Raw genomic sequence first — 72,089 nt, 5'->3', positions numbered from 1 at the left:
ATGGGAAGTGATGAGTCCCTGGAAGACTATGAAGAGAGGTTCCAGCTCAATTACAAAAGGGTCAGATTTACACTTGACCCTAAGTCTCTAAAGTTGGTCCTACTCAGGGGAATTCAAGAAGACCTTCTAGACACTCTCCATCTATTGGCCAAGGGAGACATCTACCAACTATCCTATGAGGACATAAAGGCTAATTTTAGAAACCATTCTAAAGTAGCTAGAAAGAAAGGTATGGGGAGTCAACCCATAGCTAGTGCCTCTTCTTCCAATTCATCCATCAGAGGTGAAATTGGAAACATGTTGGAAGACTTCAAGAATGATATGTTGCAGACTCTTGCCATGCAAATGGATATGTTACATATCAAAAGAAAACAAGGGGAAGTAGAGAGGGATTTGGCCATTTTTTACCTTAGATGCACCAGGAGGCATCCTAGGAACGGATGCCCATTGAACTCTATAGAGGTTTGTTCAGTCTGTGAAGAAAATCATTCTACAGACAAGTGCCCTTCCTTGCCCAAACTTAAAGCTGTATACCAAGGGGCCGAAGGAGTCACTGAATAGATCTATTACATAACCCAAAGGAGGTTGTATGGACATAGACCATACCAGCAGGAGATGCAAGGGACATCTTAGGCATACTACAACCCTAACCAAGTCCCCTCCATACCTTCTTGGGGCCCCCCTGCTCATCCTTCTTGGTCCACACCTCCTCCTTGGTCCTTCACATCTTAATATCATGCCCAACCAGCCACTCCTTCATTTCAACCCTATGCTCAGTCACAACCTCAGTGGAATGCACCTCATCAAGGATGGAGGCCCCAATACAACTCTCTTCCCGCTCTTCTGCCTCCACCATTTGCCCAACCACAACCGTTACCTTCTGCTCCACCAAGGCAACCCTAAATGCCTACCCAACCAAATCCGAACCCGAACAACAGACAGGCTCAACAAGTGTATAGTGGGGAACCATCATGCCCAACTTATGTTGTGGAGATTCAAGAAATCAACTTGCAATCTGGGAAAGTTCTCCCAGAGAGTCAGCCACCACCTAGGGAGGTTGAGGAAGATAAAAAGGAAAGTGAACCTAAAGCAAATACACCCTTTCTTGAGAGACTATCCATGACAATCCAGCCTACCCCAGAAGAGACTAAACTCCTAAGAGAATTGAAACACTTATGTGTGAAGATAACACTTCTTCAAGCCATAAAAGATGTGCCTATCTACAATAGGTTGATCAAAGAGAAGTTCTTTAGGCACTAAGTGAGGCGCAAGAGGGATGCCCCAACCATCAATGTCATAGGACAACTATTCGACCTAATGTTGGGGCAGGAAATCTGTCCAAAATATCTGGACCCTAGAAGCCTAGTAGTTAATGTGCACATCAATGGCACAATGGTCCCACATACCTTGATTGATTTGGGAGCTGCCATTAATGTGATGACAAAGGACACAATGGTCAAACTTAACCTCCAGGGCTCCTTGAGGAAGACCACGATAGTGCTACAGCTAGCAGACCACTCCACAGTGACCCGTGAGGGGATTGTGGAAGATGTGATGGTCTCCATTGATTCTTGGGAGTACCCTGCTGATTTCTTAGTTCTCCACGCAAGGGCAAAGCTCACTATGTATCCTCTCATTCTCGAAAGACCTTGGTTGGCTATAGTCGATGCCTACATCAACTTCCGAGCTGCGAACATGACCATAAAGAATGGGCACATGTCCAAGCAGTTAACCCTCTATCCTCCTACCCAACCCTTGTGAGAACATGATCTACCTCTCTGGTTGGAGGAGGAGGATGAGGATGAAGTTTATTCTACACCACTTTATGCATTAGAAATCGCCATGGGGAGAAAACCGCAAGATGAGGATGATCTGATTGAAAATTTGATTCAGAATCCACCTCCTAGTGTATCACCATTCGAAGACATAGTAAGAGAAACCCAAAAAAACCCCTCAACTTATCTTTGTGTGGCCGACCCTACCTCTCCCCGTGTCAAAAATATAGAGTTCGGCCCAGAAAGAACATTGAAAATCAATCCATCCTTATCTACTTCCCAAGAGGAGCTATGCAGCCTACTGAGAAAACATCTAGATGCCTTCGCCTGGAGTTATAAGGAGATGAAGGGAGTGCACCCTTCAGTATGTACTCATCATATATACATCAAGGAATATTGCAAACCAGTTAGGCAGCCTCAAAGGAGGACGAATCCAGCAGTTAAAGATATTGTTAAGGAAGAACTGCAGAAATTGCTTGATGCAGGTTTCATCTATCCCATCTCTGACAGTGAATGGGTCTCCCCTTTGGTGCTAGTGCCAAAGAAAAATGGTAAGTGGAGAAATTGTGTCGACTATCGGGAATTGGACAAAGCCACTAAAAAGGACCATTTTCCTTTACCTTTCATAGATCAATTGTTAGATGCTCTGGCAAGGAAAAAGTTTTTCTCTTTCCTAGATGGGTTTAGCAAGTACAATCAGATTCAAGTCAGCCCGGAAGACCAAGATAAGACCACTTTCACTTGTCCTTGGGGTACCTTTGCATACCGGGTCCTTCCTTTTGGTTTGTGCAATGCTCCAGCCACTTTCCAAAGAGCGGTATTTAGTATATTTTTTGAACTGGTTCATAATGCAGTAGAAATATACATGGATGATTCTACTCCTTATGGCTTTGACTTTCAGGAAGCTTTATCTAACCTAGGAAAAGTTCTAGATAAGTGTATTGAGATGAACCTATCTCTCAGTCTGCAAAAATGTGAATTTTTGATGACTGAAGTGACCGTGCTAGGTCATGCAATATCTCAACAAGGACTACAGGTGGATCCCAACAAAATTACCATCATCCAAAGGGTCCCACCTCCTCAAAAAGTGGGAGATGTCAGAAGTTTCCTAGGCTTAGCTAGATATTACAGGAGACTCATTAAAGTCCTCAGCAAGTTAGCCTCTCCTTTTTCCAGCCTCTTAGGTAAAGATGTTGAGTTCATATGGTCGAAAAACTGTCAAGAAGCCCTAGATACCTTGAAGAGCAAGCTAGTGACTGCCCCAATTATTAGAGGCCCAAATTGGGCCCTACCCTTTCACATTCACATAGATTCCTTGAACAAAGCGATAGGAGCAACCTTAGGACAAATTGATGAAAAGTTACCTTATGCCATATACTTTATAAGCAAAAACTTGTCAAAGGTAGAGTTAAACTACACAGTGACTGAGAAGGAACTCCTAGCTGTCGTGCATTCCTTAAACAAATTCAGATATTATATCACAGGCTATCAAACCTTTGTGCACACTGATCATGCTAGGATTAGATATTTAATGAACAAACCAAATGTAAACGCTCACATTATTAGATGATTTCTTTTACTGTAGCAATTTGATCTAACCATTATTGATAATCTTGGTAAAGAAAATGTTGTTGCTGACTTGTTGTCTACAGTAAATTTGCCTGTAGGTGAAGAAGGAATGGTGGATGACCAAATGCCAGATGAACACCTATTTTCTATATCAATTCTCTCTCCATGGTTTGTTGATATAGCAAACTACTTGGTTTCAGCACAGTTCCCATCGCAACTACCCTCAAAAGAGAAGAGCAAGATAGTTAGGAAAAGTGCCCCTTTCACCTAGCTTGGAGGCAATCTCTTCAAACTTGGCGAAGATCGGATCTTGAGAAGATGTGTCGGGGAGGAGGAAGTCTTTGACATCCTCCTGACCTGTCATGACGAGCCTTGTGGAGGTCAATTTGCAGCAAAAAGAACTGCCTTCAAGATATTGCAAGCATGCTACTACTGGCCCACTCTTCATCAGGATGTGAGGAGATACATGAGCCAGTGTGATCAGTGTTAGAGGATGGGGAAACCCAATCCAAAGGATGAAATGCCCATGCAACCTCAGGTGACCTTTGAGCCATTTGAGAAGTGGGGCATGGACTTTCTCAGATCTATCAACCCCCCTTTAAAGCAGAAGCACTACATCATGCACTGACTACCTGAAAAAGTGGGTAGAGACAAAAGAAATCAAAGCAATGACAGAGGAAAAAGTAGCTGAGTTTTTGAGGAAAAACATATTCTAAAAGTTCAGGTATCCGAGATAGTTGGTCACAGACCAAGGCAGTCAGTTCACTTCCAGCCTGATTGAAGACCTGCTCACACATAATAAGATCAAGCACATGACTTCCACCCCTTACTATCCACAAGCCAATGGAAAAGTGGAGGTCACTAACAGAGCATTGGAAGGGATCCTAACCAAGGTAGTGAGCAGCAGCAAAAAATAATGGGCGAATAGATTAGTTGAGGGCACTTGGGCCTAGAGCACAACATGGAAGACCACCACCGAGTTCACACCCTATGAACTGGTCTATGGGAAGAAGGCTTTGCTGTCAATAGAGTTTGAATTCAATACCCTAAGGATGGAAGCTCAACTGGACTTAGACCTTAGCTATGCACAGAAGGAGAGATTACTTCATCTCAATGGATTGGATGAATATAAATTGCAAGCCCTTCTCCATACAGAGGTAGTTCAGCTTCAGAGAAAGATATGGCATGACAAAAATATCAGGGAGAAGCAATTCCAAGAGGGAGATTGGTCACTATTCTATGATTCAAGATACAAGGATTTCAAAGGCAGGCTGAGGACAAGATGGTTTGACCCTACACTGTGGAGAAATGTAATGAAAATGTTTCAGTTCTGATCAGAACCATTAATGATGAAGCCATCCCCATGTTTGTCAATGGAAATCAATTGAAGGTCTACAAGAAACCCCTTTCCAAGCGAGAGTTTGTTGAAGATTTTAATAAAACAATTATGGTAGTGGAGGATGTCTTAGCTTCCACTGCGCCCACTCACTGAAGAAGAGAGAAAATAATAGGGACTCAAGTGAAAACCTCCATGAGGCACTTGAGTCCCATCATTGGATTGAAAACCTCTCCTGAGGCATCCCAGTGATGTAAAAAAAAAAGGATAAAAAGAGAAAAAAATGGAAACAATAAGATCCCTGGGTGAAAAACTCCCTTCGGGGTGCCCAGGGCTGGAAATTAGTGTCAAAAACCTCTTTTTGGCACCCTAGTTGTTTTCAAAAACAAAAACAAAAACAAAAAGCAAAAATGACCTTTTATTGCATTGCATGTTTGCAGGAGGACTACAGGGAGCATAAGAAGGTGCCAAGGGGACCCTAATATTCACACCAGCATCCATCTCATCTCCTCCACACCTTCCTCCATCATTTTTGGCATCTCTTTCACCCCACTGTACCTTTTTCTTCCAAAACTGTGTTTTCTACAGGAAGCTCCAGTAGGAATTACAGAGAGCCAAAAGTGTCTACTGAAGGCAGTTTGAAGGACAAAAAAGCTTCATGAGGAACATATAATCCCTCCTCCCATCTTAAAAACTCCTTGCCATCATTTCCAAGCCTGCATCACACCCCAAGCATCATTATTTTTTCTTTTCCCTGTCCAAGAAAAAAACACAGAAAAATAGTTTTTCAGAGAAAAAGAAAAGAGAAACAAAAATAAAAAGAGGAAAAGAAACTAGTAACCTTACCTGAAGCTTACCTATTATCCCTCCATCATTCACCTCCACCTTTGGCATCATTCTCGATCTCCAAGAAATGGAAATAGCTAAAGTTTCAAGAAGAGAAGCAGCTATAGGAGCTCCTGTAGGAATTCTTGTAGCAGTTGATCCCATAGAAGTCCAGCACCAGCAACAAGAGACAACATATCTGAAGGTTGAAGAGGCACATGCAGCTCAGCTCCAGCAGAGGAAGAACCTGCCAAAAACACACAACAACACATCAACAAGTAGGGACAGCATGCATGAAGAAAACTGAAGGCATGCAACAGTGAAAGCCACAGCGCCTCACAACCAATACACTCAAATCACAGGTAAGTAACTAAGTCACTCCTCTATTTGCATTTGTGTAATTAGGAGTCATACAAAGGCAACGATATGGTTGAGATCAAACGAGGGAAAGGTAGCCATTTAACTTGGCCACCTTCATTTAGTTGACTACACTTATCTGAGATGTCACCCACACATGCACACAGTCAACTCAAGCACAATATGCCAAGGACAAGTAGTGGGAGGAAGTGTGAACTCCAGTGCAATAATGAGGGATGATTACGACGAGGGGCCATGATGACCAATGAGGTGGGGACCAACAGTCTGAATATGGGCAACGTACACCTTGCCAACTTGGCACTCATAATTGAAAATATCCATAAAGGGTAATGAGCACTCCTCCCCGCGCATTCTCACCACCTTTTCTTCATTTTCTCCCTTTAACTCAGCCACATAGCAGCCTTCTTGTGCCCTCACAGCCTCATAACCACCATCCTCCATCGATTTCCTCCATATTCATTCTCTCGACATTTTCTATAGGAGCACCTACAGGAAATCGACAGGAGGGACAACAGGCTTCTACAGGAGGGGCAGTGAGTCATTTTGAAGGAAGAAAACATGGTCTTTGGCATGAATTTTAGTCTTAAGAGGTAGGGTTCATGAATTCCCTCTGTTGAATATTGAAATGAGAAAGAATTAGTCTCAATTTAACGATGAAATAAGTCTTTAGGAGGGTAGAAATACATAAAAAGAAATTTTTCTTTAAAAAAAAAAATAACACAGTCCCCTCTATTTCTCTGTTTTTCTCAAAATTCTTTGTCTCCACCTCCATATTTGGTTTTTCAAAAAATTACAGGCAGTATGATAGGAGGGTTTATGAGAAAGGAGCCCACTAACTCCACTAGGATCCATGCACATCCTCAAGTGGTGGACATATTCACAAGGGAAAACTGGATGACTTTCTTTGAGAAATTTCCAGGGTTTGATGATGAAATTGCCCAAGAATTTACTCTCTCTCTGGTCCCTCACATAAAAACTCAATGCTATTATTACCATTAGAGGCCTCTCCATTGAAATAACCCTTGAATTCTTTAGTAGGGTCACTACCCTTCCTCTTGCGCTACCTTGGAGTAAAGATGAGAAACCAATTGGCAAGGCTGCCAAGAAGAAATTTTTCCAAAATAATGAAACCCCTGTCGAAGATAAAAATGGAATTAGAAGGGCTAGTATACCATATCCTTGGGATGAGGTTAGCTACCAAATAATCAAATACATTTGTTGTGAGGGGAGGCACAACATTGTTTACGAATACCATTTCAGAATCCTCCATGACTTGAGTTATGGCATGGATACCCCAGCACCTCAAAAGCTCAGTATCCCTTACTTTCTCCTTCATTCCCTCATTGACGCTGGCACCAAGGTACAAGCAAGAAATTCACGACAGTTAGCTCGCCATGGCTTAATCAAAATCCTAGTAGAGGAAGCCCTCCATACCTTTACACTCCCTATAGCATGGGAATTCTTCCGAAATATGACCGCTAAGGATGACACAAAGGCATTAACCTCTGATGTCAGTTCTACTGGCAGTGAGGAGGAAGAAAAGCAAGGAGGAGAAGATGAAGCCAGTGGTGACATAGCAGAGCAAGAAAGGAAGGAGGAAAGAAAAGAAACAGCAGAGAGAAATGTTGAGGAGATAGAAAAGGAGACAGAAGAAGGAGAAAAAGAGGCAGAGAAGATACAACAAGGAGAAGAGTCCCTTGAGACTTTCGAAAGAGAAGCAACAGCTACCCTCACTGCCCTCAGTACACGAGTCAAGCTAAAGTAGGAGAGGAAAGGAAATACGTCCATGTATTTCAGGGAAAGGAAGAGCACAAGAATTAAAACAGGAAAACTTCAGCCCTCTTAAAAAGTTCCCATTACCATTGAAGATTCACCATCTGCCAAGGTGAAAGAATCTCCTTCCAAGACACCCATAACCTATGAAAGGGGGACTCCAATATCTTCTACATGGAAGGGAAAGGCAGTACTACAGGACCTAAAACAAGACCTACAGGAGGCTCAGACAATCCTACAGAAGACACAAAAGCTTGAGAACAAGATAGAAGGACCGCCAGAGGTGAAGGAGGAAGCACAAGAGTTGCAAGAACTTGACCCCTAGCCTAGTCTTGCCTCCTATTACAATCTACTTGAGGGAGGCAGGATAATCCCACAAAAATTTGAAAATTCCACTGCTTTTCGAATTGGAGAAAGAAAGAGTGAGAACACATAGGTGGATGCATATAGCCAAGTCCAAAGTAGTTGAGGATGTTGGCCATATGGAAAAAAAATTCAAGGAAATGGGTAGAGAATTGAGTGCTCTTAGAGACAGAGAGGCCATTACAAGAAGCCACCTTGAAAATGAGAATGAACTACTAAGGAGGCAGCTGCAAGAGAAAGAGACTCGACTGACATACATGGCCAGCTTATCCATGGAAGCATTACAATGCAGAACACCAGCCAAATCATATGACCTCTATCTGAAGGACCAATGGCTTCAATTCCAAATAAAGACTTTGGCACAAAGAGGCACTATGCCTTTCCAAGACTACAGGTAGTTCATGGATCTCTGTGACCAAAGCACCTTAGAGGATAAAGCAAAGATGGTAGAGTTCTACCTACAAAATATGGCCCTCATAAACATGAATGTGTGGGACCCCAATGCCAAGCTAGGGGATCTGCAATTAATGGCCATGGCCTCATGGATGAACCATGAAGAATTGAGGGCAGCATAAATGAAAATATTGTTGATAAAATAGCAGAATGAACCACTAATGATAAGAGCTGAGCCATCAAATCCTATGGCACTCATCATCACAAACAATCTGCTTGCCAATGACCATCAGATTGCCCCTAAATATCTAGCCAATCAGGCGCAAGCCATTGCACACTTTGAAGATATGCATGTTGGGTTGTGTTATATTCTTTCCACTTAGTTAACAGGGATTTTGAGGTGTACCCGTAACCCCACTTTATTGGGTCCGAGGCAGCGCCCCGAAAATTTTTGGTTTTGGACCCTATGTTAGGTTGGGGAGACCCACCTATGGTTTTGTGCATGAATTTCACACATTTTTTTTTTTTGGACGCGATGGTTTTCGGTCCATGGTATTGGATGCGATGGTTTTGTGGTCCATGGTATTGGATGCTTCGGCATGTACAAATATGTATTATAAAATTGAAAGGAACATAATGAAAAATCAAGATGGTAGTCTTGGTTTTGGGATCCAAGGGAAAATCTTTGTGTATATGTGTTTTATGTGTTATGCTCTCGTATTGTTTATTTTTTGTGTTTTATAATTCATATGCAGGTAATTTCTGTACGGGGTTAAAACCTACATTTGGTATCAGAGCAGATTTGGCTTCAAGGGGATGCCTTTGTTGCTGAGGGGTTTCACTCAGGCCTATGGTAGACCCTGTTCACTGGGAGATCTACGAGATCGATTCTGGTGGTGAAAGAAGATGGCGAGCAGTGGAAAGATAGAGATTGAGAAATTTAATGGTCAGAGTTTTGAGTTGTGGAAACTCAAGATGGAGGATCTGTTGGTGGATAAAGATCAATGGATCACAGTAGATTCAGGTACTAAACCAACGGGAGTGTCCGATGAAGAATGGAAGAAGTTGGATTGGAAGGCAAAGAGCACAATACGATTGTGTGTCTTAGATTCAGTATTGTTGAATGTATCAGGGGAAGCTACGACGAAGGATTTGTGGGACAAGTTAGGGACTTTGTACCAATCTAAGTCTCTGGTGAATAAACTGTTCCCACAGAAAAAGTTGTATAACCTGAGGATGAAAGATGGAGACTCAGTGACAGAGCATCTGAATGCATTTAATACTATGGTAAGTCACTTAGAATCTTTTGATATTAAAATTTTAGATGAAGATAAGTGCATCAGTTTGTTGTGTTCTCTACCAGATTCGTGGGATAATCTGGTTATTGAAATAGTTAGTATGCAATTGCCTTGCAGTTTGATGAAATAATCTTAGCCTTGCTGACGGAGGAGATGAGACGGAAAAATATGGAGAGCCAAAATGGTGATGCCTTATCTGTACGAGGACGGTCCCAGAACAGAAACAAAAATAAGTCATCGAGTGGAAGATCTAAATCTAGAGGGAGATCTAAATCTCCAGGAAAACCTGTAAAGGTGGTGTGCTAGAAATGCGGAAAGGAAGGCCACTTCAAAAGGGATTGTAAATCTAAAGCTCCTGACATTGAAGGAAAGCGATCTGATGAGGCTCCTTCTACAGAGGCGAAAACCACCTCAAATGAAGGTGGGGATGTGTACTTGGCTTCTTCAAATACACATGTAGATCATGAGGCATGGTTGATTGAGTCAGGTGCATCCTTTCACTTGACTCCCCATAGAGAGTGGTTCTGCGAGTATGAGAAATATGATGGTGGTGATGTCTTCTTGGGGGATGACAGGAAGGCTAAAATCATTGGTCGCGGAAAAGTAAAGTTGAAGTTGCAAGGTGGAAGGGTTAGAACGCTTCCAGGCATTCTACATATTCCTGCATTAGCCAGAAATCTGATTTCTGTAAGCGAGCTGGATGATGCAGGTGTAAAAACAGTGTTTGAGAAGGATACCTACAAAATGGTTAGAGGAGCACTGGTATTGATGCAGGGAGTTCGGATTGGAACTCTGTACAAGCTGCAAGGTAGCACTATTATTGATGGGTGCAATAGTTCTATGGTTCTTGAAAGTGGAGCAGAAAATCTAGTGGTCTCTGGAGAGAAGACCATGCTGTGGCATCAAAGGCTTGGACATACTGGGGAGAAGGGCCTTCGAATACTTCATGGTAAAGGTATGGTAGAAGCTATGAGTAATAGCTCTCTGGATTTTGATTTCTGTGAAAATTGTGTATATGGGAAGTAGAATCGGGTGAGTTTCCCCTCTGGTAGTAAGAGGGCGAAACATATATTAGAGCTTCTGCATAGTGATGTGTTTGGACCTATGAAGGTTCCATCACTCGGTAAGTCTGTGTACTATGTATCATTTATAGATGACTTCTCAAGGAATACATGGATATATTTTGTTATGCTCTTAACCTGCAAATCAATACCCAAGCGAAGAAAAGATACCGAGAACACAAAATATGCGAAGAAAATATACCCAGAACACAGAATAGCAATGATTTTATTATTCAGAGAGAAATGTTCACAGGCCTCTTCGAGGGGGCAACCTCCAATAGAGCAGAGCTCGATTACAAAACAAGACACAATGCTCCTCGCAGGGAGTTTCTATCCTTTATATATGACTCATACATGCAATACCACGAGCCAATATCGTGGGTTTTATTAATACCATCTATCTAATACTTCCGCCCATTTGCAACTAACTGTGGTCCCATCATTAATTGCGGGTTAACCACTTACAAATATTAATATGGGCTTTATTGACTCTTGACTATGACGTGATCCCAAGACATAAATAAGGGGGTTAGGGTGGGACCCTAACATGCCCTCCCCCTTAAGACTAGCCTTGTCCTCAAGGCTGAAGCTGCGGAAACTGCTGAAGAATAGTGGCTGGTTCCCAAGTTGCATCTTCCGGAGAGGTGTCTTTCCATTTGACGAGGACCTCCTTAATCATGCGGCCGCGCAGGTGCTTGTCTCGTGTGTCTAGAACCTATTCAGGTTGAAGCCAGATTGACCCTTCTTCGTCCAATTCAGGTAGACTGGTTTGAACTCGGCAATTGTTCCCAATCACTTTCTTGAGGCACGATACATGGAAAACTGGGTGGATTTTTGCTGTAGTTGGAAAATCCAACTTGTAAGCCACTTCTCCAATGCGCTGAAGTACTTGGTATGGTCCATAGGATTTTGGGGAGAGCTTTTGACAACCCTTGTCTTTGAGTGATGTTTGCTTATATGGTTGCAGCCTCAAAAAGACCTGATCCCCTTCTTGAAATTGGCGCTCTGAGCGATGTTGGTCAGCCTGTTGCTTCATACGGTTCTGAGCTTGATGAAGATTCTCGCGCAGATGGGCAAGCATGGTTGCGCAATGTTGTAGGAGTTGATCCACGGCTTGTACTTTGGAGCACCCCGTGAGATAAGAAGTAGGGGAAGGCGGAAGTTTTCCATAGACTGCTTCATAGGGAGTCATTTTGGTGGTGGCATGATAGTTGGTGTTATACCACCACTCCGCCAGAGGTAACCACTGTACCCAAAGGTGTTGCTTTTCTGAAGTGAAACAGCTAAGGTAGGTTTCTAGACATTTGTTGACGGCTTCGGTTTGACCATCTATTTGCGGATGATATGAAGTACTGAGTTTGAGTTGAGTGCCTTGTATTCTGAAGAGCTCCTGCCAAAAATTACTGGTGAAGATTGGGTCACGGTCGGATACAATAGAAGTGGGCATGCCATGCAATTTGAAGATCTGATCCATGAAAGTTTGAGCAACCACGGTTGGTGTAAATGGGTGGGGTAGGGCACAGAAATGAGCATACTTCGATAGTCGGTCCAAAACCACCATGATGACTGACTTGTTCCCAGACTTTGGAAGACCTGTAATGAAATCCATGGAAACCTCTGTCCAAATTGACGCCGGAATGGGCAATGGTTGTAATGTGCCTGGTGTGTTGACGGTTTCCCCTTTGTGGCGTTGACAGACGTCACATTCTGCTACGAAAGTAAGGATGTCCTGTTTCATGCCGGTCCAAAAAAATGATCTTCTGGTGCGAGCATACGTCTTCTGAAAGCCCGAATGTCCTGCAATGGGAGATGAGTGCAATTCTGCCAAAATGCGACTTTTGAGGGTGGATGTTGGTGATATTACGACTCTGTCCTTGTAGCGAAGAATATCATTCTGCCATGAGTAGCCCTTGCTAGAATTAGGATCTACCTGCAATTGAGAAATGAGTTGGGAGAGCCCTGGATGTGAAAACCATTCCTTGCGAGCCTCTTCAATCCAGTCTAGAATGGGGAGGGAAATTGCGAGCAGAGTACTTTCCTCCTCAAATTGGCACGACAATGCATCTGCTACCCTGTTGTCTTTCCCTTTCTTGTAAATGATCTCATAATCATATCCCAGCATTTTGGCTAACCATTTATTTTGTTGAGGGGAAGATAGGTGTTGCTCCAAAAAGTATTTAAGACTGTGATGATCTGTGCGGATTTGGAAACGTCGCCCCAACAAGTAAGGTCTCCAGGTCTCGACTGCATGTAAGATGGCCATCATTTCCTTCTCGTAGGTAGATTGGCCCAGATTCTTCCCACTTAGTTGTTGGCTGGTGAAGGCCAATGGTCGCCCTTCCTGCATTAAGACCGCTCCAATACCTGTTCCCGAAGCATCACATTCAATGACAAATGATTTGGTGAAGTCCGGTAGTGCTAAGACAGGAGTGGAACACATGGCGGTTTTTAGAGCGGTAAATGCCTGTTGTGCTTCCTCATTCCAGAAGAAGGAATTTTTCTTTAGGAGTTGCGTTAGGGGCTTCGCTATGCGGCCATAGTTGCGAACAAATTTACGATAATAGCCCGTGAGACCCAAAAATCCTCTCAAGCTTTTCAAGGACTTAGGTTGAGGCCATTCTTGCATGACCTGGATCTTTTTGGGGTCCACCTTGACACCTTCGCGCCCCACAATGTGGCCCAAATACTCAACTTCTTCCATGCCAAACGAAAACTTAGACATCTTGACAAATAATTTATGTGTTCGGAACAGTTGCAAGAGTAGATCTACATGCTGAAGATGTGTCGCCCAAGTGCCACTATAGATGAGGATGTCATCGAAGAAGACAAGGACAAATTTTCTGAGATATGGTTTGAGGAGGTGATTCATAAGGCTCTGAAAAGTAGAGGGGGCATTACAGAGACCAAATGGCATGACGAGGAACTCGTAATGGCCTTCATGAGTTCTGAAAGCTGTCTTGGGAATGTCGACTTCCTTCATGCGAATTTGGTGATAGCCTGAGCGAAGATCCAACTTAGTGAAGAATTGAGCCCCATTGAGTTCATCCAGCAAATCGTCAACCACTAGGATGGGAAATTTATCTTTGATTGTTAACTTATTGAGGGCCCTGAAGTCGGGACACATCCGCCACTCCCCATCTTTCTTGAGGACCATGACCACTGGGGATGAATAAGGACTAATGCTGGGACGAATGACACCTGCTTCCAACAATTCCTTGATGATTTTTTCTATTTCATTCTTTTGGGTGAACGGATATCTGTATGGCCGCACATTTGGGGGTTGGGCCCCTGGAACCAATGTGATGCTATGATCATGTTCCCCTCGCGAGGGTGGAAGCTCATGAGGCTTGTCAAAGACCGTCCGATGTTTATTTAAAATCTGTTGCATCTCAGGATGAACTGGCAGAGACATGGTGTCTACTACCTGGATGGCATTAAATTGAGCTACCACTCCATGATGGCCCTTTTTTAACAATTTTTCCATTCTATACGAGCTGATGATAGAGGGGACTCCTGCCTGAAGTCCACGGAGGGTATGTGTGGAGTTGTTCTGTTTAAAACTCATATATAACTCCTGGAAATCCATTGTGATTGGCCCAAGGGTGCGGAGCCATTCAGCACCTAGGACAATGTCGCATCCCCCCATGTGTATGGCAAACATGTGGGTTTTCAACTGATAATCCCCCATTTGAAGTTTGACATTTTCACAGCGGCCTTCACATTTCATTGTGCCCCCATCTGCAATTTGGACCTGGAAGTTAGAGACTGCCCGTACATAACAATGCGCTACTTTGGCGATTTTTTGATGGATGAAATTATGGGTACTTCCACTATCAATCAAGACTATTACTGGGCGATGTTTAAGAAAACCCCTGATTTTGAGAGTTTGAGGGGAAGAGATTCCTGCCAACGCATTGAGCGAAATAACTGGGTCATCAGATACAATCTCCTTTTGGTTGTCTTCTTCAATCGCCTCCGGTTCCTCAAGAGGTGGATCTTCCTCGGTGGAGCTGTAGTCAGTGGCATCTATTTGAAAAAACTTGGGCTCCTTGCATTTATGCCCAGGGGAATATTTTTCATCACAGTAGTAACATAGTCCTTGCTTTCTTCTCTCGGCCATTTCCTGAGGTGACACCTTTTGGACCTTAAGTGTCTGAGTCGTGGTATGAGCTTGTGGGGGACGACCTTTAGTGGGGAAATTGGGGCAGCTGTATTGGGCTGTGATGGCACGCTCCACCTTACGGGCTACCTGGCAAGCCTCCGTCCATGTGGGAGGGTGGTGGAGTAGAACTTGAGCTTTGATGGCTTCTTTAAGACCACTGATAAAACATTCCGTGTAGAACTCATCTGAGAGATGGTCAGTGCGGAAGGCCAAGGCTTCAAAAGCGGTGATATATTCATCCACTGTACCCGTCTGTCGGAGCTTAGTGAGACGGCCCAAAAAGGAGTCTCCCTGTTCAAAGTGATCTCGAAGAGCTTTGGAAAATTGGGCCCAACTCGAAAAAGGTGCATTGCGACGTTGATGCCATTTTGCCCATTGCCATCGTTCATTGTCCAAGTACATGGTCCCCACTCCAATCTTTGTCCAATCATCTTGGAGATTATTCAATTTGAAATACTGTTCCATTTGTGCTAGCCATGCGGACGGGTTAGAACCATCAAATTTCTGTATATCCAACTTTGGAGGTCGCTGACTATCCAACTTAGGAGGTGGTGGATGGGTGTGCCAGACGTGAGGAGAGTGGCTAGACTCACCCTCAAGGTGTATATGGTCATTATAGGGTATCTCAAGAGCTGGCTCCTTGCCCTTAGCGAGTGCTTGTCGTACCATGCTCGATAGGTCCTTAAGCGAATCTTTGAGCTCGTTCATATCTGTTTCAAGTTTGTCTAGTCTTTCATTGGCCATTGCTTGAGCTCTAGTTTCTACCATACACCAACTTGATGAAAATTTGGGACCGCCAAATTTTTTTTTCTAAGAAATTGAATGGTACCACCGTGCTCAGCTCGTTGTCCTGATGCTGATGGGCTAGGTCACAAATAAGAACTTCGGAAGATCTCAGACTTTTTTTTTTTTTTTTTTGGAAAACTCCTAACGGAGTTTTACTCCTTCCTGATCAATACTGCAGTCGCCAAATCCTCAAACTGTCAATGCCGCCAAAAGTCCTGCGAAAATCATATCCAGGTACAGGAACCCTTCGCAACTACTCCGATCTGGTGGATCTGAGATATCTGAATGGTGGAACAACTGCTGCTGCTGATCTGGAATATCCGATCTGGTGGATCTGAGAGATCTGAATGGTGGAACAACTGCTGTTGCTGATCTGGAATATCCGATCTGGTGGATCTGAGAGATCTGAATGGTGGAACGACTGCTGCTGCTGATCTAGAATAGATGATGTGTGATCCCCCGATAGAAAGGGAACTATGGTCTTGGGGAGTGTCAGGTGCTACAGATCGTAATATACATAAGGGTCTGACAGTAGTACTCGACCCAATGTTTCAGGGCTCTAACTAAGGAGGATCGACCGTACCCTTAGCCGTACAACCCGACTACCCTATAGTACGGGCGAGTAATCTCTCCGAGTGCTGTTATCGGTGTACTGTAGCAACAAGACGGCCGAAGGTTTATCTATGGCGAGGTTTCAAGGGAGCTAGGGGGCTTCCTATATACCCAGAGGGTACGTGGAAGACAGTCTGTGCGCGGTTCTGTCTAATGCGCTACTATTCGAAGGGGTACCCACAGGGGTTACAAGGGAGTCCAACAGATGTGACCACCTCTTGTATTTCCTGCATGCATGCCTCCCCAAATCCGCAGGTTTATGCGCTTAACGACAGATCCCGTGGTTTAAACACGCCGGAACACATCTCTAGCCAAAAAAAAAATTGCTAAAATTTGGAGATCCCACCGAGCCCTGGAAAGTGCTCTGATACCACTTGTTATGCTCTTAACCTGCAAATCAATACCCAAGCGAAGAAAAGATACCGAGAACACAAAATATGCGAAGAAAATATACCCAGAACACAGAATAGCAATGATTTTATTATTCAGAGAGAAATGTTCACAGGCCTCTCCGAGGGGGCAACCTCCAATAGAGCAGAGCTCGATTACAAAACAAGACACAATGCTCCTCGCAGGGAGTCTCTATCCTTTATATATGACTTATACATGCAATACCACGAGCCAATATCATGGGTTTTATTAATACCATCTATCTAATACTACCGCCTATTTACCATCTATCTAATACTTCCCCCCATTTGCAACTAACTGTGGTCCCGTCATTAATTGCGGGTTAACCACTTACAAATATTAATATGGGCTTTATTGACTCTTGACTATGACGTGATCCCAAGACATAAATAAGGGGGTTAGGGTGGGACCCTAACATATTTCCTTAAGAAGAAATCTGAAGTCTTTGATAGGTTTAAAGAATTTAAGGCTCTAGTGGAAAACTAGGAAGAGAAGAAGATAAAGGTGCTGAGGACAAATAATGGTGGAGAGTTTTGCAATAACGAATTTGAATAATTATGCAAGAAGTGTGGTATAGCACAGCAGAAGACTACTCCATATACACCTCAGCAAAATGGAGTTGCAGAAAGAATGAACAAGATGTTGATGGAAAGGGGAAGAAGCATGTTCAGTGGTGCCAGGTTAGGACAGGAATTCTGGGTAGAGGTGGTGGATACAACATGTTACATGGTCAACAAGTCACCTTCATCAGCGTTGGAGGATAAGACTCCAAAAGAGGTATAGACTGGTAATAAACCCTCTCTTTCACATCTACGGGTATTTGGATGTGATGCATATGTACATGTTCCAAAGGAGAAAAGAACCAAGTTGGATAGTAAATCTGAAAACACCATCTTTATTGGGTATAAGGATGGTTTAAAGGTTTATAAGCTTAGGAACCCAGTCACACAGAAGGTTGTATACAGCTGAGATGTGGTGTTCAGAGAGGTAAAAGATGTTATTAAACATGAAGTCCAACAAAAGGAACCTGAGAAGATAGAGTTTGAGCTAAAGGAGGAAGAATCAAACTCTACAGCAGAGGAGGAATCAGAAGATGAAGAGCCACAAACTATGGCTATGAGAATATCAGTTCGAGAAATAAGGTAGCCAGAAAGGTATAGTCCATCTGCTTTCTGTTCAAATTTTGCTTTGTCTGTTACTAATGATGATCCCAGAACTGTGAAGGAAGCAGTGGATTCAGAGGATGGAAAACTCTGGAAAGAGGTCATGGTTGATGAAATGGCATCTTTGCACAAAAATGAGGCTTGGGATCTGGTGGAGTTGCCGGTTGGAAGGAAACCCATTGGCAGCAAATGGGTGTTCAAAAAGAAGACAAATGCAGAAGGAAAAGTGGAGAAATACAAAGCACGGTTGGTAGCAAAAGGTTATTCCCAGGTGTCGGGAATTGATTTTGGTGATATTTTTTCTCTTGTTGCCAAGGTAACTTCTATTAGATTACTTTTATCTGTTGCTGCTGCTTTTTATTTTGAAGTAGAACAAATGGATGTGAAGACAACATTTCTTCATAGGGATTTCGAAGAGGAGATGTACATGAAGCAACCTGAAGGCTTTGCAGTGAAGGGTAAGAAAGAACTAGTATGCAAGTTAAAGAAGTCTTTGTATGGGTTAAAACAGTCACCAAGGATGTGGTATAAAAAATTTGATACATTTATACAGGGACTTGGCTTCACCAGAAGCAAAGCAGATCACGGTGTGTATTTTAAATTAATTGGTGACCATGTTATTTATCTGGTCTTGTATATGGATGATATGTTGCTGGTTAGAAATGACAAAGAAATTATACAGGATTTGAATACCCAATTGTCCTCCAAATTCTACATGAAAGATCTTGGTGCTGCAAACTATATTTTGCGCATGGAAATTAAAAGAGATCGGGAAAAGAGGAAGCTCTCGTTAAACCAAAGCAAGTATGTCGAGACAATACTGCAGAGTTTTAATATGCAGGATAGTAAATCGGTGAAGGTTCCTATTCCTATAGGTGTGAGGTTATCTGCTGAGCAGTGTCCCAAGACACAAGAAGAAGAAGAGGACATGTCCCATGTTCCATATGAAAGTGTAGTCGGTAGCCTGATGTATGAAATGGTCTTTACTAGACTAGACATTGCACATGCAGTGGGAGTATTGAGCAGGTTTATGTCAAAACCAGGGAAGGAGCATTGGACAATAGTGAAGCAGGTTTTCAGGTATTTGCGTGGCATTATTGATTATGATTTGTGCTACCAAGGAAGACCAGGATTGGATAGAGTGTTGGATATTCGTGGCTTTGTTGATGCAGACTGGGCTGGAGATTTGGATTAGAGAAGATCTACAAGTGGGTATGTGTTTAGCCTATTTCGAGGTGCAGTTAGTTGGATGAGTAAGAAACAATCTATAGTGGCACTATCAACTATAGAGGCAAAATACATGGAAGCCACTCATGCAAGCAAGCAAGCAGTTTGGTTATAGAGATTGTGTTCAAGTATGGGGTTAGTACAGGAAGCTATAAGGATAGACTGTGACAACCAAAGTGCAATTTTCTTGGCAAAGAACCTCGCATATCATTCAAAGACTAAGCACATTGATGTTCAGTATCACTTTGTGAGGGATATGATAGAAGACAAAAAGGTGTTGCTGGTAAAGGTGGACACTTTAAAGAATACTGCAAATGAATTGACAAAATCTATGAGCTCTGAGAAGTTCTCTTGGTGTAGAGAGACAATGGGTATTTTAGGGCTGGAAAAATGACTAAGCTCTCTTGTGGCCGCCTATGGAAAGAAAACAAAAAGCGGGAGAATGTTGGGTTGTGTTATATTCATTCCACGTAGTTAACAGGGGGTTTGAGGTGTACCTGTAACCCCACTTTATGCAGTCTGGGGCAACGCCCCAGAAAATTTTGGTTTTGGACCCTATGTTAGATTGGGCGGACCCACCTATGGTTTTGTGCATGATTTTTGCACTTTTTTTTTTTTTGGACGCGATGGTTTTCGGTCCATGGTATTAGACGTGATGGTTTTTTGGTCCATGGTATTGGATGCTTCGACATGTATAAATATGTATTATAACATTGAAAGGAACATAATGAAAAATCAAGCTGGTTGTCCTGATTTTGGGATCCAGTGGAAAATCTCTGTGTATATGTGTTTTATGTGTTATGTTCTCACATTGTTTATTTTCTGTGTTTTAGAATTCTTATGTAGGTAATTTCTATACGGGTTTAAAACCTACAATGCAAAGGCTACTTGGGGATGATTGTGTGCATGCATGCATGAGAAGATGGAACACCCTACCCCACAACTTGCAGATCAGAGAATACCATTCCCCAATGAGGCTAAGGGAAACATTCAAAAGAGTGTAAATGTACAAGCACTCCATCCAAAGGCTAAAGGTCAACTAGATTGGCCTCAAACTGAGTCCTCCACTCCTATTAGGAATGCTAGAAGGTAGAAGAGAAGAAGAAGAGAAGGAGAAGTGGAAGGAAGTAGACAGAACAACAGGATTTTATGGAGAACATGAGAAGACCACATTAAAAGCTTGGAATGCTAAGGAGGCCACCAGGGCCATAAAAGATGAAGAAATTGACTAGGTTGCTCAGAGGATGAGCAACACCTTCAGTAGGGGGTGATGATGAGCCTCATAAAGGGGTAATTATATGGGCTCATTTTACCTCCTAACCTAGTCAAATCAACCATTATCTTAGGTTATTGTATGATTTTCTGATTATATTTATGCTTATAGGGTGAGTTGAGTTAGTTATCATGCCATGTGCTCTAACATGTATTTAATGCAGATTATTGATGGATTTTGAGGTCAAAGTCAAGGATCTAGTGGCCAAATTGCAGCAATAAATTGAAGTAGATAGAGGAGATGAATTATAGGAGGGAATCCCCCTCATTTATTGCTCCTCACTTCAAATTCCCCTTCATTCAGCTCAGAGTACAGGCATCCGAATCATGCACTAGAAGGCAACCGAGCAAGTGGAAGATGATTGAGAGTTATCTCGAGTTTTGGGAGCCAAGCCTCCCCGATTTTAAGGAAGCTATTGGTAGCTTCAGATGTGTAAGTAGAGAGGCCTAGGGCCTCACTAGGGTCAGATTTTTTTTGGCTTATGTAAACTCAGCTCAAATTTTGAGCTTATTATTTTGTGACAGTTTTATGTAATCTTTCTATTGTTTTGATAATGAAGATGGAATCCTTTTTGAGCTAGCACTGAGTTACCTCAAAGGGCTGAAGCTCTTAGCTTAGGGCCTAATCCAATCAACCAATCTTCTATTTACTTGTACTTGTATGCTTTACTTCAGTTTGTAGATTAATTTGTTGTTAGATGTATTTTCCTTATGGTTAAGAATAGGTTGCTTTTGATGATTTACTAGTTTGCTTCCATTTGTGCTTTCTATAGGAGGTTAAGCAGTGATCAGAAAGATTCAAAAGGCTAGAAATAGTGCCTTAGCCTCTCTTCCTCCCTTTGGGACCATGATTTGAGGTAAAGTCTCTCTTGCTGCCCCAAAAACACAGATTTTCCTCATTCCTAGGATCTCTAGTGTTTGCAGCTCTTTAGTAGGTTGATAGTCTAGTTTTTCTTTGCTTTAGATCTCCTTTGTCATGTTCACTTCCTGATTTGAAATAGTCCTTTTTCATGCTTTCCTTTCTTGCAGCATTTCTCAGCATTTCCTTTCATACATCATAGTTTAAACCACTTTTTAATGCAAAAGTTTGTTTTTCCTAAGATGCACTCATTTCATTTGTTGCTTGATTTTCTTGGTTGACTATCAGTTTCTATGCAACAGAGATCTTTCAGCAGTAAGCTAGCTTACCAGTAATCACACCCTCCATCTGATCCATTCCATATAGGTCTCCCACGTCTCACCTCAATTCTGCCCTAGTTTCCTGCATTTTTCATATAACTTCTTACTCTCTCCTTGAGCAAACCCAATTATATTTCTCTCTCCTGGTGATTCACGGTAGACCTTATGCACCCTAACACCTCACTCCAACCATCATCCACCTTTTCGACCCACTCTTACACCCTCAAAATAGCGGAAATTGCTCTTGGCCTCCTCCTCTAGTTTCCCTGTTTTCCTCCTGTAGTTTCGATGTGTCCTCCAGTAGTTTTTCTTGTAGGCTTTCTTTTGAAGGTCGAGTGTGGGAAAATACTCCAAAAGGCCACCTAATACCTCCTAAGACCCATCCAAACCATCCTACATCCTTCTAATCTCCAAAACCATCCTCTAACACCACCTATTCATTGCCACACTTACACCCAATAAATTAGATGCATGTCAAATTCACATAAAACACATAAAAATCCAAAAAAATATATTTTTTCTTATTACTTCCAGAAATAGCATGGTTAGATGTTGTTTACTTCCTAGAGTAGGTAATGGAATTTCTTTCATGGTTTTCATAGTGTTTTTGGCAAAAGTAGAATTTGCTTGTTAATTAGGGTTTACTGGGTTTTGCTTTACATTTAGTCTTTCTCCTTTCTACAATTAGAATATCATCTATAGAGTAATTTTTCTCTTCTTTCATCACACATAAAGCTTCTTCTGAAGTCTATAGAAGTTGGCTTGAGCTTCTAGTGATCTCATGCCAGCTGCTCAAGTGACAACCTGCAGTGAGATCTAGTACTTGTGCATACAACACCAACGCTTCCAAGTTTGTTACGAACTACCGGGTTGATAAAAGTAAAGTTGGCAGCCCAGGAGTTGCAACATTCTTGCTGCAATACTAGTGCTCACCACTAATTGTAATAAGTGCTAGAATATGTTCTAGTACATTTATTAAGTACATACTGAAAATTATATGAAATATTGATATTTGTCATTGTATTAAATAATAATATTTAAAATAAATATAAATTAAATTATTTAAAATAAATATAAATTAAAATTTTCTATAATAACATAAACTAATTAATGAAAATAGGTCCATTTTTAAATACTTTACATATCTATCATTTATTATAATGAATTAACAATTTATTCAAATAATATAAGTTAATTAATTATTAGTTTTCTTTTGAAAACAATTCTCTTAGTTTCCATTGTTCATGGGTTTGCACCATTAGATCTAATGTTAAACTATTAAAATATTTTAATCCATTTCATCATTCATCCACCGCCTCTAACTACCTCTAGCACCTCTAAATACCTAACTAAATCTGCTAAGTTTGATTAGTTTTGTAGGTTCTTTGATGGCTCTCGTAGTGGTTTGTTTCTTTGGTCACAAGAGCTCCACTAGGGCACCAAGATCGTCATGACTATGGTGCACCATTGAGCAAGTGTATCATGTTTTATGAGGTCTCTAGCCAGAACACGATGGCAAATGATTGAATTTAGCTGGGATGTGAAGTTGTCCACGCCCCCAAGGTGGGTGATGATGAAATCTTTGTATTTATATTGGACACTATGTTTTTGTTGAGCCACTGGACTGAATGTTCATTTAAATTGTTGCATTTCCTCATGCAAGGTAGAGGTGGGCAGAGTAATGCTATTCTACAAAACTATCAAGAAAATAAGGATTTGAAGTATGATGGAGTTCAGGTCCTCACCTCCAAGGTGGGTAATGATGAAACCTTTGTATTTATATTGGACACTATGTTTCTGTTGAGGCAGTGTCACTGTCTTTCTCTTTAATTCATAATATGTTACTTGTTTCTCTGATCCAGTGATATTGTCTCCATGATTGGATGATTTTCACTAGACTGAATGTTCATTTAAATTTTTTCATTTCCTCATGCAAGACAAAGGTGGGAAGAGTAATGCTATTCTACAAAAATATCAGGAAAATGCAGAGTTTTTCATGTGTTAGTGCTTGCAAAAAGGCAATTAGATTGTACAGAAAACTCCAGGTGGCCTCCTGTTTTGGGAGAAATTGACCAACATCTAGTTTGTGACAAGTACATAATTTCTCCTTACATCCTACTCTGATTACCTCACTAGTGCTCACAAGAACATTCATTGCTCAAGTGGAGCTGTGCAACCCTCAAAGCTTCTATTTTTTGCTCAATATCACATATGCATTTGAGGTCTCTTACAACATGCTTGCCAATCCTAGTAGCTACCAACATCAAATGATTATGTTTTTTTTCTTCAAGAAGTGTTCCTTGTTTGCTTTTGGTTTCCATTGTCTAGTCCAATATACAGGTTTTGGGCCGTGTGGATTAGGGTTTTCAAAAAAAAATTTGCTAGCATATAAATTGGGTACTTGAGTAAATTGCTAAAGGTTTTTGCCTATGGTCCCTTGCAAATATATTACATTCTCGGAGACAATCCAAGATACACAAGGTACATGGTTGGCTATGGAAGCAACTACCCTCATTAAGTACACCACAGAGCTTCATCTATGGTATTTGGCAAAGTAGACTGACCCTTGTGACTTGTAGAGGGGATTATAACACTTGGTTTAGCAGCAGTTAACAAGTTATAGTCACCATGCTCTCATGGAGTGTTGTTGAATATAGCAAACAATTGGCCAACAGTGGTGAGTTGGATCATTTGATGGAGGCTATTAGATGAGGGACTCATTATTTTCACAAGGCACATACAAAGCCTGATGTGTTGTATGGAGAGGCTAGTTTCTGATAAGGAAGATCTCATAATTCATCTTATTTAGCTTATAAAAATATTTATACTAATATGTTATTTATGGATATGCCTGGTGTTTCTTTTCCTTAGGTGGGCGATGGCAACTCAGACCATAAATCTTGGCAAAGGCGAGAAGACATGACCACACCTCACGAGGCATATAGAATTGACGCAATCAATCCTGCCTTTGATATAAGTTCAAAGAACATCAAGCTCTCAACTAAAAGATTGTATGGTCCTATTTGGGGTTTGTCTAAAACAAGGGGGCTCTTCTTATAGTTTATGTCAATCCCTTGCTCCTGGTCAAAGCTTTGACTTTATCTACATTCACGCAGCTTGTCAAGCCACCATCTGTGTTTAGAGCTATGATATGAATTGATAGTAAAAACACGCTATAGGTTAGTTATTTTTATTTTATATAAATCCATAAGGGAAATTGAGTAACCATAAATATACAAGGAGAAGATCCACGAGAACATAAATGAAATATCCATATAAAATTAAAAATTTAAAGTTATTATGCATGTTACAGATATTGGATGTATGTGCGTTAAAATATTTCATCATCGCCTTTGTGTGAACATGGAAATACATATCCCTAAGTCATCGAACAACATCAATGTCTGAGAAAGATTTCAGTAACATCCTATCTCTACAATGTAAAGTAAGCAAGCAAGATTTTAGCTTCAATCAACCCACTTGACCATAATTGGTATCTCGTGTTGCGGAATGACAATGGTGAATGCCACCAGGCCGTTCCTATATGATGGAGAAAATGTGAATTTCAAGTGTTTCAAGATGATGGATATAGCCCACTTGGCTTCTAGAAGTGAAAAATTTTGGCCAATGCAAACTCGCAGCCCACTCCAAAAGGGCAGGAAGGCCATCGGATGATTGTCTACAGCTACTGCTACTCAATATTTGAAGTTCTCGAGCCTAAACACATTTGCATTTCCACCCTAGTACTTTGGATTTCTATGGACTAATAAAATGTCAACCATCAAATTCACACCCTTGGGAATCACCATATCTTCTCCTAGTTTCAAGTCCTTAAATTCCTGTCTTATGTTCCCTGTAGCTAGGGGATATAATCTCAAGGTGTCATTAAACATCATTGCAAACTGCACAGGGGCGACCCAATATTGTTAGTTAAGAAACAAAAGTAGTTAAACTTGTGATTAGGTTGTGCACGAGCTGCCAATATTTATGGATACAATTTAAGCAACTTAGGATGGACACTAACAGAGGTCCATCTTCATCTTCATGGATTCAAATTTAAAGAAGTTGAGTAATTTCACGTTCCACAACTTGGAGTTTCTCATCTCCTTGTTGTGCAACTTATAACAGGAAAATGGATATTACAATAGATCCATGTACATTGATTTAAATTGAAGGAGTTGTGTAGCTTCATGTTAAGAAAGCAACTTAGAACAAGAAAATGGATATTACAAGAGATCCATGTACATTCATTTAAATTGAAGAAGTTGTGCAACTTCATGTTAAGCAATATAAAGTTGCCCATTTCGATGTTGTAGAAACTCAAGTCATGTAGCTAGGGTTGGCCCATCTAACCCATCTCCAAGTTTAGAAGTGCATATAAAAACTATGTTTAAATTGGTAGCATGTCTATTTAGATTGGTTGGTTTCAGCTACAATGGAGTGTGAGTTCTCTATAATTTTTTCTAAGTCTTGAATTCACTTGTGCATTCAAAAATGCATTTTAAATAACAAAAATTGAAGATGTAACCAATTTTTTTTTTTGTGAAATTGAATTAAAAATTCCAAAATTTTGAAAAATTAAACAAGGTTGTTGTGTTAGCATAGAGAAATATTTATATAGAAAAAAAATATTGTGTTAGTATGGAGAGGTATTTATATAGAAAAAAAATATATAAATATTTAGATATTTCAGATGCATTGGCTATGTTGGAAACTATTGTTCTCAATATTGTGCATGTTGTATATGAATAAAGGAAGTTCTCTTAACCTTGGCCTTATGATATCTAGTAATTATGATGTGATCATGATTCATGATTGTTTTATGCTAATGTTTATAAGCATATATGTATGTATGCACGTTGTTATCTGATAGGGTAATCAACGATCATGTTGATATTTATATGTATACATGTATGTATATATGTCGTTGTTATCTAACAGGGTCATCACGAATCATGTTTATGTTTATATGTATACATGTATGTACGTATGTCGTTGTCTAACATGGTCACCAAGGATCATTGTTGTGGATGAATGATTGCTTATGCAGGTGAATGTCATGAAGAAGTTCCCAATTTATGAGGAATCAAGTGGGAAGAGTAGTCATGACAAATATGTGAGGTTGGTATCATGTGGATATGAATTGATATTGTATGTTTGTATTATGCCTGTGTTTATGTTATGACAAGTAACGTTGAAGGATACATCAATAGAATGAAACAATGTGCTTTGCAGCATGCTAGGATAAGCATGGATGGAAGAGAGACACATGAAGAAAGGTTTCTTGGTAGAGGCAATATGGGTATAGATGGTGCTATGTACATGTTGGATATGTGGTGTTGTGTACATATCGTATTGTGTGCATGTTGGATATGCGGTGTTCTATACATATGGCGTTGTGTGCATGTTGGATATGCTGTGTTATGTACATGTTGTATATAAAGTGCTATGTACATATGGTGTTATGTGCATGTTGTACATGTGGTTCTATGTACATGTGGTGTTATGTACATGCGGTGCTATGTACATGATTTTACAAGTGGTGTTGTGAGCATCTACTGTCATGTACATGTTGTACATATGGTGTCGTGTGTAGGTGGTGTTATGTACATGTCGTGCATATGGTGTTGTGTACATGTGGTGTCATGTACATTTCGTGCATGTGGTATTGTGTACGTCTGGAGTTGCGTACACCTTGTACAGGTGATATGATGTACATGTGGTGTTGTGTAGGTGGTGCCATGTACATGTGATGTTGTGTACACATTGTGCAGGTGGTGCTATGTATAGGTTGTACATGTGGTATTATGTGCATGTCGTACATGTTGTGTTGTGTACATACGGTATTAGGTATGTGCATGGTGTAGTCATGGTATCATGACATGTGTATTCATTGTGTTGTACTTTGTGTACGTATATGTATTGTGTTATGTTGTACACTAGGTGTAAGTGTATGTGTTGTATGTCAGGTGTAGGTGCATGTATCGCATGGCGTTGTATGTCGTGTGTAGCTATATGTGTGTGATTTACACTATGTGTATGTGCACATGGTTGAAGAGAAGGAACTAGGTGTTTTTCGGGTGTGGTAACCGATCCAGTGTGCATATGAAATATAGACAAAGATAGAAGCTAAGGATTGATTAAAGGATAAGTATCAATATTTTATGCATGTGATTTTTGATTATGGTTTATGATGATTATATGTGATCTACGCTTTTGGTTTATGATGGTTACATGTGATTTATGATTTTGATCTATGATGATTGTGTTTTGAGCTAACCTGATGTGATATGTTTATAAATAATGATTTGATGAAATATTCTAGTTTGACTTGTTGTGACACGAAGTAAATAGGATTGCAAGTGTACCTTATTGACAGACCACCAATGAGGTATGATTTGAAGTTATTCCAATTTATTTAAATATAATGGAAATTTTGTGCTTCGTACAGGAAAGCATGAAATGCCCGATTGGGTGGTCAAAACTCACAGCAAGCATTAGAAACAATAAGAAAAGGAATTAGAACATGCAGTAACATGCTAGTAAAATACTTAAGGAGTAGGACCATTGTGAGACACTGGTACCCAATAATGTCCATTGATTTCCATGAGCATGTTATGATTGGTATGATGGTTTTTAGGAAGGTATATGCCTTGGTTGTTTAATCTTCCTATGCAAGGAAGCCTTGCCAAGGTATGGATCGCTGGGATAGGGGATGTTAGGAAACTTGGAAGGTGAGTGGTTGCACATAAGGAGGTGACGAGATTACCCGAGGGATTGTGTAGCAGAGAATTGAAGGTCAGGGATGGATTTGTTTTTGTCAATAGTGTTGCCAAATGGAATCAGATGCACAATGGTAGTGCGCCTTGGAACAATGATCCGGTAATTGTTCACTGAGAGGAAAAGTGGCGCAGGATCATAGCGCTAGATGCAGACTTGACCTTGCAATGGATTTTGGACTTCCTGGGAAGGAAGTCAATGTTGGTATTATTTTAAGGGTGGAGATGCGAGCCTCTGGATTCCCTTGTTGATTGATAGCGGAATAATATGCTTTTATTTGTTGGTTTAGCAAAAGTGTATATGTGTATATGTGGTTATTGGAAATACCATAATGAGTTGTATGTATTTGGTATGTTGTCATGTTGTCATGATGTTTTTCTTTTTAGTAGGTCATCCATTGTAAATACTACAAAAAGCTAGGTTATAAAGCTCCATGGGTAGTGTTTTTTCTTTTCAATAGTTTGTTGAGGTCTTGGTGTGGTTTAACACCAAGGATGATGTTCCTCAAGGGGGAAGGGTCTATAATAGCCCCTCGTTAAAATTTCATGTAATAAAAGTTAAGGAAAAATAAGACCACAATTAAGAGACACGTGTCCAGAGATGAATGTTGGACAAGGCACCCTAGTGTGGGTGTTCATTTGGTTTATTATGGCTAAGGAAATTACCAAAGGAAATGGCAAACGCATTAAAAAGGCAAAGTGGCATTTTGGCATATTTATTTATGAAAATAGTGGAAATTAGGAGAAAAGGAAGGTGAAAGGTGACAAGTTGCATGTGAGGAGGAAATTGAAGGAAACTAATCGAAAATGAAGAAAATAGAGGCATAATTGATAAAAAGTATTCTGAGGATCAATTGGTACCTTTTGCCAATTCAGTTTGGAGCTCTCTCATTATTCTCTCGCTCTCTCTCACTCTTGGAGACTTAGATTTTTCTTGGACCACTCTAGCTTTGGAGCAAGGAAGGAAAAAACAAGAAAAGGAAAGGAAGGAAAGCCAAGATCAATCAAGAAAGAATCTTGGTGTATGGTTCTCTTGCTGTTGGTGGCATGGTTTTGTTGGGTTATGACAGTGGTTTTCAGCCTGGCCTTGCCTTTTTTCAGATAGCCATGGTGTGATGGGATTTTTTTCTCGGTTTTGAGTTTTGGAATTGTTGTACAGTTTCGGAATCCGGGGCGAAGTTGGTCTCGGGAAAATTCCCAAAGGCCTAGGAATCCCTTCACTAGGTTTGGTGAGATATAGGGTAAAGCCCGAGGATGGACTCTTAGTTTAGGGCCTAGTGATCCGCTGTGGATTGTGGTAAGGCTTGAGAGACAAGAAGACATAAAATTCCTTAAAGATAGTGTTGGAGTCTAGAGGCATTCCAAGCTTAGTTTGGTTTTGTGATCTTAGTGCCAGTTTTGGTGAGATAGCGGTTTAGTTAGGGTGGGGTTGGTTTAACCTCTGGATTCCATGGATTGTTTTAGGATTGTTTTATCCATGAGATCCCACATTCATGCTTGGAATATGGCACAACGATGACTCGCTGAAAGAAATATTTGGTTCAACCATGTCTACGGTTAGGTGGTACATGGAAGTCCCGAACCTCGTCAACTTTGCCTATTTTTAATAAAAGATAAATTATCTTGTGTTTGCACTTGTTAATATGTGGCTTTAGTGACTGTTATCTCATTGTTATTTTCATGGTTTAATGTTGTATCTAAGAATGGTTACATGACTAGTTATTATCATGGTTATTTCATGTATTTACTTGTAACTGAAAGGATAATGGATGCGAGACCTAATTGATGTCAAAATAGTTAAGGGAATAGGGTGGTGGTCATTCTTTTCAAGTTCCACATGAATTATCAATCCTTTATGCTCTGTCTTATATTCATTTCCTGTAGATTGCATTGATGCCAAGTGTTTGAAAAAATGTTAGTCTCTGATGGGGATGGTGAGGCCTAAGTTATTTTTTGGTTTATAAGTCTTGTTATTATGTAAATTGTGGATTCTGAAGGTGTCATTGAGTTTTGGGTAGTGGCCTAGGTTGTCGACCTAAAAAGGTGACTCGGATCATGGGGACGTAGGCATAGTATTGGGTATAAAATTCCCTAGACGTTGCCATACCATGTTGTGGGAGCATCCATATCCCTCTAGATGCATGCATGCCCATATCAAGAGAGCATCCAAAAGTTTAATGGTTTAAAATCTTAGTGGGACTCAGGGGCTGATTACCTGAGTGGTGGGGATGGTTCCTGGGAGTCTTGTTGATGATGTGGAGGGTTTTTGTGGTTTCTTTCCATCGGTTCCACTTCCTTAAGGTGACTTAGGAGGTTGAGTCATATCATTGTAACTTCTCATCACATGTTTACCTTGGTTGGTCAGTTACTTGGGTAGATGTGGGAGGAGGGTGTTCCAAGGGGCATGTTGCTACGATTTCCGTGTTTTTTGATGATGTTATTATAGTAAGAAACGATTCTAAGCTAATTAATGGAGTTAAAGGACAATTATTATAGGTCTTTGAAATGAAATACCTTGGTGAATTACATTGTTGCTAAGGTATTGAAATATGGAAATAAGATGGCTAGTCATTGGTTACGCAAAGAAACTATAATAGGGAGCTACTCAAAAGATTCAAAATGGACCAATGTATGGTAGTAACAATACAATTAGAACAAAATTCCAAACACTACATTGATGATGAGACAATATAGGTGGATGATACATCATATCATTAGTTGGTGCGGAATCTAAAATATCTCACTACAACCATGCCATACATAGCATATTCAAGTAGCATCCTAAGTTAGTTCATGGCCTAACCTATTGCAAGCCATTGGAAAGCAGTAAAGAGAGTCCTTAGATATTTGAAAGGAATTTCTAACTTTGGTATTAAATATACTAATAATTTTGATTTTGAGGTAGCGGGATATTCTTATTTAGATTGGGTTGGAAATCCTAATTATATAAGACTAACCTCAGGATATGCATCCAGTCTTGGATTTGGGATTGTGGTATGGAGCAACAAGAGGCAACCAAATATTTCTTTATCATCAACTGATGTTTAGTAGAAATCTTTGTGTAATTCTACTTGTGAAGCAAGTTGGTCGAGGCAAGTTCTTGAAGATGTGGGAGAAGTACAGAAAAGAAAACAACAATTATCAAATGTAATAATCAATTCTCCATGAAACTAGCCAATAACCTTGTATACTATGCAAGATCAAGACACATTGAGAGCCACTATTATTTTGTTAGGGAAAAGATGTAATCCAAAGAATTTGGTTTAGTCTATTGTAATACCAATGAAAATGTGGTTGGCATCTTTACAAAGCCTCTTAGAAAGGAAAAATTTGAAGTATGCAGGAATCACTTGGGTGTGGTAGAAAACACATTCCTCCATTAATGGGGAGTGTCAAAATAATGAATAAATATAGAATCTCCTGTTATTAGAATTTGTTATGTGTTGTTAGAGAATTCTTTGGACTAATTGTCCTAATTAGTCCTTGTTAGTTTTTAGATCCTATATTCTATGATTTTGTTCAACTAGATTGTAATCCTATATATGAATGTGATTGTTGGCTTGGAAAATATAAGAGTGAGTGGAGTTGTCTCGGTGTGTGTGAGTGTCTCACCATTGAGCTACGAGTCATACTGCAATAATTGTCTTCCACAATTTTTGAGTGCTTGAGCCTAGGTTTGGGCCATCCCATTTATTGGATGGAAGAAAAAAAAACATCGTCTAGTGGAATGTTATCACCAAGTTTGTGCAAAGCTAGGTCTAGTAGAATGTTATCACCAAGTTTGTGCAAAGCTAGGTCTAGCTTGGATGCCGCTTGGAATAGTGTATTTCCTCGAAAATGACTTCCAATTGAAGTTTTTTACTTTCAAATGTATATAAACACGCACAATATGTTAAGTTTATATATAACATGATGGTAAACATAAAAAGGCTTACAGATCTCTAGTAATTATTAAATAAAAAATTGTTTTATTTAATTCTTTTATATGTATATACATAATAGATAAACAATATGGAAATATTATATTTGAATTTCATTATCTTAAATGTATAGATATTATCTTATATGTATATGCATAATGGCAATAGATAAACGATATGGAAATATTATATTTAAATTTGATTATAATGTATATGCATAAGGGGAATAGATAAAGAAAATGGAAATATTATTTTTGTATTTTATTTTTTAGTTTTATATTATCTTATTGGTAGGAAAAGGAAAATTCATAAATGAGGTTTTCATTGTTAATGTTTTAGAAACAATAACCACTTTTTATATTAATGTTTTATTTATTTATTTAAATACAACATATTTTTGGATAGAAGTAAAAAACACTCAATATTATAGGGATTGTTTTAATAATATTAAAATATTAAGTTACATTTTTATATTATATAATATTTATTGGTAGAAAAAATTATTTATTATTACATTTAACTTTAATTACGCCGTAAGGCGTTCCCTCTGAGATCAACTCCCCTCTTTGCTTACCTGTCATCTTGTAAGCCACACGATTATATGTTAGACGATTGCAACAATTTCAGCCGTTGATCGTTGATTCAAAAGAGTTGCCCAAACGATTTGGGCGTTTCATTTGGCATCGAATAGTTTCATCTTCTCGAAATATCAGGGGTTTGAGATAGGCCTACGGGATACGAGGCGTACTGTGTTTTGAACAATTTTCTCCGTCAATTATCTTTCAGTGCCTTCTCAGACCGACTACCTGTACCAAAGAAAGTTCTCGTACTGTCTCCCGGACTACCTGCGTGCCCGCCAGAGAGGATCCCTGAGGCTGGGCCGGGGTTCGGTTCCCCCCACCTCCAAATTCACCAGTTTGCTGTCGAATCCCCGGGCTCCTTCATGGTATTTTGTGGGAATTCGCAGCATCAGGGTGGGGGGCAAGCGCCTGAGCATCTCGTCAGAGGTGTTCCAGTTCAATTCTCGTGGAGGAGGGACGATCATCGACAGTGGAGTCTTGATCAGCCGCCTGGTGAAGCCGGCCTATGATGCTTTAAGAGATGACTTTGTGAAGAGAATGACGCTTGTTATAGTGGAACCAGATCTGCAGAACCCTTTAGACACCTGTTTCGCCCAGCCTAGCGACTTCAGACGCCTGAAAATTCCTGGAATCAGTTTCCATTTTCAGGATGGCGCGCATATTCATATCCACAAAAAAGGAATTTTGGTACCAGTCCAAAACAACCAGATCTGTTTGGCATTCCAACCTGCAGGGATGAATGATTTGAACATTATAGGAAGTCTGCAACAACAGCGTTACATTGTTTCTTTCGATGAGCACCACGAGAGGATAGGGTTTGCTTCTGTTCGTTCCTGCTTTTGATTCTCAGTAACTAACCTCTATGGATTGTGGTGATGGTATTTATTTCATTCTCCATATCCACCCACCTGTAGGTTTCTGTTGGGAACAATAACTTGCTTTTCCAGCCTCTGGTTAGGATTGGGAACAACACAGGGCTATGAATAAATGTGCAAAAGGAGGGATTGGTCAGGTCAGACTTGCTATCATAAATGTGCAAAAGGAGGGATTGGTCAGGTCAGGCTTGCTACCATTTCACTTTCTTTGAAATTTAACTCTTTTTGGGTCAACAAAGGGCTGATAAGGTCCTTGGACACCTATATTTGTATAAATCCAAGAAGGATTTTTTCCACCTCAACATCTTTTCCATCTGTCCAGGTTGACTAATGCATTGCATAAATGATAATTATTTGTTGTTCCATGAACCCTTCTTAGTTCACTGGTTCATCAGTCATTTTGATTGACTAAGTTTCATGATTAACAACCATTAGCTGCAGAGCAGCAAGTCCCTGCCTTTGGGTACTGCAGCATTGTTTCACCTCAGGGCAATTCATGCCTCATGATTACTGTGCCACCATTACTGTGTCACCTGTGTATGAAGTGTCTAAGGCACTGCAGCATTGTTTCATCTCAGGGCAATTCATGCCTCGAGATTACTGTGTGACCTGTGTATGAAGTGTCTAAGGCACTGCAGCATTGTTTCACCTCAGGGCAATTCATGCCTCGAGATTACTGTGTGACCTGTGTATGAAGTGTCTAAGCGTGTTGTATATCTGTGTTCCTCACTTTTATGTCTCTGTTGTTCCCAGAAGCTATAATCCAAGCATTCCAATGGTTATTGTTCAGAGAAGGGCTTTCCTAACTCAATAGAAAACTTGATGACAATAGCGTGTTTGATCTGGAGGTTTTTTTTACATCTGGTATATGGGTTCACCATTTTTAAAAACAAAAGGATCAAAACAGCCTTAATAAAATCAAGGTGGTAACTTTGCAATATGCAAAGAAGAAATGAGAAATTCTATGTCGTTGAAGTGTGTTATAAATTTGAGTTTCTATTAAATTTTTAAATAGATTGATAAACGTGTTTATTTTGGAATAGAGTTTTTGTAATTTTAATTTAATAATCAGGTAAAAATTTAGTTTCACTTAATGTTTATGGAGTATAAATTTAGTTTTAGTTAATGTTTATGGAGTATTTTTTAGTAGTAAATAAGATTAAGAATTAATATTTATATAAAAACATTTATATCATTTTTTCTTTTTAATTTAATTAAAAATTGTCATGTTTTCAAATCCATAAGTATATAGTTTCACTCAGTTTTCTATTTATTGCATTGAACTCTTATTGCTTATTTTTTCTTTGCTATATATTTTTTAATGTTACATGTTTTTTAATGTTATATGTTTAAATTATATATTAATTCTTTTTATAGAGAATATTAATAATTGCAGTGATAGATATGTTTATTTTGGAATAGAATTTCATAATTTTAATTTAATTATCAATATTTATTAGGTGGATGATAGGTATTTAAGACCATGGAACATTCTAAAATATTTTTAATAGTTGTAATAGATTAAAGGTTGAGATTTGTATTTATGCTATTTTTGTCATTTTAATTAAATTGATTAATTAAAAAAATGTCACATGAATAAGTGTCAGTTATGGTTTTTTTACATGTGGTATTGATAAGCCATAATATTGGCTCATGGTATTGTAACAAAGCCTATTCATAGTAAAGTGAGAGTGAATCTGTATGATTAAGAATATTATTACATGTATTTAAAAATGTATTATATATTTAAATATATAAAGAGGCATTTAAATGTATTATATATTCTTAAATGTATATCTTAGGTAATTAATAATGCCTCTTAAGAAAGGTGTTTGCTTGTAAAAGAACCTTCCTTCTTAAGCAAACATATATTCTATTTTAAAATGTAATTATAAGACCAAAGTTGATGAAATATTGTGTTGGTATCATTGTTAGGTAATTATTCCTCATGTATTTTTCCTTTGGCACTTTGGTGTGTTTTTGTGTAATTTCACATATATAAATAATGAATATATATTTAATGATGTATTATGAAGCCACATAAGATCTATTTATCAATTATAGATTATGAGATGACTAAATAAGAAAAAAATGGTATAAAATATGTTACTACTATATTTAAGCCGTAAGGCGTTCCCTCTGAGATCAACTCCCCTCTCTGCTTACCTGTCATCTTGTAAGCCACACGATTATATGTTAGACGATTGCAACAATTTCAGCCATTGATCGTTGATTCAAAAGGGTTGCCCAAATGGTTTGGGCGTTTCATTTGGCATCGAATAGTTTCATCTTCTCGAAATATCAGGGGTTTGAGATAGGCGTACGGGATACGAGGCGTACTGTGTTTTGAAAAATTTTCTCCGTCAATTATTTTCTCTGAGTCTGAGTACTTGTAGCAGAAGGCATGAATTCTCAAGGAAAGGGTTCGCTGGAATCGGTGGATTATGCATTCCTTGGTAGGATATTAGATTGGGCTGGGCTTTTCACGCAGGCAGGAATTCATAATCGGCGCTGCAAGCGGTGGATTATGCATTCCTCGGCAGGACATTAAATTGGGCTTCTCACGCAGGAGCCAACAATTATTGCTGGGTCCCCGTCTTCCATCGTCGCTCACAGAGATCTGTATGTACTGTATTCTGCCTCTTTTGTTTCCTTCCCGATTCAACAGATTCTGGACAATTTCTGTTCAAGGTTACAAAATTGTGAAATCCGAATGTCTGATCTTTCGAAAATCAAAGAAAGTCGCGTATAATTTAAATAATTGATACAAATATTTTAAAATTTAGCATTCCAATCAGCGTCTCGATAATTAATTAGTTTCCGGGCCGGTTAATATTTGACACTTTCGCCTCTATCTCCGGCCTGGATTTTGTCTGTCAGAGTGCCTGCCAAATTTGGCATACATGAAGGCTTCCCGCCGTGAATTCATAGAAGATTTCGTATAAATTACGAGATTCATGTTTTAGGAGTTGGAAGGTTAGTACAGGGTTTGGATTTGAATTTTTTGTATTGATTAGGTTTCCAGCCAGGAAATTCATAAAGCCTTTGTGATCAGGATAACAGCTGAAGTCAGATCACGATTTTGGAGGATACGGATCAGTTTTATCGGTTTTATCTTGAATAAAATGGGTTGTTATTACCGTAGAAAGATATTTGACATCAATAGAGCTCCCTCTGAGTGAAAAAAGGACACCAATAGAGCTCAGCCACCGGCTTTTTAGCCCTTGCTGGTGCACCCTGCACTCAGTGGGATGTATGAGATTTGCGGCATTTAATGTAGATTGGTAATGGTAATAAATGGGTTGAGAGTTAAAAATATGTGTTTTCTAAATCTGTTTAAATCAGTTTGATACGATATATAATAAGGAGTTTTCATATGAATTTGATTATGATTTAAATTCTGAAAAAAAAAATATTTTTATGTTTGCATTTCATTTTTATATTAATTATTTGTAATATTAACATAAAATTTAGGTTATTATTTTAATATATTTTTTTCCCAATATTTTATAAGTTAAAATGATCTTGAAATAAACATTATATCTGATAAATTAAAAATAAAATTTAATATAATAATTTTAAAAGTTTATCTGAAAAACATAATTTAAAATGTAATATACATATAAATGCATATTAGTAAAAATTTATGTCTTTATGGATCACTAATATCTTATATTTACCTATTATTATAAATAATATAATTTTCCTTTGAATAAATATTGAAGATGATATGATTTTTCGTTTAAACAGCTCCAATAATAATCAATAATAACCATTCTCACAAGTAACCAGCATTATTCGTTACGTATCATAATCAATAATAACCATTCTCACAAATAACCAACATTATTCATTACGTAGGGAAACATAAAATAGTGAAAAATAAATGGTCCACGTTGAGATGCCCATAGAAGGTATCTTTCTGATTCATCCATCATTGATTTGGGGTTTGCCTGATCATGGCTTTAATGGGATGCTGCAATTTGTGGATTATGCATTCCTCGGTAGGGCATTAAATTGGGCTTTTCACGCTCATCTTCAATCCTCGCTTCCAGATGTATGTATTTACTGTGTTCTACCTCTTTTCTTTTCTTGCTAATTCAACAGATTTTGTACAAATCCTATTGAAGGTTTCAAAATTGTGAAATCCGTGGGGTCTGATCTTCGAAAAGCAGAGAAGCTTGCGCATAATTTAAAGCATTGATGCCTGAGATTTTGAAATCTAGCATTGCAAGGGAGCAACTCGATAATTAATTATTTAGGAGGCCAATTAATGTTTTGACCTGGATTTTGGCTGTCAAGGTGCCTGCCAAATTTGGCAGACATCTAGCCTTCCTGCTGCGAATTCATAGAAAATTTCCTATAAAATTATGAAATTTGTGTTTTTGCAGTTTGGAGGTTAGTACAGGGTTTGAATTTTTATTGATTCGGTTACCAGACATGGGAAGTTCATAAGACCTTTATGACCAGGACGATAGTTGAGGTCAGGTCTAGATTGTCTCAGATGCGGATGATTTTAAGCCCCTTTTTTGGGAAACAAAATGAGTTGCTATTATTGTACAGAGATTCAATATAGATCAGCTGTTGGCCTTCTAGTCTTTTTGCTCCCAGAGAAGCTAGGTGCACTCTACACCGAATCACATGTAATATAGTAGGTGCACTCTACACCGAATCTCACTTGTAATATTGGAGGTGCACTCTACACCGTTGGATGGATATGATATCACATGCAATGCCTGTGGGTAATGATAATAAACTAAAATGGAAATGGATTTCAGTTTTGTAATGTAATAAAAAAGGAAAAAAAAGAAGAAGATGGGAAAGAGGAAAACAGAAAGGTACGTGCATAAAAGAAGAAATGAATTAACATAAAGCTATCCTAACTTTGAATTTTTAAGCAGTGAGATCCATTTCAATGGTTAATGAGTCTACGATTAAGATGGATCTCTACAATGTTAACAACTAGTAAATAAATAGGCAATAATCCCCGGAACATTGACATTCTAGGACACATGCCGTAGAAATGTCCTATATGTTCGACTTTAAAAGTATTTTGCATTGTTGTTTAGTGACTCTTAAGAGTTCTTACGGTCTCTTGTTCTTTCTTATTATGCAGGTGAAGGATAAAATGTAGATTTGAATTAACATGAAGCTATTTTAACTTTGAATTTTTAAGCAGTGAGATCCATTTCAACCGCTAATAAGTCTGCGATTAAGATGGAACTCTGCAATGTTAACAACTAGCAACTAAATAGGGCAGTCCCCGGGACATTGACATTCTAGGACGCTTGACATGTACTTGATGTTTAGTTTTAGGGTTAAAGTGTTTTGTATTCGACAGTGTCTTGTTTTTAGGGTTAAAGTATCTTGTATTAGACTCTTGTTTTTCGTGTTCTACGTGTTTAATGTCCTTTGTGATGTGACTTAGATTAGTAGACTTGGCTTAGGAAAGACTTGACGAGGCAGAAGAGTGTCGATAGTTTGACTCATCTCAGGAGAAGCTTGGTAAAAACTCGGCAAGCGCAAAAATGTAAGTAGGGCATTTGTAGGCAGGGCTGTTTTGGGGCATTTATACTTGGGTTGGCCAATCATGACTTCAGGTCTTCGATGCCTCCAACAAGTTTTGATACAATGTCAAATATGGAATGACAAGCACAGAGTTCTTTAGAATATTATATTCACTATTTTTATTTTCCATTTGAAACTTGAAAAAGGATGTTTCAAGATCAAATACCATTTTGATAGTTTATGTCTTCACAACTGATTCATTATCAATGGGTTTTAACATATTTTGTTAACAAAATCAATTTATTTCAATGAATATAATACATGTTTTCAATATGTCTTTATATTAATTAAATTTTCTGTTTGATTAATGATTTCTTAAATAACCCTATTCAAATCGATATGGATACCCAACCCAGTTCTTGTTCGCGTTTCGCGTGAATTTATTCCTTTACCTTCACCTTCAACTATGCAATTTCAATCCAAATATGAGGGGTCTAGACAAGTTCAATGGACATTTAAGACTACTTGCATTCCTTTTCGTAGCCACTTTAACCCCCAAATACAACCCCCAAATACGCTTTTCGACATGGCTTCCTCAAATTAAAACTCAAATACATCGACCCTTGCTTTCAAAAAAGCCCATAAAAACCCATTCACATTTGAATATTCTTCCACACACTATGCCTTACGGCGTTTTCTTTGCAACATTAGGTGCAAATGCTAGTTATAAATATTTTAAAGTTATATAATAAAAAATAAAAAAAAGTCTAGATTCAAATATGCTATTATACAATAAATATTAATTTTTTAAACGTATATAATAAAAAAAAAGTCTAGATTCCAATATGCTATTATAGAGGTTAGATTTTATAGGACAACGACATGAACACAGAAAATAAATATTTTTATAATCTCATACCAATCAGTTTAATTATATTAATTGTCCATGGAGCAAATTAAAAGGCTCTTGTATTATTATTAATTTTTTAAAATTATATAATAAAAAAGAGAAAGTCTATATCCCAATATGCTATTATAGAGTGTAGATTTTATTGGAAAAAGTCATGAACACAGAAAATAAATACTTTTATAATCTCATACCAATCACTTTAATTATATTAATTGTCTACGGAGCAAAGAGGCTCTTTATGCATTTCATAATCAATCAAGGTCGGAAAGGCTGTATACAATTATGGCCCACTCAACTACGACGAGGAAGTTGCAAGTAAACAAATGCTTTAAATCTTCACCACTACCAAATTACAAAGTCAACCAAAATAATGATCTCAGAATCTCCTCTTCAATGTTTGTGCAGCAGTGTTTCGAGATTGAAAGGTGTGATGAAGGATGTATTCCCTTGCCAAATCTGGTCAGAAACCATCTCATAGATTTTCTCAGTGGGATGGGTTCCATCCCAAAACACATATTTCTCTGGCCGTTTGCAAAGAAAAGCTTTGTATTCTCCACGCTTATTCATCGGAATCTCCAACCCACAAGACACAGCCGTGTTAAAAGGCCCCGCTCCACAGCAAGCAGACGTCGTGTTTTCAAAACCTGCAATCAAAGCCACGCCCCATTTTTGTATTTCGTCAACAATTCACAAGCCAAGCCACTTATATTTTGTTTTCGAAATTTATACCACTTTTTCAAATATCACTGAATTTTACCATAGGATTTTCCGTGTTCAACTATCTTTAATATGAAATCATAAGCGTTAACGAGCAGGATCGTTGCTCCGTCTAATTTTTTATTCAGCTGGTCGACGAGCAGCCTGAGATCATGATTATATGCCACAGCCAACCTATTTGCAGTTTCCAGACATCCACCTTTATATGCCTTCATTCCTACGACCCTTGAGTTTGGAGTACAACCCAGAAGAGGGCAGTTTAATGCAATGAAGTTTCTTGCCCCCTTACTGTATAGGCTCTGCAACATCCACCACGGATAAGAAAATACCCCCAAAATCTAACATAATGGAAACATCGGGCAATAAACTGATAAAATAAAGTACGTACCAACAAATGTTCATTATATTTACTAAGCAGTAGCTTGACGAAATCCTTAGCACTTGTAGTATTTTGAAATGTGGTATTCGCTAAATAGTTGAGGCCAATATCATTGCCAACACTGCTAATGGCATACAAGGACTGGGATAGATATTCTTTTGCATAATAAGCTCCTCCAAGCTTTTGTTCTAGACTCGAAGAATAGTTGGCGAATTGGCGTATTTGGAGACCTAAAGGGATGATATTCTGCACCGGAAACACCAACAACATTTAATTGTTTGTTTTGAACATGTATATTCAACTAGGATGAACATGTATCTATTTTGGCACTCACCAAGTAATTTCCCGTGGAATCTAGTAATCCACTTCCGCCAGATGCGAAATTGATACCACGAGAGAAGTTAGATCGTGGGTTCAGATATGGAGGTGGGAACGGCAAGCTTAAGTTACTAGCTGTAAATGCAAATTTCATATGTATATTAATCTCATTAAAGAAACAAACATAGAATTATCAATAGGTTTGGATGAGGTAAATACCGATGAAATCGAATGCAGTTCGGCCATTAGAGAAACGACCAGTGGCGCGATGGAAGAAGGTCTCTCCGTATGGCGGAAAATTAGCTTTAGCAGTTGTGTTGGCAATGAAATTGTTGGTACCAGCGTCTGCTAGAGAATCTCCAAAAATGAACATGGCGGGGACATTATAGTTAATTGGTGTAGCCAAAGGAAGAGATAAAAGCAACGTAAGGGCAACGAGCATTGTTAATAACTCCATCATAAAGGAATATGATTGCAGCAAAGGGAATCGAGGGAGGCATGGATGGATGTAGATAAATGAAAACAAAATGCATTTATAGAGAAAGATTATCCAATTTTTAAATAAAAAATTAAGGATGGGGAGACAGCAAGGCAGCTTCTTAATTTTAAATAAAAAATTAAGAGGATCCCAGGAGTCCCTCGTCCCGCGTTGCGTTCACACGCAAATTCGGGAAAAAATGCATTTATAGAGAAAGATGATCCAATTTTAAAATAAAAAATTAAGGGTGGGGAGACAGCAAGGCAGGCTTCTTAATTTTAAATAAAAAATTAAGAGGATCCCAGGCGTCACTCGTCCCGCCTTGCGTTTACACGCAAATTCGGAAAAAATTGCATGCCCCGTTAGGAAATTGCAAATCGCCGGGATTGCCTGGTTGTCGCAGTCGTCGACTGCTGCCCTCTCAATATTAAAACATACAAACGTCGACTTGCCTGTGTCCATATATAACAGGTGGGCCGAGGCGCCTGCATCTTGGAAAACGGGGCACTAGTATTTGTTGGCGAGTCCTATTTCCAATCCTATAACATATTTATGACACTCTGACATGCGCCGGAGATAGCTATTTCCAACGCCGGGTCCGGATAATTATAGAAAAAAAGAAAAAGCTGCGCGTTATAAAGGGCTATCTCCCAAACATGTCAGGCGTCATAAATATGTTATGGGGTTGGAAATAGCTCTTGCCGTATTTGTTTGCACTCTGACAGAATGGCTAGAAACACGTGACTTCATCTTGGAAAACGGGGCACTAGTATTTGTTTAACGTGGTTAAATGCCGACATATATACCATGACAAATCTTGCATGGTACTCCGACCGAATCATTATAAACACGTGACTCCATGTGGAACATGGTTAACTCCGGTAATTCTTATTCTTATTTTGTTTAGTGTGAATTGGTTTAGAGCATGTGTTTTATTCTAAGAGGTCACAAGTTCAAAGTTAAAGTATGTATGCTTTCGAAAACTTAGCAGTCAAATCACTGCATGGAAGTGGGTCCCTTGTCTCACAAATAAGGGGGTTTGGTACACCAATTTGGTGTAGGTTTGTGTGGATTTAATTTTACTTAAGTTGAAGATGGAAATCATTTATGGAGGAAAAGGCCTTAAGCAAAATCAAGTTTTGTTGGATTGGCTTCATGGTTAAAAAAATTACTTATTACATTTTCATTTATTAACTTACATATTTAAACCTAAAATCAACATTTTTAATGATAAAATACATCATGTGATGATGATTGTAAGGTGAATTTATTATAGAAAACCAAGTGGTTATTGATTGTATTTGTTTATTCAATTCTAGACATGTAGTCATTAAGTAGGGGACTTGAAAAATATAATTTCTACTTGTCTTTTGATGAAGTTGTTTACTTTTTTAGAATTTTGTTACATTTAAGAGATATTTTAGATCTTGTTTAGGTGCATGGTTGAGATATTCTCTCGACATATTGATTGTGTGGTTAAGATAATATTTCTATCTTAAACCAATATTTGGTGTATTTATATGTGTTTATAATAATGAAAAGTAGTTTTGGTGTGCAAAGTGGTTTCACAAATGCATATAGGTAGCTCCACAAGATAATAAGAAACAAAAAATACAAAGATCACTAAAACACTGTTGAAACCTACATCAGGCCACCCATGTTCAAAGTGACATAAATGCCATATTTCCCCACAACCCAAGCACCAAAGAGGAGCAAAATAGAAAAGCACAAATATCAACAAATACTTGCAATATTGCAGATGAAGCACACACAAAAATGTCTTTACATCACAATCGCAAGTACAAACACTTACTACCATAATCTCTAGAATTGTATGACCATCAACATACCCAGATATCCAAAAAGACAAATACCATAGCGACCTCCAGAGATATTGAACCCAATGCCCAATATGACATAGAAAAATTCATGAATAACACGAGCATCGAAGTGCAATTAAAAACTCATGGGCATACATAATAATGGAAATTTTGAGCTTCTCTATTTTGTAGACAATCCAAAGAGAATAACATGCATCTGACATCAAAGATTAATCACAACAGAACAACACTAAAGATACCTTATATATATATATATATATATATATATATATATATATATATATATATATATATATATATAAAGGTAATTCAAAATTCTCCATAGCAGTGCACCCACCAAGCATGTACTAGTAACCTGTATACTGAGCTAATAGAACAAATGAAGTAGAAACAACCAAAGTGAAAGCATACTTGAAGATGGATGCCCAAAATCGAGACAAAAATTAGAATACCAACGAAATCTAGTCTTGATCAGAGAGGATGATTTTCAAGTCATGTGAATTATCCACCGAGCGGTCAGTAGGATGGCTAGGCAGGTCAATGAGATCACTTGAAGTAGAATTTGACACCAAAAAACTTTCAACCATGGCCAATCTCGAATACACATTGTCCAAATAGAAATGTTGATTCTTGAGCATAAGCTTGATATCCTCAAGTGACTATAATACATTATAATTCTCGACCGACTTATCCTTAAAATGTAAACACAGCAAGGTATCCATCTACTGGTGAATAAGCAAGAATTCGTGAAATGAAGTTTGTGTTTCCTAAATCTACCAGGATCAGGGATCCTAGTCATGTCTTTTCCAACAATCTCTAAATATGAATGATACAGACGTTCACCAAACTCCTTTGATTCCAATAGGAGGATTCCCTTCCTCACTTCTAAGGGAACCACATAAAAAAAAGTCCCAACTAAGTCATAAGAAAAAAGATGTAAATTCTTATTCTCAACAATACCTAAGCCTCCTCTTCTTCTCATCATTATTTGACAAGGAGGCATGAACAAAGTCACAAACGAACAACTTGGACAACCACTAAGTGACCCTCTACCAACAAAACAAGCTAAAGGACGAAGCAATGGACCTGGTAACCTTGACTGAAAGATTAGAAAGTCATCACCCATTTGGCACAACAGAGGACCATACCCCAACAAATTATCAAATTCCCCACAAAAAAAGGTATACCACAATAAAATTCCCATTACCTTACCAGGCAGATTAACTGGTGCAGACAAAGGACAAGAACACACTCAAAACTAGGACTAAGGGCAAGGGGAAATTCAATACTTAAAATATTGAGCAACACTAACAATGCAAAACTAGACGCTACCAGACACAAGCTCCACTTTACAGGGACAAAGGATAACCATAACAAAATATTGATGCAACCAAATCAACCAACTTTAAGCAAAGCTACCTTAATTGGAAAAATTGTGAGCCACACAAAGAGCTCCCATAAAACAAAATAACAACCTTGGATACAATGCAAAAGCATTGAAGTAAAGAGATTTACCTCCAAAATCGTTACCAAAGGCATATACCATACTCGACTTAAAAAACCATACCATGCAACTACCCAATGACACACAACACACTTCCTCGACTCTAATTGACGAACAAATCCAAACTCTACATCCACAAAGTGAGAACCAAAACACAACAACAATAGAAGAATCTAGAGGAAGGAGGAAGAGGATAATTCCTCTCCTGCAATCTCACACTAGATGTACTTTGGACACACTAGCACCATTAACAAGAATTTAAAATGATGAGATTGGTAGTGTGCTAACCTAAAACCTCCAACTAGCGACCACCATGCCTCCGTGAAATGGTTACATTTGTCAAGCATCCCTCATTATTTCCAATGATCCCTCTATGTGCATGTAAACACCCCCATTTGGGACCAAACTATCTTTCTCCAGTAATGCTTGGAGGAGCTCAAGTCCTTCCACCAGAATGGAAGGGGGCCAACAATCATCCAATATTAAAGCTCTAGACTTACAACCCAAGTAGACCAAAAAATCAGTGACCGTGTTGGTTTATCTCCTGGAGTGCATAACTATTACATAATAAAATTGAGCAAGCAGACCACTTATATGACCAATGATACTCTCCAACCACTAAATCTGAAAAAAATTACCAAGAGGTTTCCCATTTAATAGATGTTGCATACATTGTATAGCAAGTTGTGAATCACCATCAACTAGTAATAACTGAAAAACTTCACATATTTCTATGCGACGAACTTTCTCTAATGCCAAAATATCTATTATATTATTGCTATTTTAACTAGAAATCTTCACAAAAAATCTCAATGTAGCTGATTTCCAATCCCAAAGTACACCCCCAAATCCAGCTACCCTTGGGTTCCCTTTAGAAGCTCCATCAAAACTAAATTTAACAAAACCACGAGGGGGAGGTGAAAAATATATAATTGAAGACATGAGCACCTCCTGAGGAAGTTTACTAGAAATAATACACATGTTCTGTGATAGATTGAGTCGTTTCAGGATTCCCACCTCGACAACATCATCTTTCCAGTCATCCTCCAACTAAGAAGCTACAAGAGTGGTTTCCCTGATATTCTGTAAAATCACATCTTTAAGCACTAAAATTTGTCGCTTATTATCCTGAAAAGTTCTAACATTTTGTTTGTCCACAGATTCCAAAGGATGAATCCTGTATCCAATACCCAAACTCAATTAAAAATAGGGTTTTTAAAAGTAGAAAATTTCCATTATATTAATGTCTCAACTAAATTGTTAGGAATCTGATTATCAATAGCAAAAGTGGAGAGAAGAAGGGGCCACACTTCCCTAGAAAACACTTTTGAGTGAAGCAAAAGCTCCATGGTTTCTTAAACATTCAAACAAAGAGTGGAAAAGGATGGTCCCTCGACACCCTTTTTTTCTTATCTCATCCCAAGTAAGGAGCATGTGCCTTACAATTAGCCATAAGAACACCGACACCTTAGGCCATTGGAACCTCAAATAAATCTTAGCCCAAATACCTTCCCGCTCCAAAATATCATGTCATGCAGTAAAAAAATAAGCTTCTTTAACATAAAACATACCTAAAGGATGATTAACCCAACATAAAATATCATTATCCTAAGACAATGAATTCTTCTTTCCAGTAATTCTTGTTGAAAATCCTCCCAAGGCAAATCTTGTGGTACATGTGGCCAATCTTCATGAGATTTCCACTTCCACCAAGATTCATCATCAAGCTCCCTTTGCCAATATATTGAATCCTCACTACTCCTAAACCAAATGTAAAGAGTTTCAAAAGATGGAAGTCTACTTTTGCATTGAGCTATGGCATTTGTTGCCATACATATTCCGAGAATAAGGTTGTAGCTCCATTTTTTATTTCCAAAAAAGCATGATTTCTCACTAACTGTCGATTTTCCTGAGCCCATCTCCATATACTTGACCCATTCACACTCAATTGACATCACAATATTTCTTCCATTAGAGTCATTTTGAGGTCTAAAATGGACCTCCTAAGGAATATTATAAAATAATAATAGAAATAATAAAATAAGGTTAGATTACATCATCATCTTACCTCCCTACGATTTTACTCAAATTTTCAGTGGGAGGACTCATTGAATGCCAAATTTAATTCCTCATCCAAAGCGTACCCATGTTTCATTCTTTTGACGGAACCTATTACACAAGAAACAAGAAATACATCAAAAAAATGTGATTGCAATCACGTTTTTCATGTATTTCTCATTTTTCGTGTAGCAAGGTCCATCAAAAGTATGCAACATGGGTACTCCTTAAATGAGGAATTAAATTATGCATCCAATGAGCACTCTAGCTCAAAATTTGAGAAAAACCATAGTGAGATAAGTTGAAAAAGTAGTTTTTTTTTTTTTATAAGTTTTTTATTCCAAAAATGACAAACGATCTCCCATGGTTGACATCATCATCTTGAATCATGTTGGTTCTTATAAACTTGATTTTGGTTTTACATTTTTGTTTTAAGGCCTATTTTAGAACTCAAAATTTCTCTAATGCTATGACATGAGGGGGCATAGTTTTGCAGTCATATTTGCTTCCATAATTCTGATCTACCAGTCAATGACTGCCATGATATTTTTTCCCCAAAGGTCTCACTAATCGTTGTTGGATCACGCAAACCTAGCCCTCCTACCCATTTTGTAAAAACCAGAGTATCCCACACCCCTAGTGACCAACATTTAGCCTTATTCACACCCTGCCAAAGGAATTCTCTCCAACATGAAAGATTGAAAAATTGATTTAGGAGTAGGAATAACCAACATTTGATAAAATGGTATGGACTAAAGCTCAAACTTCATGAAGACTAATCTACCTGAAAAATTTAGTGCTCGAAATGTCCAATTGGCAGTGTTATTTGAGAGCTTCATAAGAATATTTTTCCAACATGAAGATGACTTAGGCTTTAAAACTAATGGCATACCAAGATATTTAGAAGGGAGATGTGCTCTTTGAGATTGTAGCATCCAGGCCAAATGTAATTAAATATTATACTTGCAATTGAAATAGAAAATTCAATATTTCTCATTTTTAACTAACATACCTAAGGCATCCATAAAAATTGGGATAAGGGAGCAGATCTCTTTTGCTTGTTTAAGGGTTGGTAGACCAAAAATAAAGACATCATCTAAATTTTTTTGATGTGTTATAGCGATATTTGCACCAAATAACCACAACCCTTAAAGCTCCCCCCTACAACAGGAATTCAAAAAGAATTGTCATAGCCCTTCCATAGTTAAGATGAATAAGAAAGGGATAAGGGAACCCCCTACCTTAGCCCATGAGACAGATTAAAGGTACCATATGGAGATCTATTAAAAAATATAGAGGAAAAGGGAGTCGAGATAAGAGATTGCACCTAGGATATCCACTTCCATGAGAAACCAAAAGCATCTAAGACCTTTGATAAATAATCCCAGCTCATCCACTCATAAGCCTCCGATAAATCAATATTAAATATCATTCCAAATTTCTTGATATGTTTTAGAGAGAGAACAATCTATTGCACAACAACAATTCCATCTGATATCTATCGACCCTCTAAAAAACTTGTTTGTTCTAGAGAAATAAGTAGTTTCATGAAAGGCTTCAACCGATTAACAATAATAGTATCTTATAAGTTACGTTACACAATGCAATCAATTTGAAACCACTAGGATCATCTGATTGTCTAGCCTTAGAGACATGGGTAAAAAATGTAGCATTCAGCCCACTCCACATACACTGCCTTTTTTGAGATTCCTTAACAATATCATGAATCTCGTGGTCCAAAAATCTCTAACCAACCCTAAAAAATCTGAAGTAAATCCATCTAGACCAGGCGATTTATTTTGAGGAATTTCCAAAACCACTTTCGCCACTTCTTTGAAGGAGATTGGTCAAATTAAAGAATAATTCTACTCCTTACTAACAAGTTTAGGGATGCAAGTAGTAATATTATTGATAATAGACTGACAATTATAAGAAGTCTCTGTTAAAACGCCTTATAAAAAGTGATCAGTTCCTCCTCAATCTCCTAATGTAGCATCTCTCTCTTCAAATCCCTACCAGTCAATGAAAAAATTTAATTAGTATGTCAATGTTGAACCTTATACTTATGAAAAAAATTTGAGTTCTTTTCACCATAGTTCAACCACTAAACATGATATTTTTTCCCCCACAAAGTTTCTTCATGTTTTCATCTTGTTAGTAGCTTTTTCAATGTGATCCCCTCCTGTAATATCAATTCATAAGTATGTCATTCAAAAATCATGCGTTGTTGAGTCTCGTGCATCTAAGATTCCAACTGTTGTTTGTCTTCCAATATATGTCCAAATTCAGTCTTGCTCCAAAATGATGCAGGAGCATTAAACCCAAGAGAAAATCATTGTATTTTAGTAGACATAGGGGGTCATGTGTTCTAAGGAAGTTGGATTCGTAAGTGATGAATTACTATAATATTTAGGCTTTTGAGTGAGTAGGATAGGAATTAATTAGATGTTGTGAGGATGTTGTAAATGCTCTCAAATTAAGGAGAAAATGAGTGGTCAATAATGACAAGAGAGTTAGAAGTCAATTATAACTCTTAAGGTTGTTTCATTATTCAAGGAACTAGAGAGGACATTTAGGAGTCAATTTAGTAGATTAAGGGTTGAACCAAAATTAGTTCAACAAAACCTTTCTGGTATAAATGTAAGCCTACGGATAGAGTGTGAAAGAGGAGGAGGCCACTGATATTGAAGATCAGGCCTGTGAGACAGAGGGTCTCGATATGTAATCAATTGTTTATACTTGTTTATATAGAGGTTTATCCTGGAACTGTGTAAGTGTGTGAATCGAGTATTTAATGATTGATTTATGTGTGAATTCGTAGGTTCTGTAACAGAGGTTGCAGGCAGAGTTCTGAAGAAATACACAGAGGAGGAGAATGATTCAGAGGAATCATAGTGGGTCTTTGAATCCAATTGAATGATCAGAGTGAAGCTCTGAAGAGACTGCGATGTGAGAATTCGTAGAAGGCAAGCTCAGGAGAGAGTGCATAGTAGAATGGTGGAAGGACGAGAACCTTTGAAGAAACCCGAACCATAGAGAAAATGCTGAAAATAGTGTGAAACATAAGCAAAGAGAAGAGCGGAGAAGTACAGAGGTGATGCACAACAACCGTTGGATCTCATAGATCAATGGTCCAGATCATGTCGCATGGAGCAGAGTGAAACATCACATTGGCGAACCTTAACGAAGAAAGGCAGGTTTATACACAAAAGTGGTATTTCGGGTGAGGTAGAAACCATAAGCGGTATTTAGAAGAGTCTACCCGATCCCACTAGCTGAGTGACACATAGCAGCGGAGGAGAGAGAGAAAAATGCTTTTCGGGTGGTTATTCTTTGTGCCTATTGTCTATCCGAAATCATCATAGACCGTTGGGTCTACTAAGTGTAGATCAACGACAGAGGACCGTCAATTGCCTTTTGGAATGGGGAAGGATCTCGACTGTTGGATCGAGTGCGAGATCAATGGTCAATATTTCCTTGGAAACCATTGGAATGAGATTGGAACAACCCTTTTAAATTTAGAGATAGCAATAGCGATTTAATCGGATCGAAAGTCATATCAACGGTCCCGATGGGATCACTAATCGTATTTCAGAAGGTCAAATGGTTGGTGGCAATGGAATGCGATATGCCGATGGCCAACATGTCAATAGTGATGAATCGTTGATCGAAGATCAGAGATATTAGAGTTCGGAGAGCGCTGTGAAAGGATTGGTGGAACAGAACCAATGGAGTTATAGTGGCGGTGTATAATAATTTGAGATCCAAAATATGTTCGCATATCAAAGGCAGAAGCTAGAGTGTGTAGTGTGACTGCGGAGGAATGATATTGTGATTGCGATAAAGGTGTAGCATCGATATCTGTGCAGAGGACGTACAAAGGTGGAAAAGGTATATTTTGCATATATTTCCTTTGTAAATGAACTATGAAGGATAAAGCGTGGGTATATGAAGTTTCATATATAAGTCCACCATTATCAAAGGATAAAGGGTTTATAATGAGTTAAGTGCTGATAGAAGGTTTAAGCGGGGTGATTGAGTTTCGATATAAAGAAAAGGGTGGATTAATGATTAGAATTTGTTAGTCTATAAATCATTCTGCATGAGACTATTAAAGAGGGCCTAAAACCTTAGTTTATGAAGATTTGACTCCTTAGAGAGTTAAAATTCCTGGGACTAATGTGCTTATGCATTTTACATGAATACTGTGGGAGTAAGCGAGGGTAACCCTACGTAATTAGTGTATCAGAGCAGAAATGTAATTAGAGTGGGGAAAGATTTCCTATGAAAAGGAGTTGGCACACAGAAGAAGGTAATGTGCATAAGTTAAGTGAATGAATGGTAGAGACTACAACAGAAGATTGTAAGGGGAACTTATGAAGTTCCTGGGAGATTGTAGCAGTTCCAACAAAGGCTTGGAGTAGACAAGAACAAAGGATTCCTTGAAGAAAAGTGAGAGGAAGATTGCTTAGTACAAGTTCTGAAGGAAAGAGGACTTCGAGACCAAACATAGGACAATCCATTCAAAGTGCAGAAGAATGGGAGAATAAGATCATACATAGATCTTGGAGGTAAGATAATGTGTTTTGTTTCAAATTAAAATTGAAGATTGTGGTTGTAGATGAAGCATCTCAACAAAGGATAGCAAAAGAAATTGTGATAGGAGAACCAGATGTGTTCTTGAAGGTAAAGTAAGGAAAACACTCTGAAGGAGAAGTGGCAATGAACCTGAAGAATCCAACAAGAGGTTGGACAGAGAGAGGATAGCTGAAGTGTTGTCAAGAGAGAGTGAAAGATTGTAGAAACCTAGAAGGAGCAAAGGTGTTGCTCAAGAGGAGGTTCCAGACATAGGACCTACGCTTACCAAAAGACTGAGTGAGGAGAGCTTAGTGGGGTAAGATTGCAGTGAGGGGGACTAGCTGCTGCAGAGGCTTGTTGTAGATGAGTGAGGAGCTCATGAAGAAAGAGGAGAAGAAGATGACTACTAATAATCATAGCAGAGGTTCAAAGAGAAGCCACAGCAGAAGATATGAGAAGAAGAATTCCAAAGCAGATGGAAAGAGACTGATTCAAGAAGAGATTGACAAGGAGTTGGCTGAGATAAGAAAATAACTTGGTGTGTTAAAAATGTGGCTAGAAGAAAACCAAAGACAAGGTTGGGTATTAAGGAAGAATCCAGTGGAGTGGCATGCGATGCAAAGAAGGCTACAACAAAAGAAAGTAAAGTGGCTGAGGGAGAAACTCAAGGAAATTGAGTTGGAAATGGAAGAGTCCATTTGTGAACCAGAATAGGGAGAAATTATGGGAGAAAGTGAAGACTACACTGAAGATAAAGAATGGATATCAAGTGAAGATATCATGGACTATTGGGATAGCTCAAAACAGCATGAGGAGATGTTGACGGAAGATGAAGAGCTGATGTATAAGGCCATCAAGCCTTGTGTTTTTGAACCTAATAGTTTTGGTGTGATTGCAGGATGCATAGGAGAGGATAGATAATCTTGTGAAGCTATTGAAAGCATGGATGGGTATCTTACAGAAGATGAATACTCTAAAGTGAAGCTAAATAGAGCTCTTGAACAAAAGTATGAGGAGCAATGTGTTTTAGAGGATTAAAGGTACTCTAGAGCAGCAAAGTATGATGAATAATACCTCTGAAAGGAGGAAAGTATTGAGTTGTTAGAGCAGAAAGAACTCATTGACAAATTAATAATTGGAGCTCTTATAAGACAAGAACCATTCCTTGTGAAGGAAGGAGATGAAGTTGATCCTGAGGAGCTGAATCACGTAGAAGACTCATAGCAACAAGGAAATGTGATGACTGAAGAGTTGAGTAAGACTGCCAGGTCTTATGGTTTTAAAATTAATAATTTGTGGATGATTGCAGGTACATCACAGGAGGATGAACACACTTTAGAGTTTGTGAGAGACATTGAGGAGAATCTAAAAATTGTTCATATCAAGACTGAGATGGCAAGATCTCAAAACCAGAAGGAGATAGAAGAGTCACCTGGGAGTAGGCAGCAGAATGTTAGAGCTATCATAGAGGAGAAAGATGGCAATCTTATTCCAATGAAGACTAAAGAAATGTTGTCCCAAAGAAATGATCCAATGAATGTCATTGGGGAAGGACAGAGATTTTTTGAAGATGATATGGAGGTTCTTAAAGAACAAGAGGGTAAGGATGAAAGGGAGGTAGTAAGAATCAAACAATTTTAAAGAAGAATTAACCAGCAGTAGGCCAAGGAAGAAGAAGTTCACTATTGTGAATAAACGCAGGGAGGCATCATTGAAATAGATGATGTGGAGGAGAGGCTAATTGAAAATCTCATGAATTCTCTTGAGAATTCAAAACAACATATTGATGTGCTGACAGAGGAGAAAGAAACAGAGCAGTGCACTGAATTGTTGCCAAAGGAAAATAAGGCATTGAAGCCTTATGTTTTTTATTTTTACAAATGTTTTGTGAATGCAAGTATAGTTGCAGATGCTAGAGGAAATTTGGCATAGATGAGCAGCCAAATAAAGATGAAAGAAGAGGATTCTGTGGAAGAACATAATCCATGGAACAGAGATGCTCAATTGCTGGAGAGAATGTTGGAAAGTCAGAATTCAATGCAGAAATTAGATGCTGCGGAGGGAGATATCCTTAAAGATATTTAGGAAGTTTGGGTGGAAGCAATTTCTACAGTGGTACCTAAAGCAATAACTACAAAAATGTCTACAACAATATCTAGGGCAGAAAAAGTTGGAGCTAGAGAAAAAGTAGAATAAAAAGTAAGAATCCGACAAATTCAAAGAGAAGAAAATAAACAACAATTTGAAGAGTTAGTGGATAGCAGTAAAAACATGAAGCAGAGAGAAAGAGGTAACATTGAATGGTAGAATATGGACTAGCCCAAAGATATGCTAGAGGTGGAGATTGAAGAGTTATGGCAGTTAATGATGAAGCAATCCATATGGAGGAAAATGATAGCAGCAAGAAGGATGATCAATCAGAACTTGAGCCTGATTGACAAGTAGAGGAAGATGAAATAGAAGACAACAGAAATATAGCAGCAGCATAGGTGCAAGACATTTGGGTAGCTACAAACTAAAGTTTGGGATCCTGGAGGTTTTTATTAACAAATGAAAACACATGATCAGGAGATCATGAATATTTTCTACTTTGGGAGTCTGATGCAGGAGCATTCAACCCAAGAGAAATAAATTGTCTTTTAGTAGACATAGGGGGTCATGTGTTTTAAGGAAGTTGGATTCCTAAGTGATGAATTAATGTAATATTTAGGCTTTCGAGTGAGTAGGATATGAATTAATTAGATGTTGTGAGGATGTTGTAAATGCTCTTGAATTAGGGAGAACATGAGTGGTTAATAATGATAAGAGAGTTAGAAGTCAATTATAACTCTTGAGGTTGTTTCATGATTCAAGGAACTAGAGAGGACATTTAGGAGTTAGTTCAGTAGATTAAGGGTTGAACTAGAATTAGATCAACAAAACCTTTCTGGTATAAATGTAAGCTTGCAGGTAGAGTGTGAAAGAGGAGGAGGCCACTAATATTGAAGATCAGGCCTATGGTACAGAGGGTCTCAATATGTAATCAGTTGTTTATACTTGTTTATATAGAGGTTTATCCCGGAACTGTGTAAGTGTGTGAATCGATTATTTAATGATTGATTTATGTGTGAATTCGTAGGTTCTGTAACAAAGGTTGTAGGCAGAGTTCTAAAGAAATACACAGAGGAGGAGAATGATTCAGAGGAATCATAGTGGGTCTTTGAATCCAATTGAATGATCAGATTGGAGCTATGAAGAGACTGCGATGTGAGAATTTGCAGAAGGCAAGCTGAGGAGAGAGTGCGCAGTAGAAAGGTTGAAGGATGAGAACCTTTGAAGAAACCCGAACCATAGAGAAAATTTTGAAAATAGCATGAAACATAAGAAATGAGAGGAGCGGAGAAGTATAGAGGTGATGCACAGAAACCATTGGATATCATAGATTAATGGTCCAGATCATGTCACATGGAGCAGATTGAAACATCACATTGGTGAACCTTAACGAAGAAAGGCGGGTTTATACACAAAAGTGGTATTTCGGGTGAGGTAGAAACCATAAGCGGTATTTAGGGGAGCTTGCCCGATCCCACTAGCCAAGCGACACATAGTAGCGGAGGAAAGAGAGAAAACTGCTTTTCAGGTAGTTATTCTATGTGTCTGTTGTCTATCCAAAATCATCGTGGAATGTTGGATCTACCAAGTGTAGATCAATGATGAAGGACCATCAAGCGACTTTTGGAATGGGGAAGGATCTCGACCGTTGGATTGAGCGCCAGATCAACGGTCAAGATTTCCTCGGAAACCATTGGAATGAGATTGGAACGATGCTTTTAAATTTAGAAATAGTGATAGTGATTTAATCGCAATCGTCAGATCGGAAGTCAGATTGACGGTCCCGATGGGATTGATAATCGTATTTCGTAAGGTCAAATGGTTGGTGGCAATGGAACATGATACGCTGATGGATGACATGCTGATAGTGATGAATTGCTGATCGGAGATTGGAGAGATTAGATTCGGAGAGCGCTGCGGAAAGGATTGGTGGAATGGAACCAACAGAGTTATAGTGGCAGTGTATAATAATTTGAGTCCGGAATATGTTCGCATATCGGAGGTGGACGGTAGAGTGCGTAGTGTGACCGCAGAGGACCGATGTTGTGATTGCGATAAAGGTGTAGCATTGATATCTGTGCCGAGGTTGTACCAAGGCGGAAAAGGTATGTTTTGCATATACTTCCTTTGTAAATGAATTATAAAGGATTAAGCGCATGTATATGAAGTTTCATATATAAGTCCACCATTATCAAAGGATAAAGGGTTTATAATGAGTTAAGCGCCGATAGAAGGTTTAAGCGAGGTGATTGAGTTCCGATATAAAGAAAAAGGTGGATTAATGATTAGACTTTGTTATTCTATAAATCATTCCACATGAGACTATTAAAGAGGGCTTAAAACCTTAGTAAATGAAGATTTGACTCAGAGAGTTAAAATTCAAGGGACTAATGTGCTTATGCGTTTTACATGCATATTGTGGGAGTAAGCAGGGGTAACCCTCTGTGACATAACCATATCCATGCTTTCAGGGCTTTAAGATTAAGCTTAAAAGTGAGCATTTCATTCCGACCTTGTACCACAATTGTCTCCCACCATACTCTGGCCTTATCTAAAAATTAAGGTTCCTGCAACCAAAAAATCTCCAAATGAAAAGGTCGATTAGGTGGAGCTTCTTTAAGGTCAATCTCCAAATAAATGAGACAATTGTCCAAACCGAGATAGGGGAGGATGGTAGTTTTAATGAAGATATGTTTATCCAATACTAATGTAGAAACTAAAAGATGATCAAGGTGTCTGCCAACCTGATGTTTACCTCCCTTTCAATTATTCCAAGTAAATAAATCGTGAATGGTTGATAGGTCCACCAACTTTAGATGCTCAATAAACTTCACAAAATAATTCGATTCCAAATCCAGTCTAAGTAACCCTCCCTTCTTCTCATCAAGTGATGAAATAAGGTTAAAAACCCCCTATAATCCATAATGAGTCATGGGAAATATTTCTATGTACCTCAACATTCTCCAAAAAAACAAGCTTCTCCCTAGATGTAAAAGGACCATACAGTGTAGAAAGGCTTACTAACTCCTTAGAGCCAAGATATCAGAATTTACCAGTCAAAACACCATGACTAGCCAACCAATCCTGAAATATAACCTCCATTGGATTCCAAAAAATAGCTGGACCTCTCGCACTTCCTCGAGCATCGATAGCCATAACTTCACAACCTCTCTAACAATTTGCAGCAATATCACATAGTTTTGACATGGAAACCTTGGTATCTTGTAAAATTACGAAGGCCAATTTTTCAATATTTATCCACTCTCGTAGATGTCATTATTTCCCTTTACTGTTGATACCCCTAATATTCCATGAAACAATTTTCATAGTTATAATTGTTGAGAGGGCGGAAAGAATGTCGAGATCTTTGTTACTTGTCCTGAACTAATTAATTCTTCTCCAGTAGACTGAAGTAATACACACCCTATTTTTATACCTTTCTTCTTCATGTCTTTACCCACCATCTCTTTACCCTTATCCCTCAAGTCTTGTGATAGTCAAGCTACATTAGCATCAACTTGACCCTGAATTTGTTTATTCTTCCATCATAGGTAGGCCTGTGCATACAATCCCTTTGCTCCATAGGAGATTTTGCTAAATCCTTCAAATCCCATTCATTCAAAAGGTTCACAAGGTTTAGTTCCTCCTCACCAAGTGTCTCCAAATTATGATGCATTAGCAACATTACTTCATCAATGCCTAGAAAATCTCAAAAGAAACTATCAAACTTTGTCTCTTCAACTGCTAATTTCCTTTTTAGAACCTATTTATCCACCAAAGATTCATTATTTGTTTTCAACATCAATTTATCATATGGAAAGGAAAAATATTCGTCTCGCCTCGGGTAGTTCTTCTTCAAGATAAATTTTTTATAAAACCCTCATGTACTACTAACCCTAGTTCCTGTTGTTCTTTCTTCTGACTCAAACAATACCGAAATAATTGTTTATGCTCATGAAAATGGCGGAAACAAAACAGAACATGTTCATTGTATAAGGGTTGAGTCCAAATTCCCCTTGGTATTCTAAATCTATAGATGCATGTAATGGTTGATAAATGATCATATAGACATGAAATCTTACATAAGACATGTTTCTTCCATCTTTGGTCACTTTTGATACTTTCACAAATTTAACAATCGCATTGTCAATATCTCCCATGAATTTTTCCAACCAAAAATCGATAGGCAAACCATAAAGGCATACCCAAAATGGATTAGCCAAAAATTCATCCTTATCGGGATTGAAACATTCCCCCCAATGTATCATATACATCCATGTGTTGTTAAAGAAGCAAGGTCCTCCCTCAAAAACCTAATTTTTATCCTCCAAATTAGAAAAAAAATCTATAAAAAACCCTTTCGGGCCCAATTTTAAGTCCACTTCACCTTTGGGTTTACATTTCTGTAGAATCCATCACTCCAATTATTTTTTTGTCAGCCATCCTCTAAATTTGGAAATGAACGTGTGATCTTTCATTTGACTGCGATGATTTCCAAGCTTTTCATGGGAATGAAAAATTTGGGGTTTTTAGCTGCCTTCGACAAATAATGACCTCTCAATCTAGCCTACCATTGAGCCCCCAAAATTGGAGCCTCCTTAGAACTCCCTCATGGCTCAAATTTTCCTGTGTTTCCTACTCCTTGCTTCCCATATCTTGCTACAACTTTTTTAAAGGAGGGGTGACTAGCGCCCCCCCCCCCCCCCCCCCCCCCACTGAGGCACTCATTTATCCCACTCATGCCCAAGCAGTGGATGGATCTGTGACAAATTCAAGTAAAATGAACAAACCTTAGAATCAAAACCATAAACCCTCCGCTAAAACCCTCCTTTTTTTGTTAAAGTGTAATTATTAAGAAATTTACTAAAGTAAAATAAATGATACTTTTGATATTTATTTATTTGAAAGTATTTCAATAATGTTTATAAAAGATAGACATTATTTGGCAATTCAATGGGAATTTTTAGATAGTAAGATGTCTTACATGTTTATGTGTGTAAAAAAATTAATTTTTTAATGAAAATGGTTTTTTTAATCTTTATTTTTATTTAAACGATATAATTATTGAAACAAATAATCAAAATTTAATTGTAGAAACACATCCCAAAAATATAAAATGATAAATATAGAATCTATGGTGCTCCCTTGTGTTGGCAACGTAACTAGGGTTTCCTAATTTGTCTCAATATAATGTTTTTTTGTATTCCTCAAAAAATGGCATAAAACTTCATAAAAATATATATATATATATATATATATATATATATATATATATATATATATATATATATATAAAGAGAGCATCAAATTAAATACATTGGATTTTCTTTTTTAAGTGCACACCATATAAATGTCAATTTACTGCATTTCCAAAACCATTTTTTAAATGAAAAATAAATAGTTTTTTAAGGAATAATCCATAACTAATTTGATTTTAAGAAGGTTATAATTTATTGTTCTAGAGTCAATTAGGGATGGTTTAGGTTTAGAGGAAAAGTGTGTTATCCTATCTTTGTTTGTATAAGTTTGCTAGTGTTTGAATTTTCTTTATAAAACATAATGCATTTTTGGAGTAAAATATCATTAAATGATTAGCCCCTTCAAGGTATCTCAATTGGAGATGGCCATAAAAATTAAGTCTTATGTGGAAGGAGGTTTGAGGTTCAAATCTCCCTAATTCACTTGTTCTTTTGTGTGATACCCCTAGTGAAATTGTTTTTGAAAATATTATTATTTATATTTACTATAAATATTGCGAAAATATGAGTTGTGGTGCCAACACTGAACTTGATTGATGTAAATATTAATATATTGTTGTGAATAAAATGTTATTTCACTTATTTGTTTATTTGGAAATATAATAGGAGCTATCACATGAGTAGTGAGGCTCCCAACTGTAAGGAAGCAGTTATGAATCAATTGTAGTCTAAGAAAGGATAACTTTAAGGTGATAGTTGTCACAATCAAGAAAATAAATCCTCCATCTTCTAGGGAATGATTTCTACTAGGACCCAAATTATCATGTCTATAGAGAAATTTCATGGGTGGAATATGGTTTTCGAAAATAGGATTGTGAGAGAGAAAGGCATTCTAAAAAATTGTATGAGGCTCTAGTGGGGGAGAATGGTTGGACCTGTACAGATTAAGATTTCAGTCCAAATTTAGCTGGATGCTACTAGGGCTTAAGGAGGTCGAATTGTGAAAGATCATTGATTTGTTTCCTGATGGAAAATGAGCCTACATTTCGAGGGGGATTGCTGAGACAATAGTTCGTCAGTTGGGAGAATTAGTAGCTCCTATTATATTTCCAAAACATAGATAAGTAACAAGACTATATGTGTTATGGTTTATTGGAAATTTTGAGTTTCTAAATAAATGTTTATGTCATTTTATGTATGAGTTTGGATAAATGTAAGTATTTAATAAGTATCAAGATATTTGGAAAAAAGGGTTTCACTTCTATTATAACTAATTTAGGAAGGATAATTCTTTATATCTATATGTGTGGAAGAAAAGGTCCACTCAAATTTTGTAATGATCCTGTATAGAAAAATATGGGTTAAGTAAGTAGTTTCTTCATTTATGTTTTACAAAGTTTTTTCAAATATATACATATATAATATGGTTTTCAAGGTCAGGTGAAGACATTGATAAAATTTTTCAAATAACCCCCTTAAACAACATGGAGTCCTTATTTATAATACAAGAAAATCCTTGCAGTACTAGGTGCAGAAACCAGGAAGCTAAGAGTCATGCACTCTAAAACTGGTAAACAAGAATATATATCTCTCTCTCTATGTGTGTGTGGGGGGGGGGGTGGGTGGGTGGGTCTATGTGTGTGTGCAATTAATAAACAAAAATAACAAGTGACAAAACTGATAGTATTGTGTATTCATAGCAAAGAGGAATATTGAACATGCATATGTTTATTTGAGTAAAAGAAATAAGAGTTATACAAATCCTTAAAAGAAAATATTAGAAAATAGAACATGCACAATAATAGTTTTTGTAGGAATAAAATACTTGGGAAGGAATCCATGTCAATAATTGGTTTTGGATAAAATAGAAAGTTTTGGTTGTAAATGTGAGCAACAACAATTTATAGAAAAACACAATGAGTACTTATATAGGAAATAGATAAATCTTTAGTGTCCCAATCCTTTATACAATGAGAAAAACATAATAAACTATTGAGTTATAGACCAAATAAATTCAGATGTTAAATTATACTTTGTCCCTACCGAGGAAAACAATGTTGTAGAATAATATTAAAATTTACAATGATTTGCTTTTATCACAATTATTACAAAATCATCCACAACATTTGGGTATTCAGGCATATAAGTGCTACTATACTTGGTAAGATCTTTAATTATGCGGGAAAGTAAGTTGAAGTTAGGGCATGGCCATGTTAGGATCTAGCCATGAAAAGTTATGAAAAGTAAACCTGCAATATGAGAGAGAAGAAACAAAATAAGTTGACAAGTGTCGAGAATATTAGAGTGAAGGGAATAGAGAACCCTATATTTACATCCCACTTAGGTAATGACCATAACTCACCTAGGAATAATAGAAGTAAATCGGTCAGAAATTAATTCAAACAAGGTGAAAATGTAAAGGAAGGATAAAATTAAGGGTGCAATCTTTTTAAATTACATGTATAAGAATTGACAAAAGTCGAGTCTTGTATCATGTGACAGAAACAAACTTTTGGAATACTAAGAGGGGGTTAATCAATATTTCACTTATAGTTAGTTAATTATAAATATTTTAGAGCATGAACAGTAGAACACTAATCATCAGCACATCATAAGAGTAGTACAAAACAACTTTTTAGGTGGAAACCCTTCAAGGAGAAAAATCATTGAACGTGTTTATAATAATTTATGAGTACACAATTTTTCAACTCCAACTTCCTAGTACTCTAGAAATACATTCAATTTATCAAGAAGCTTGAATGCCTGAAAGCATGGTCCTATGCCCTGGTTTTACTAGCTTCAATTGAAAGGATGCTCCAACACCCTAGCTTTATTAGCTACAACTAAAAGGATGCTCCAACAACCTCTAAGCTCCAACTTTCTCTAGCACCCCCTTGCCACCTTAAAGTATTTTTAGGCTCCAACATGAATCAGTCTTCACTCTCCTACCTCACACCACCCAACTACCCTAAAAATGAAATAGAGAAATAAATTGTGCGCTCTCATACTAGGGATAATGACCCACTTACAAATATATTCAATAAGCCCCTTTTTTCTAAAGCGTGCTTTAGATGTGCGGTGAAAAACCAAAATCCTTCAAAACTTTAGGACTTCCTTTGAATAAGATTTACTTATGAAATTCCTTCAATGAATAATATTTATCTCTACTTGCAAAAAAAACAAATACTTAACCTAATCATACCTCAAATTTGCTAATTATGAACAGACTCTCAAGTATGCTAATGATTTGCACAACCCTTAACACTGCTGCCAAAATGTGCTGACCCGTAACAAGTTTGAGTTTTGAGATGATTTGAGAATTTCCTTGAAGAATGTAGAATTTTGACTTTCTATTACTAGGATACTTCAAATCAAGGCTTGAATGACAATGATATTAGACTGCTCGGAATTTTCCTCAAGGCTCAGGAAACCGAATTACTCTTGAATCTGCAAAGTTCACTCATGGAGCAGACCAAAACACTCCCAAAAGACTCAAATACAAATGATAAATATAATTCATAATGATTCAATCATCAGCCGCAAGTCGTGTGCTGCAGGAGTGTGTCAAGAAAGGGTCAAATAGGTTACTGAATAGGGCTTATAAGTTTCTTTAACATACCTCTAGAAAACATCGCTTGTCTTATCATAAAAAATTCCAAGTTATGATAAGTCCTGAAGAAGGGCGAAAATAGGTTTCAAATAGTGGTCTAAGCCTTATAAAAGGTTCCCTCAGTGCACTCAGAATTTAGTCCGCAATGAACCCACACATAACTTCCTCACAAACTTAGTAATTTGGGCTTGTATTCCCCCTATAATGGAAGGATGAAACTTTGTGACTTGTCCTTCAGAAATCAACGAAAGTCTGCTTCATATAGTCAATGGAAAATACCACAAAACCCCTGATTTCAAGCCTTAGGAAAGGTCATAGAGATGTTACATAGGAGATCCAAAAATGCCTCAACTAACACTGCCTTAGAAAATTTCCATTCATGACACTAAATTTATGCTAAACCAGCCTTTAGATATGTGTGATAAACCTTGTGGTAAGTATTAAACACTCCACAAAAGTTCCTCAAAAATTTGAGCAAATATCAATGCAAAAAAACATAAGAATTAGCCTCAAGTCCAATGTTATTTCTCCTTATATACTGCCATTCCATAGATGTCTAAGTAACCTCAAAGAACTAATCAAGAAGGACCTCATAAAAATCATTGACTAGCCATAGGAATCAATGAACCCTTGACTTGGATAATCAACCAAAATGTTGAATTCAGGTCTGAGTAGGGCTATAGAGTTATGGCCTTTGAGGGCCTAAAAGACTCAGATATATCTACCTCAATAAGCCCAGAAAAAATAGAGATAAAAATGATCTTTATGCTTAGAAAACTCAGCCTCTCATATAAGATTGACATGAATCCATAAATAGCACAAAATAACACAGATATGTATCAATTAAGCACTTCCGAGATTGATCAAATGGGAGCCAAACAAGCTATATTTATACTTCAAAAGACATTTCTAAAGGGGGAAAGATGACTTGAAAATACAATGGAACAAACCTAATTAATTTAAATTTTACCAAAAATAATTTAATCTTAGAGGCCGACTTGATAAATTAATTTTCCATTCCTCTTTTGCAAGTGAATTTAACCAGAAGGCCCATGATAATTTAATTTAATTTTCTTGAATTAAAATTCCGTTATCTAACCAATAAATAATTTGATTTCAACATCTTCTTTTTGGCTTCTTGAACAAAAAATGGGGCACCCACTTTGATCGGGCATATGTTCTCAATCGTGAGGAGTTATGAGGCATTCCACATAGTATTAGAATCAGCATGAAAAGATCCATCAAATGAAGATAATCTTGAGACGAAGAACCTTGATCTTCCTTGTCATTTTTTTCATTGAAAGAGAGGTGTCTTTTGGTTTCTACTTGGGTTGATATCAATCAAAACTAATTTTCAACAATCTCCTCCTTTTTCATTGATAGCAACACACCTACTCCCCCTGCGATTCTTTCTCCCCTAACTGGATGCCCTTGGTATTCCTCTCCTGATTGCTCTCCCTCTTTAACAAAAATGGAAAATGGTTACTCCCACTAATAAGATACCTTCTTCTCTCTCCCTGTAACATGCCTTTATCCCCTTGTCTATTTGACTTGATGGAATACATATCAATTTCAACTTGGAAGAATCACAAGCTTCTGTTGAAGATATTGAAATGTCTCTCATGGTAGATTCTTTGTGAAGATGTCAACTATTTATTCCTTTGTCCCAATATATTCTACTTTTATATACGTGTTCTCAAACAAAGTGATATTTAATAGGAGCATGGTTTTTTTTTGAGTGCATTAAAAGATTCTTGGAGAGGCTTATGGAACTATTGTTCATATAATATCAGAATTGGCTCATCAAAATTCACTTGGAGATCCTATATAACTTTCTTCATCCAAAGAACCTGAGTACAACATGTTGTTGCTATAATATATTATTCTTCTGTTGTGGACAAGGATACTGAAGGATGGTTTTTACTCAGCCATAAAATGAGACAATTATCAAATAGAAGGCTGCTCCGTTGGTGCTCTTGGGACCATCAATATTTCCTACCCAATTTTCATTTGTATAAGTTGTCAAGGTCAATTCATTCCCCTTTGGATACCATAGTCCTAAATATATTGTTCCTTTAAGGTATCAAAAGGTTCTTTCCACTGCAACAACATCACATTCTTTTGGTGCTACTTGTAATCGTGCCACCCATCCAACTACCTACATCACATTTGTTCTTGAAGTTGTTACATACAATAGGCTACCAATCATCGATTTATAGAATCTCTGGTATGCTTCCTTTGACTCGTCATCCTTACTCAACTTGCAATCGGTAAGCATGGGAGTGCTATATGGTTTTCATTCTTCCATTTTGAACCGATTCAACATTTCCTTGATGTAATTGGTTGTAGAAATAAATATGTAATCATCTTCCAGACATATCTGGAGTCCCCAAAAGGTCATCTCACCAAGTAAGGCCATCTCAAACTCATTTTTCATATCGTTGTAAAATTTATTACTCAGCCTATCATCATCATTGCCAAATATGATGTCATCCACATATACTTCAATGAGAGTCAAGTTGTCTTGTTCAATATTTATGTATAAGTTGTTACTCACACTTCCTTTCTTGAAACCTTGTTGCTACAAGTACCTATTTAGATGTGCATACTAGGCTCTAGGAGCTTGTTTGAGACCGTACAAGGCTTTCTTCAATCTACATACACAGTCTTTCTTTTATCTAAGTAGGAATCCTTTCAACTACTCTATGTAAAGCTCTTCCTCTAATTCTCCATTTAGAAACGATGATTTGATGTCTTCCTAATAAACATTAATCTTTCTTGGACAAGGATAGGCCAAGAACACCTTGATAGCTTCCATCCTGGAAATAGGGGAAAACATCTCTTTGAAATCTATTCCTTCAAAATGCGCATATCCTTTAAATACCAATCATTCTTTGTTCCTTGCCACTTGTCCATCAAGTTCATTCACCTTGTTCTTGAAGACACATTCTGTGCCAATGACATTTTTCTCTCTACATCTTGGAATCGATTCCCTTGTCTTTTTTTGTTTTGGATTTGATCATGTTCTTCTTCCATGGCTTTGATCTAATGCTCATCATGGTTGGCTTCTTCAAATCTTCTAAGCTCAACTATGAATAAGAGCTTAGCATTTCCTTGTTCTGGTATATTTATTTGTAGAATTCTTCTAGTTCCTATTCTTGAATTAATATCACCATTGATTTCTTTTGATGGATGTACTTTTAGTACCATTGTTTAGGAGTTTTAGGAGGTCCCTGCTTATTATCTTCTACTTCTTCTTGGTTGACAGTCGAATATTCAAATCATTGTTCTTCTTCTTTTATTATTCCTTCTTGTTTTGGTTTGTTTGTTTCTTGTTCCCTTGAAGATGCCTCATTGCCTATCCTTTTGTCCAAAAACTTCATCAAATGTTACAATGATGCTTGTTACACAAAATTTTGTCATTGTCCCCGTACTCCCATTCCTTGATCCTGGAGGACCTCTATAGTGAAATCTATATGCTTTTCTATCATGAATAGCATGTCTTTACATCCTTATTCATGAGAAGAACATTCCTCTTTTTCATCATTTCCCAAGAATCTTCCTTCAATCCTAGTTTACGAGACCAACAATAGTGCTCAATTCCTTCCTCGCACCGATTTGTAGAGTTTGAAACCAGACCTAGTGCCATACAGTGCAAGTAACTCTTCTTCACTCGCGTCCATCCTCTTTTGGCATGTTTTTAAAAATGGAGTTGAAGCTTCTAGCTCTATAAGCTTCGTGGAACGGAAGTACGGTAAATGATTGGGATGGATAGAGATGAGGAGGTTAGTTTGGGCTCCTTTCCCCTATAAATATGGAACAAACTAAAGAGATAAGCCCTCTCCCATCATAAGAGGAACCATCCCCCTCCATCAAAGCTATATAAACTCCTCCTTTTCCAAGCTGAACTAGTCTTTTTTGGAGCTTGAATAACCAGCAAGATATCTATAGCTTTGTTCCTTCTAGTTTATGTGTGTAAAGGGAGAACAATGTGTTTGGTTTGGTTTGGAACTAAAGGGAAGAAGCCTTAAAATTCCATTTTTGAGGATAACCATGAGATGCTACAAGTGGTGTTGGAACCCGGATATGTCAGAGGAGACTTGCAACGTCAAGGCTTTGGTTGTATCTCTTTCTGAGCTTTATATCAACACAACTAATGATTTATTTCCTACATTGAGTGTCATATTACATTTGGTGGCTTAAGATTCCTTGACTTTTTAAGTAAATTGAATGTGATTGTATGCTATTATGCTTGTTGTTGTCTCTTGTGTAATTTTTTTAGGTATTCGAAGGAGAAGAACTCAAAATAAGCAGTAGCGAAGGAGCGAGGTCATCATCAAGAGGAGTAGCGTTCTAAGAGGTAGTCTCTCTTATTCGATTCTAGTTTAAGGAAGTTTTCATTAGGCTATTCTGTTTTTGGCTAGACTCACTCTAGGGCTAAAAGGATCACCTCTATCCGCAGAGGAGATTTACCTACGCCACAAATTGGCAACCATATTGGAGACCATACCTCTCTTTTGATTGTTTTTCATTTTGTCATTTGTGTGAATTTTTTTTATATCAAATTTTCCCTTTGGTTTCCTGTGCTTTGCCTGGTTTATTGCTTTGGTTCTGAAATTCACAGTGACAAGTCTAGTTTTGAGATTTGAGATTTTTTATTTTTTTCCATGAAATCCTCGATCAAGGCATTTTAATTTCTAAAAATTGTGTCGATCAACATGAATTGCTCTAAAACAGTCACATCGTACCCCCTTGTGGCACTTGTTTTCAATTAGGAAATCACGTTGATTCATGTAAGCGAAGATCAGGGTTTCTGCTGAACCATAACCAATGTGTCTTGCCCTCATAATTTCTGCCTCTTAGCCTGTTTTGCCTTTGTTCTCCCTAGCTAGAAAGCCTCATTAGCTTGTTTGGTGTGCTTGTTTGGTTTTACTTTTCCTTACTTGATTTTTTGATTCTTTGGATGTTTGTGAACCTAGTGCATCTAGGTCATCATCCATTCAACTGTTTGTGTGCTCAGCAAGTCAAGTGGTTGGTTAACTGTGCCATGTGTTTTGTGTTCTAGTTATTTTTATTGCTTTGGTTTCAATTGAACAAGTTTGAAAAGTTTCGTTTGCTCTTTTCTTGGTTGAACGCCTCTTTCCAAGCATATATTACAATTTCTCATCTTGTTTCTATTGAGTCTTTGCATGATTTATTTGGAAAAGAATTCTCTTTTTCGTGCTTTGCATATGATTGACGTTCATTGTTTGAAAAATTTTCATTGAAGTGTTCGTATGAGAGATTATTTTTTATCATTCCATTGAAAAATACATCATTCTAGTTTGTTGAATCGATATTTTTCATTAAGTGGCATTATTGAAAGTTAGAATTGTATCATCATTTTGCATTCGAAAGGAAATGAACTTCTTTTGCCATTGCAAGAACTAGTTAAAGTGCATTTGATAGGAAGATAGGAAGTGGAAAGATTTTATTATTATTTTGTTTTCAAATGGGAGTAGTGAAGAGTCATCTTACTTTCAGTTGCTTGCTTGTTGTATAAATTGTTTTCTCTACTCTCATTAGTGTAAACATTCATCAAATTGAAAGGGTTTTATCTCATTTAGCTGCATATTGGAATTTTTCGAGTCACATCGATAGGGCGTGAAAAATGAGACATAATTTCAAGATAAAATTTAAAATGTATTCAATTAATATAAGGTGCATTTCAAACCTAACGCTCACATTTTAGATATCTAGGCTAGATACGCATTCCAGCATCTTTAAACCTAGTAGTTGTCATTTGCTTCGGCACTAGACATCACTAGTATGGACTTGCTACCCATACCGTCGCATATATAAAGGGAGACCCCACTAGGTTTACAATCATTTATCTATAGGAAGTTGAGTCTGCCACCTTGTAAACGTGATACATCGAACACAACATTTGGGGAGATTGTCTACCCATACTTCTCGGTTCACTAGGAGGTATTCTGTAGTTCACAGTTACCTAGTAATCCTTTTGCCTAGATTATCCTTAGTAGTCATTTTGGTATTTTTGACTCTCTAAATTTAAAAGATCATTGAACACTTGTCCTTTAGAGCTCACTCAAACTGAAAGTGATAAAGTCATCTTTGGCATTTTCTTGACTCTAAAAACATGAAAAGGAACCAGTCTGTTTCAACGTCTTAAAAAATTGTTGCCCACAATCACATCACATTCTTGATAGTCTTTTTATAGACCACATCATGAGTATACCTTTAATACATTTTGAAGAAGCCCTAAAATTAATCTCTTTCCTCTTGTTGTTTGAGACCAAGTCATCATCACAAAACCATTAGGTTCACCTACTTCCTCTTCCGCTCCTCCACCTAAAAGATCATCTGAGGAGCCCCTTCCCGAACTCCTGCAGTCACTCGAGTATCAAGGTGTTGAACTTGGAATTGTTATGAGTATTCAACATTTTTCATCTCTTCCTCCCCCATTAGATACTACGTCACCTTAAAAATCTAGCCTAGAATCTCCGGATAATCCTATCCAGACTCCCGAGAGTCCGCCCACCCTTGGACGTTAGTAAGGACTAGTTGTTTTCCCTCTGAATCCTTTGTTCGATCCTATTGTTATATCACCACAGCCTCCGTACAGTCCGTACAATCAACTGGATATTCCTTTGGAATTATCCCCTCGAACATCTTAGGTTTTCCATCATCATTTGTTTCCACTCATGGAATCCGAAGGCGATATTCCAATCTCCTCTTCGGGTCACTAAGAGGTTTCTGCTACACACACTGCTCACATTGTTGATGAACAGGGATATCAATTCCCTCTTGAAGGTTTCCCTTACATGGGAAGCATTCCAACCAGAATTTACCCTCAGCATAGCAGGCCTTCATTGCCACATGGCTATACCTCTTTGGCTGAGTTGGTGTCGGGCACTCCTAGTGCTTCATCGTTGTATCACAACCCTATCTGGTCATCTAGCACTATGCCTACCTCAAGTCCGTTCATTCAGAACCTAACCTCTCAGTCGATTCTGCATTCTGCAGTCACATCAGTTCTGGTGCGACCCACCATTCTGAATCCACTCGTTTCATCGTTTCAAGTTACTCTTCCAGTTCAACCGACGGTTTTGAGTCAACTCTTTGTAAGTTCTTTTACCCCTCTAGTAAGTGGACACTCTGTCCCACCGCTTGGGGGCAAAACCAAAATATTTCCATGATGTCTGGCACAACCAATGTGAGTGGCTCACAAGCTCACATGGTTGGAATGAACCAGCCCTCTTCCAGTGCTATCCAAACCCTGCTCGTCCTTATGGATAAAGTAATGTCCAATACTAGTAACAGAACCCCGTTGGTTCATCTCGATCAAGTAACATCCAGTACCGGCATCCATATGTGGCACAGGGGCCATTCCAACCTCCTTATGTTCCATATGGTTGAAAAGTGATGGTAAATCTGCCTTACATCCCTTGAGCTGGACCTTATATTCAGCCTGGTCCATCTCTCATGCCTGGTGGATATGGCCAGATCCAATTCGGGAACTCTCAAGGTATTGCTCCAAGAACTACTCAAGTATTGTTTCCATAACAAGGGAAACTCTTGCAACAGCAAGGGAAACCTTCATAGCTACAAGGGCCACCTTTGCAGTAGTAAGGGGAGACACTGTAGTAGAAAGGACAACTGCAGCAACTGCAAGGGCAAGCCTTCCAACGACTACATCAAAATTTGCAGCCACAGTAACAGTTTGTTCACCATGTTTCCCAACCTATGCCTTCGCAAGGTCAACCTTTGTAGCCACGGGGACAACCTTCACAGCAACAAGGCCAACCCTTGTAGCAGCAAGGTCAACCTGGGCAGTAGAAACCCTTATACTCATATCAACAGGGTCAAACTATGTAAGGCCAAGGTCAATTCCTACAACAACAGGCTAAAATTCCCTATGTCCAAGGGAAATAGGTTCAGAATCCTTATGTCCAAGGGCAACAGGTGAAAAATCCTTATGTCCAAGGGCATCAAGTTTAAAACCCTTATGTCCAGGGGTAGCAGGTACAAAATCCATTTGTCCAAGGCCAACAGGCTCAACAACCTTTTAACCCATACATTGCTTATCAGCAGCCTATGGCTGGATAGTATCAAGGCCACCCAGGTCAAAATCCTCCCTACGGGAAAGGTAACTTATAGTGGGTGAAAAATCAAATGCCTTATGGACAAAATCCTCCATTATGGGGACAAAATCCTTATCAACAAGGATGGGTTCTACAGTCTGGCCCTGCTCAGAAGCCCCATATGCCTTTTAATACACAATTACCTTTCTTGGCCACATTAGAGCTACCAAATGTTTCTAGACTCACTAATAATCCCATTCTTCATTCACCATACTGCCCTCTAGTTCCATCCAAGATTCCGAGCGATTGTCCAAAGTTTTAGGGAAGAGTGAAAGACGATCCACAAGCCCACATGATGACATATCACCTCTAGTGCTCCTCTAATTCATACATTGATGATTCCATTCGTCTTTGACTTTTTTCAGCAAACCCTCATAGGTGTTGCAGCCAAGTGGTACATCGGACTACCTCGAGGTACCTACAATGACTTTAACACTCTCACTATGGCTTTCCTCATACATTTTCAGCTACCAGTTCGCTATGAAACTGGCACCCATCTACTTATGTCCCTTAAACAAGACACTGCGACCCATATCTATGATCACATCCATGAATGGAGGCGTCAACATTGCTTGATAAAGTTTTAAATTGTTGATGAGTTGTTGACTGAATGGTTTACCAAGTCATTTGTCAGAAAAATTTATGAGGACATAGCTATGTGTGGCCATGTCACTGAGGAGCAAGCCATCACTCATGCTCAGTATTTAGACCTCGTCTATTTGTAATCTAGCACATTATATGATATGTTATCCGATGCTCCAAGACCATCATCTGATCTAACAGAATCGAAGTCTCGGACTACCCCACTTGTTGATGGATTAATTGGTTCTGTGTCTCAAATCCCCACAAAATCTTGTTCCAAGAAAAAGGCGGTCTCAAAAACTCGTTCCAATGATCCCTCTTGAAATTCACTTAGCCCTGATAAAACCTCTGAGGTTCACGCTGTCCAGTCTACAGTAGTGGAAAAATACTCTAAAGGTAAAAAGAAGGGCAAAGGAAAGTTCAAAGCTGATGCCC

The 72,089-nt window shown here is 38.1% G+C and overlaps 1 protein-coding gene across 1 annotated transcript; it reads right to left on the bottom strand.

The window, feature by feature from the left end:
- Positions 1-40,431: 40,431 nt before the first annotated feature.
- On the bottom strand, positions 40,432-42,012 carry LOC149141596 (GDSL esterase/lipase 6-like). Its single transcript, XM_089451272.1, has 5 exons — positions 41,790-42,012; positions 41,587-41,705; positions 41,262-41,498; positions 40,914-41,172; positions 40,432-40,800 (listed from the first exon to the last, which is right to left on the bottom strand). Exons 1-5 carry the CDS (start codon positions 42,010-42,012, stop codon positions 40,547-40,549), a joined length of 1,092 nt encoding a protein of 363 aa, XP_089307398.1. The 3' UTR covers positions 40,432-40,546.
- Positions 42,013-72,089: the final 30,077 nt, after the last annotated feature.

The sequence above is a fragment of the Pinus tabuliformis genome, chromosome X (assembly GCF_031772625.1).
Source record: "Pinus tabuliformis cultivar Carrire ecotype Pingquan chromosome X, CPIR1, whole genome shotgun sequence".
NCBI lineage: Eukaryota > Viridiplantae > Streptophyta > Pinopsida > Pinales > Pinaceae > Pinus > Pinus tabuliformis.
Note: the sequence above shows the minus strand (reverse complement) of the source record. Positions and strands in the feature narration are given on the sequence as shown.

Excerpts from the sequence above, each read along its gene's own strand:
- LOC149141596 (XM_089451272.1), bottom strand. The coding sequence starts at position 42,012 with ATGCTCGTTGCCCTTACGTTGCTTTTATCTCTTCCTTTGGCTACACCA. Across the intron at positions 41,706-41,789 it reads AACTGCATTCGATTTCATCG|CTAGTAACTTAAGCTTGCCG; the intron begins GTATTTACCTCA and ends TTGCATTTACAG. Across the intron at positions 41,499-41,586 it reads ATTCCACGGGAAATTACTTG|AATATCATCCCTTTAGGTCT; the intron begins GTGAGTGCCAAA and ends TTTCCGGTGCAG.